This window comes from Diadema antillarum, unplaced genomic scaffold (assembly GCF_040938485.1).
Source record: "Diadema antillarum isolate AM-2024a unplaced genomic scaffold, OU_Dant_1.0 seq00001348_RagTag, whole genome shotgun sequence".
NCBI classification, from domain to species: Eukaryota; Metazoa; Echinodermata; class Echinoidea; order Diadematoida; family Diadematidae; genus Diadema; species Diadema antillarum.
Window position 1 is genome coordinate 793,382 of NW_027272113.1, and position 72,089 is coordinate 865,470.

Consider the following 72,089-nt stretch of genomic DNA (forward strand, 5'->3'; position numbering starts at 1 on the left):
GCTCTCTCACATGGGAGGGCTTGGGGGAGAGCCACTTTTATACACTCCCCTCCATGCATTGATAATGGCTGCACTTATTGGGATGGACATATTTCTTTTCCCCAAATATTCCACCAAGAGAGGCATGAGATCATTGAATTACAAACAAAAGAGTAAAAAAGAAATGCATGGTTTGTAAGCCCTACATTATGAAAAATTAAGGATTTACTATCGCAATATCAATATTATTCTCATACTTGGAGGTCTTTGACCATGTGTGTTTTTCATAGTTCGAAGGTAGTAGCTTGTTAATAAACAGAGCCTATGAGTGCTCTCTAGAACATCACCATGTTTACAATTAATTAATGATGATAAATATCAATATTCTGATATCAGAAGTCAAAGGTTGAAACTCGTCTGTGTTCCTTGGAATATGAAAATAATGTCATTGTAAAACAGATTCAATATGCTTGATTTGTACATCTTGACCATGTTTATCACAAACCAATGATGTCATAGATCAATATTCTGATATTCTGAGGTCATTGACCTCTTAAGGTCACCAGAGGTCAAAGGTGTAAACCTGTCTATGCTCTTTGGGATATGATGACAATTTTATTGTAAAACATATATGCTTGTTTTGTGCATCATTACCATGTTTACCATTAACCAATGACATCACATACAAATATTATGATATTTCGAGGTCATTGACCTCTATAGGTCATCAGAGGTCAAAGGTAAAACTACTCAATGCTCTATGGAATCAGAAGATGGTTTCTCTGTAGTATAAATGCATGTTTAGAGCATCATAACCATATCTATCTTTCACAAATGTCTCCAACATCAATATTTTGATACTTAAAGTTCATTGACCTCTGGAGTTCAACAGAGGTCAAATCAGACTTACCTCCCGATCTTAAAATAAATCTTATGGTATGTACTAACACTGGTGAAAGTTTCATGCTTGAGTCAAATTTTGCACATTTCTCATGATTTTGAGGGATTAACAGGTATTACAAGGGTGAGAATTTTGAACAATGTACAATTGCCAATTTTCGCACCATATGACATTCTTTCCCTTAGAACACGCCAGGGTGATCTCAGAAACCAGATTTTTTCATGTCATCTCAAAGATTGGTGAATTTCCTTTCAGGAAATGTATGGTTTGGTTGACTTTTGCCTCATATTTTTCATTTGATAAGGGCTTAAAGCGTAAAAATACGGTGAAAACGCTATTTTCACAATAATTTGTGTTTTTCAAACTAATGATGTGCCTTTTATATGGTAGGTGGCATCTAATATCTGACCATGTTCTGGATCTGACATTATCATTGGTATGTACCACAAAATTATAAAAACTTTATGAGCAAGTATAGAATTACAGAGAACAATTGAAATATCAAAGCCCTAAACAGAAGAACGTCCGTGATACTTTTATTTCTATCGCTGCTGCAAGTTCTACTTTGTTGTCCCAACTGTAATGTATATACGAAAATTTGGTGTTACACCTAATGAACATATCCTGCAAAAATTGTACGTCTGCTGCTGTACATGGGACGTAACATTCTTTTATGCAAAATTATACTCAGTTTTCGTCACGGACGTGCTTCCGCTATTTTCTAATAGAGATCGTAGCCCATTAAACGTTATTGGCGATATTGTTCTGAGTCGTAGTCAACTAAAATCTAGCCACACGATAATATGTTTGTTTTGAGTTTCTGTCCATCCTTTGTCAAATAGGAACCGAAATTATATTTTTAGACGAATCTCTGAAAAAAAAAATGAACGTCCGTGATGATTAAAACGTTTTCGAGTGGGACACCATCTTGCTTTGATGGCGAAGGTACATTTTACCTTTGGCTCTCTAGCCGAGGAGCTGCATATCATTTTTGGAGCGGACTGAGGCTCGTCCGCAGTTTTTGGACCATGCAATTCATCGAAAGCCAAGCAAATAATTAATATTTTCTCTGAAAATTCACCTCCTAATCCCCCTCTGAGCAATATATATATATATATATATATATATATATATATATATTGTAAGGATGTCAAATTTTTTATAATTTGCATTGACAATACCTTTTCAAATTTTTGAAAGAGCTAGGAACGCTAGGTACTCTCTGCCGATTAGTTATCCGTTCTGGAACATGACCTTAGTAGTAAAACGAATGTCCGTGACAATTCCAGCGAACGTCCGTGACGTATGCAATCCCATCGATAGGGATAACTTGTCCGGAAAGTATCCCGTATTCTTTATAACTTTTGGCTCCAATAGCGACAATAAAGTTTAACAAAGTAAACAATGAGTTTAGAGCAGTAGTTTCAGAATTTTTAAGGCGTTATGTGATCATGATGAACAAACAGTTGAAAATTTACTCACAATTTTACGCTTGTTTTCCCTCTAATTATTCAAAAACAGCTTAACACTGAAAACAAAGTGATAAGAAAATGGAATTTTTCGTAATCTGTCATTTCTGTGCATTTAAATTTCTTTCTAATGAGGTTCTGGAGACAATCTGAACTGTTACAGGATCTGAAAGTTTCGCTCACGGATGTTCTGTCCGAGAAAGGAAATTTCTGATGATTACAAATATATCACTGCACATTAAGTTAAAGTTACTTGAAAATATTACCAATCACCGAGTCGCTCATACCCAAAAGTGAATAACGTTCAGCACTCAATTTACCTGTAATAACAAACGGAAAACGTTTTGGTCACGGATGTCCGTTAGTAGAATAAGTCAATGGATTACATATTAGGAGAAAGAAGAACAATGCCACTTTTTAGTGACAGATGCTCCATGTGTTTATCTTTTGAGTATGGTAGCTGCCGTCTCAAACAGAACACATCCAGTTTTGGTCTCCATAACGGACGTTCGCTGTAATTGTCATGATATTAAATGTCATAACTCATTCTTATTTTTCTCTTCACGAAGATTTTTCTCTCATTCCCTAGGTAGCCTGAACATGCTGCGACCAAACAGAAAACAAAAACAAAACTAAACAAAACAAAACAAATTCGAAAAGTGCTACGCAATCACATTCAGGATAATGACGGAAGAAGTCTGTAATGGGCATGTGTTGAAGAAGAAACGGAACAATTTCAAGAGGACGCGGAAGCAGTTGAATGAAAATGAGAAGAAACAATGAAGGGATCGAGCTCCAACACACAGAGAAAAGAATTGCCAGCGCACTCCCGTTACACCAAATTCCTTTGGAGAAGTTTGTTTTGTTTGTTTATTTTTTATTCATCGAAATGCCGTCACAAGCGAACAAAAATAGTGCAGTATACATTTATTGTCTGATGAAAACACGCAAATGCTCCGCTTATCATGACATGGTTTTTTTTAATACTCATCAATGAAAAGCAATGTAAATTTCTAATTCTTTCCAAGATTGTTTTTTTTTTTCATTTTACATTTAAGAGACAGAGAGATGGTCAATTTGTTTGTGCTTTTGTGCTTACTTTGAAAACACTGGCATGCTAAAAAAGTAATGATTAAGAAAAAGTTTCAGGTTTCACTTTGATACGTTCGCTCTTCGAAAGATTCGTTACTCCGAATGTTCAAAGGTTTGTTATTCCGAAAATGTTTTTTTTTTTCATTTTACATTTAAGAGACAGAGAGATGGTCAATTTGTTTGTGCTTTTGTGCTTACCTTGAAAACACTGGCATGCTAAAAAAGTAATGATTAAGAAAAAGTGTCAGGTTTCACTTTGATACGTTCGCTCTTCCAAAGATTCGTTACTCCGAATGTCCAAAGGTTTGTTATTCCGAAAAAGAAAAAAAAAATGTTCGTAGTTAATTCAGGTTTCTTATTAAAAATGTTCTTATTCCGAAAGTTGTTAGTCCGAAAATTAAATATTAAGGTTCATTATTTTTAGGTCCGTTCTTCTAAAAGTGGAATGGGGCTGATATTCGTTTAGGTGAAAACGGTTATCATGAGGTTTTGAAATTTGAAGGATTTGGTCGTTAACTTGTTTCTCCACAGTTGGATAAGCGAACCTGATTTTTCATGTTCCAATTAATAAACCTTTCGATTAACCTTCGGAGATTCCTATCATTTACAGAATAAAAAATGATTATACGAACTCTATCAATTTTCGGATTGACAAATTGTATGAATAAAGAGCCTCCGAAATGACGCGCTACAAAATGTTTGTTATAACAAACCATATTGTATAATATCATCCATCCAAGTTTATGGACTTATTGTGTCTTGTTATGACAAAACTTCGCAGTATCGAACCTAATATCATTTCTGACTAATACGATAACACAAATTCTCCTCGGTAACAATGTGTAACACAAGGAGCAAAAGCAGAGGGATTTCTTCCTAACGTATTGTTTTGCCCTCCCCTCCCCCTAAACTTCGTATTTATATAACGGAGAACATTTCTTTTGTTTTTCTATGTCAATTCTTTGTCATATTTAGCTGTAACTATGTTTGTCATAAGCAATTTTTGCATTGTAGACTTTAGATAACAAATTAAGGATCTGAATCTTTACTTCGTGATAACGAAATTTTGATAAATATATTCGTTCTCAAGGATGGACTACGTCACTGAGATTACACGTACGTTTGTACGTTCATTTACGAGAGATGGAAAAAATGTTTTCTTTGATTCCTCGGTATGGGAATATAAACAAGCTTTTATGATTTAGAATTGGTAATATCTATTCAGAATTTTGTAGAGGAGTTTGTTCTCGACATGAAATTGTTGTTTGTTGTGAGTAGAATGCGTTTCCAACTCAAGAGAGCTGCATTGTTCAATATCTTGTTTGTTCCGAACGTCCGTGAGCTATATGCGAACCTCCGTGATGAAAACTATGCTATGTTTGTTGGGTTATAGAGACTGCCTAGATCAGATAAATCTTTAAAAAGCCATGTTATTATTTGGGAGTGAGGATTAACGTATGGGATAGTGAAATAAGAGGTCAAAATATTGAGTTTCTGTAAAATGCGCGTAAAGTGGAGAAAGTGTTTTGCGGAAGACCAATATTTGAACAGAAATGACGAATTTGCTTATATCATCAGTTGTCTACCATCACGTACAGGTTAAAAGTACAAGCTTAATATTCTGCCAACACGTACACATGTCCCTTAAGATATTTCGTTACGATTTTGAACCGAATCAGATCTTTGCAATTTATGTTAAATGGTATTTAAATGTATGTGCAGTACTATTCATAACGGACGTTCGCTGCTCTGGACATGGTAAACTTTCGCGGTGAATAAAAACTTGTTCCTCAGGGAAAATCCTAGTATAATTGGGTTCATATTAAGCTTGAGTTATACTCTTTCAGGTTTAATAGATAAATGATTTGGAGAATTTCCTACTTTTTAAATTTTGCCTTGTTTTGGCTCAATTGTACATCGTTCAAAATTCTGACCCACAAGCGTGACACACTGTTTCTGCTACTCCACATTTATACATATCGAAGAAGTAGGCTACGAGCAGAACACATCAGAAAGTATCATTTTATAGGTGGTTAAAGGCATTTGAAGTAGCTCATTTGTGTAACCGAGTGACCCGTAGACCACTGAAAATAGTATATCAAAGCAAATGGTTAAGGAGAAAAAAAAATGTCTGAATTTACGATGTTTTACCTGGCTACATTGGTCTTATAAAAAAATATTGGAAATACCATATTGAATGTATATGTTTGTATTACATTATTATTACCAACAGGTTCATCATACACTGCTGTCGAATGGAGGTAGCAGCACTATCGCAAATTTTCATATTCATATTTAACGTAACAAACAGTATCTCACAACTAAAACTATTATAAATAAAATATGTCATTCACCAGGGCCCCGTTTCATAAAATATGTTAGGATGGCAACTCTTGCTGGAATGGCAACTTCCAATAGCAACAGCCAATAAGGAAGCTTGATTCTTGTCGTTACCATGGCAATTGCCATTCCAGCAAGACTTGTTATCATATCAACTTTTTATGAAATACGGGCCTGGTTAGTGTGTGACTTCCATGATTGTAAATGACTTCTATTAGTGATGAAAAGAATTTTGAGAGAAAATTATATTGACGCGTGTTTGCAATTAAATGTAGTCTTTACGAAAAACAGTCGAAACTAGACAACGTCACCTACGTCCGGTAAATAAATTCTTGCCAGTTTCTCAACGAATTCCCATGTCATATTTACTTCGAAGTACTACAAAGAAACAAACATACCGGAAACGCGCGTGTGTCATTCATTTCATAGCAAAAATGGTTACATTAACGGATATAGAACTGCTGTTGTATCACTAGAATGATACTTCAATTGGGCGATATGAATGAAGTTAAGGAATTTAATCCTTCTCAATTGGTCATAGTCTTTTTTGTAAACATTTTATCGAGGACAACAATACAGCAGTTTTCTTCCAAGTATGTATTGTTTCCTGCATTGAAGGGTTTGACATTATAAGAAAGCCAGCGTTACGCACTACGTGGAATAGTTACAGATTAGGACAACGTGGAAAAAAGTGAAATACCTTCCAACAGATAATATACCGCATGACGATGATAACCCCGTCCTCTTTACTCCCTCAATAATAAATGAAATTATGCAAATACACGCGAACATTCATAAACAAATACTAGTATTAATAATGTTAGCTATAAAGTCATACCTGGCACGATGCAGCTAAGGTGACAGCTGTTGAGAAGAAACCTCCCGGCATGGATACTTCGTTGACGCACAAGCGCGAAAGACATGGCATAGTACATATCCATCGGGCTAGGTTACCTCCACACGAAGATGATGAGGAATCTTCTTTAATATAGACCTCAGTAAATTCCAAATCAGTAATCTGCAGTGAAATGGAACAAACGTTGCTAATTTACTAAAAGACAAACAAGTAAAATGTCAATTAAACAACAACAACAGCATCACCAACAACAAATTACTTGATTTTGGAAAGTATTGGTCCAACATAATGACAACACAAAATAGTGTAGACTATAAAAATACAAAAGTCTAAAACTTGGTTTTCAACATGTTTACTAATTTATCGATGCGCATTGTATACATTAAGTGTCGTTACTAGTCTAGGTATTACAAGTGTGACACACTGTTTCGTCTACTCCACAGAATAGTACATAGTCAGAAGAAGTACACGATGTGCAGAATACATCAACCAAGTATCATTTTATAAGTGGTTGAATGCACTTGATGTAGGTTATTTGTGTAAGAGTGAGCCGGGGATCTCTGAAAATAGTATCAAAGCAAAAAATAATGGTTAAGTAGAAAAAGAAATTCTGAATTAATGATGTTTTGCTTTGCTAAATTGGTCCTATAAACAATTCATTGAAATACGACAATGAGCGTAAATGTTTGTAATACAGTATTATTACCAACAGGTTGATCATACAGTGCTTACGAAAGCAGGTAGCAGCACTATCGCAAATTGTCATATATGGGTGAAAACGTTGAACGATGTACAATTGGCCATTTTCAGGCTTTTCGATATTCAAACCCTTGTAAAATTGTCGCCTGGGGGTGTTTTTCATGGTTTTAGGTATCATTTGGTAGGGGAGGGTTGTACCTTTCAGAAAATATATACTTTGTACTGATCTTACTGCATTTTCTTAACAAAATAATGCCTTGAAGCTGAAAAATTGACAAAAATGCATATTTTGCGAAAAAATCCCAGAATCACACTTCTTAATTTTTGTTCTAATGCAATTCTACAGCTTTGTTTTTCCTTGTGAGGAAGCCCACACACTTCAACTATTTAATAAAGTACTTCTGCAATGAACGTGTGTATTATTTATCTTATCAGGAAATGTTGAATTCACTTATGTCTGAAAAAGAACGTCTCTGAATGAATTATCTTTTCCTTGACGCCAACAATTCAGGATGACTATGAAAACATGTAAGGCCCTATTTATTTAGCGTCTTATCCATACTACCATTCCATCAAAATTTGTGAGTGAGCTGTGTGAAATAATCGTGTGGTGGCTCATTATAGAAAATTATACTGAATAGCCATCAGAGATGTTCAGTTGTTTAATGATGTCATTGATGAAAGTGGATTATGCTTGAGATAAAAAGTGGTTATCAGTATGTCAGTGCGAGCCATCCGACTATGATGATTGGCAACTTTAGTAGCATACTGTACACAAAAATGAGTTCTAGTTGAAAACCCCAATTGGCGAATGTCTCTGATCAAAACGAATGTCCCTGATTGAAAGTCTCTGAAGGGATATTCCCTCTTCTGACACTTTCGCACTGCATGATACTTTATTTGCGTGCTTATTTTACGCACTGACGAGCCATCCTGGAATCGGGTCAGCACAGTTCAACGACAGATATGCCCACAAATCTTGAAAATGTGAGTAATAACAAAAACTTTCCTGGTGTTTATGCCAATTTATTAGAATTATCATTCCGTAGATTTGGCAATCAGTATCATTTGTGAAATTATGTATTTTAATCTTTGGATTAGAGGTAAATTAAAAAAGGATAGACAGTAAATATGTAAGAATCTGCACGAAAGATCAAAGACCGAACGTCTCTGAGCAAAATGAAAAACGTCTCTGAAAATTACTGTTTCATGAAATAAAGACATCCACTATACGAATTATGAGAACATTAAACTAAAATTATGTCTGGATGGGCTCAGTTAGTATAATAGGAACAAGTAGAACCAAGTTAACACGGGCGTGTTATAATATTAAGAAAAATGAAGCTTCCTGAAAGATGTTGAAAATATGTAAAAGAGTTTCAAATTTAAGATTTTATGTTGATTGATCAAGTGTAAACACATTGCCAGGACAGAAACTATGTTTTATGACTAGTAATAGGTCAATAGTCTATGATTATTATGTAATAGTCACTTTAGTTTACGTATTTTTTGTGAGAGAGGCAGAAATGTAAGAAAAACAGGTTTAGGTCAGAGACGTTCTCTGAACAAATAGGATCTGCTCTCAAACCAATATCAATGACCCATCATGGCGAATTGGTGCCTATGTTTGTAGCACATAGGTTCCTCAATCCAAATATAATGCCAACAGCTTGTAAAAATCAAACCCATTAAGTACTGATAAGCAAAGATGTTTACGTCAGAGACGTTACACTGAACGTTTTACATATTTTCAACTACTACAATAAGGAGTAGATTTTTCATTATTCCACAGTATATGGCCCTCGTATGTATACATCGTTCTAGGTAATTTACGCAATCTAAAAACAATGTTGATTTTATAATTTTGATCAGAGACGTTCATTTGTGCGCACATTGTTCTTCCAGTGCATGATAAATTTATTTTAATATCATTTTGACTCTATCTTTTTTTTTTATTACAGCAAGATGGGAAGACCGGATGGATTTTAAACGCTCTGAATATTAGAATTTCGTCCTGCTCAGGATCTTTAGGCTCAGTCATGTTCATGTGGCCTACAAGTTCCAGACAACGGCCGTGGTACTGGCAAGATCGTACGGACATCTTGGAGGTGCCATCTGTTTACAAAATAATGACTATCCCAACCTCTGTTTCAGGTAGCAAGCGACGCAGTCGGTACCATGCACTGATTGAGGACATGGAATACCAAGTGGAGGGGAAATACAATTCAATGTTATAATGCGGACTCTGTTTTAATGCACATCACTACGTTTGCTTTTGAGCCTGTAAAATCTGAGGCTTACACGTTAAGAAATAAATGTTCAAATTTGCACCTAATTTGTAACAATAGCAGCACACCTGAGGTGAATACTTGCACCCTTAATTGTGCTTAATTGCACCCTTAATTAACTGCCTTTTTGAAGTTTTGCTAATTTCTGCAAACAAGTTCTCGTACAGTTGTTAAGAATATGCAAATGAGTGTGCTAACCATGTCATAACCTCACAATTTTCCATTGATCGTGTACAAAAAATAACGAAAATTCAATTTTTCTGTCTTTGAAATCTGAAACATGATGCTATTCCTGGTTGATTACCTTCAGAATAGTGATCAGTTAGATATACCCGGATTTAAGCCTCGGGCATAATTATGTTTGAATGAAAAACTGAAAATTTCAAAATGTTTATGTGCAAACATTATTGCAAGTTGTGAGGGAATGACAAGCTCAATTTGCCATTTGCATATTCATTATGACCGTTCAAAAGCTGTTTCCCGAAAAATTAGCGAAACTTCAAAACGTCATAAATTCCTTATTTTTCTTGAGCCCATAAGATTTTATTCTTTCTTATCAGCGGCTAGCTCATATTTGCGCTGAATTTCCCCTGTAATGACTTTTTTTCTCTTAGAAGTAAGGTGAGATATTCTAGTGGTATTATTTTTTAGGTTTGTAAGCAAAATACACGAGAAAAGGAAAAATACTAACATCTGTGATGAAACAAGAGAACGCCTATTAAGAATGTCCCTTTACTTAGTTTCCTCTACAACACTACTTATGTATCGCCTTCGAGTAGAAAGAAGGATTGATAATCCCCTATGACCGATGTGACAGGTAAAATGTGATATTGTAATGTTATTATTGTCAACCTCTTGAAAGAGGTTTTCAGTTCATTTTTGGTCAAACGTTTGCTTTACCACACCGTTGATATTCTTTTGAGTTTGGCGTTTACAATTTATATCTGCCATAGTATACAAAAAAGCACAGCGGAATTTGATGCTTCTAGGATGAGTATAGGCTAATTACAGCTTTCTGAGACGTCATCATAACAGTGGCCCAGGTACGGTCCCTAATAAAAATCCGAACTGGCCTGACATACACATATAATCATATTTGAGGTATAGTGGTCAAATTGAAATAGTATTAGTAAATTCGTGTTTACCTTTGTTATAGATTTGGACTACATTTGAAAGAAAATATATACAATATTGAAAGCATGTGGGCACACCTTCGTATAAACCGGAAGGTGAAATACAAAGTAGTGGTCATCATAAACAAAAACAATTCTTGACATATATGCCTAGGTAAATGATTTCTCAATGAATATGGAATGTTGAGTTATGAGCATCTTTTAAAATAGGGAGTTTGGTGTTTAATTCTAGTGAAAACTTTCAGCCGAAACGTCCCTGATGGAAAAGCAAATGTCTCTGATATAAACAAATAACTTAGGTAAGGTAGTCGAAATTGCAAGTATTTCATGTAATTTTTATTTGTCTCTCATTCAAAAATGTTGTAAGATATGAATAATATGACAAGGACAGGTTTGTTGTTGATTTTTGGTGTAGAAATCGAAATTCCTCTTACAATTTGGAGGTTTGTAATTACAATCGGTTATTATGAAAAATAATTCAAGTTGAAATTACCATTCTGAATCGTTGACAAAAGATAAACGCGTGTTTAATAAAATAATAATGTTATTTGTTCACAAACCTCGTAATTATGGATCAAAGGACATCATTTGTATTGTCTATGTCTGAGGAACGTCTATGAGTGAAACCTGAACGTCTCTGATCAAAACATGGCTTACTTGTAGCATCTGTAAAGGGCTTTTATGGGGATTTGACCAAAGGAAATGCACTGAATTCATTATAAGTATCTATTGAACATTAACATTTAAAGAAATGAGACCACTGCTATATGTTTCGTTCAAATGAGATGAAAGTGAAGATAAGAATATAAAAATCTCTGCTTAAATGACAAAAACTCCACTTTTACTTTAACTTCCGTGTGTATTAGCTTTTGTAAACTTCACAGGAGGTAAACAGTATTTTAGGAACAAATTAACAGTCTTCAAAAGCATGAACAAGATGAAAATATATTCATTTGAATGGTTTTCTACCCTTCATTTGAATTTTCACTAAAACAATGTTTATTTTAGTCAGAGACGTTCGCCAATATGTCACAGTTCTATCTAACCTTGAATAAAAACAACACCCTTGGAGATAACCCAGTATAATCGGGTTTGCAAGAAAGCTGATATCAATGACATTTGACTGAGATATATTTATATCAGTGAGTCACGTTTTTTAATTTTGACCCCTGATTTGCCCAATTGTACATCGTTCAACGTTTTCACCCATATATTTCACGTTATAAATAAAATCTGAAAACTAAAACTATTATATATAAAATATATCATTCACCAGGGACCCGTTTCATAAAAGATATTAGGATGGCAAATCTTGCTAAAATGGCAACTTCCAATAGCAACAGCCAATCAGGAAGCAGCTGGATTCTTGTCGTTACCATGACAATTACCACTCCAGCAAGGGTTGTTATCATATCAACCTTTTATGAAATAGGACCCTGGTTTAGTGTGTGGCTTCCATGATTATAAATGACTTCTATCAGTGATGATAAGAATTTTGAGAGAAAATATATTGACATGTCTGCAATTGAATGAAGTCTTTTACAAAAACAGTAGAAACTAGACAACGTCACCTACGTCTGGTAAATAAATTCTTGCCAGTTTCTCAACGAATTCCCATGTCATATTTACTTCGAAGTACTACAAAGAAACAAACATACCGGAAACGCGCGTGTGTCATTCATTTCACAGCATAACGGATATAGAACTGCCGTTGTATCATAAGAGTGGTACTACAATTGGGTGAGATGAATGAAGTTAAGGAATTTATCCTTCTCAATTGGTCATAGTCTGTATTTTTGTAAACATTTTATTGAGGACAACAATAGAGACATTTTCTTCCGATGTATGTATTTTTTTCCTGCATTGAAGGGTTTCACATTATTCGAAAGCCAGCGCTACACACTACTTGGAATTGTTACAGACTTAGGACAGCGTGGAAAAAATGAAATACCTTCCAACCGACAATACCGCATGACGATATGATAACTCCGTCCTCTTTACTCCCCCAATAAAAGATAGAATTATGCAAATACACGCGAACATTCATAAACAAATACTAGTATTAATAATGTTAGCTATAAAGTCATACCTGGCACGATGCTCCTAAGGTGACAGCTGTTGAGAGGAAATCTTGCGGCATGTATACTTCGTGAAAGCACAAGCGCGAAAGACATGGCATAGTACATATCCATCGGGCTAGGTTACCTCCACACGAAGATGATGAGGAATCTTCTTTAATATAGACCTCAGTAAATTCCAAATCAGTAATCTGCAGTGAAATGGAACAAACGTTGCTAATTTACTAAAAGACAAACAAGTAAAATGTCCATTAAACAACAACAACAAATTACCCGATTTTGGAAAGTATTGGTCCAACATTATAACAACACAAAATAGTGTAGACTATGCAAATAAAAAAGGCTAGAACTTTGTTTGAAACATATTAACTAATCTATTGATGCGCATATTATACAATCAAGTGTCGTTACTAGTCTAGGTGTTACAAGTGTGACACACTGTTTCGTCTACTCCACAGAATAGTACGTACAGAAGAAGCACACGATGAGCAGAATACATCAGCAAAGTATTATTTTATAAGTGGTTGAATGCACTTGATGTAGGTTATTTGTGTAAGAGTGAGCCGGGGATCTCTGAAAATAGTATCAATGCAAATGGTTAAGTAGAAAAAGAAATTCTGAATTTATGTTTTGCTTGGCTCAATTGGTCCTATAAATAATTCATTGAAAATACGACAATGAGCGTATTTTTTTTTGAACACAGTATTATTACCAACAGGTTGATTATACAGTGCTGTCGAATGCAGGTAGCAGTACTATCGCAAATTTTCATATATATTTCGCGTAATAAATACAATCTCAAAACTAAAACTATTATAGATAAAATATGTCAATAACCAGGGCCCCGCTTCATAAAAGATGTTAGAATGGCAACTCTTGCTGGAATCGCAACTTTCAATAGCAACAGCCAATCAGGAAGCTGGATTCTTGTCGTTACCATGACAATTGCCATTCCAGCAAGAGTTGTTATCGTATCAACCTTTTTTGAAATAGCGCCCTAGTTAGTGTGTGGCTTCCATGATTATAAATGACTTCTATCAGTGATGATAAGAATTTTGAGAGAAAATATATTGACGTGATTGCATGATCAAATGAAGTCTTTACGAAAAACAGTCGAAACTAGACAACGTCACCTAAGTCGGGTAAATAAATTCTTGCCAGTTTCTCAACGAATTCCCATGTCATATTTACTTCGAAATACTACAAAGAAACAAACATACCGGAAACGCAAGTGTGTCATTCATTTCACAGCAAAAAATGGTTACATTGACGGATATAGAACTGCTGTTGTATCATCAGAATGATACTACAATCGGGCGAGATGAATGAAGTTAGGGAATTTATCCTTCTCAATTGGTCATAGTCTTTTTTTTGTAAACATTTTATCGAGGACAACAATAAAGCAGTTTTCTTCCGATGTAAATAGTGTTTCTTGCATTGAAGGGTTTGATATTATTCGAAAGTCAGCGTTACACAATACGTGGAATTGTTACAGACTTAAGAAAGTGGAAAAAAAATGAAATACCTTCCAACCGATAATACCGCATGACAATAAATGATAACTCCGTCCTCTTTAATCCCCAAATAATAAGTAAAATTATGCGAATACACGCGAATATTTATAAACAAATAGTAGTATTGATAATGGTAGCTAAATAGATATACCTGGCACGATGCTGCTAAGGTGATAGCTGTTGAGAAGAAATCTTCCCGCATGCATTTTTCGTCTACGCACAAGCGCGAGAGACATGGTATAGTACATATCCATCGGGCTAGGTTATCTCGACACGAAGGTAATGCGGAATCTTCGTTAATATAGACCCCAGTAAATTCCAGATCAGTAATCTGCAGCGAAATGGAACAAACGTTGCTAATTTGCTAATAGACAAACAAGTAAAATGTCAATTACACCACAGAATAGTACATACAAAAGAAGTACACAATGAGCAGAATACATCAGCCAAGTATCATTTTATAAGTGGTTGAATGCACTTGATGTAGGTTATTTTGTGTAAGAGTGACCCAGGGATCACTGAAAATAGTATCAAAGCAAATGGTTAAGTACAAAAAGAAATTTTGAATTTATGATGTTTTGCTGGGCTAAATTGGTCCTATAATTAATTCACTGAAAATACAACAATGAACGTATTTGTTTGTAACACAGTATTATTACCAACAGGTTGATTATACAGTGCTGTCGAATGCAGGTAGCAGCACTATCGCAAATTTTCATATACATTTCACGTAATAAATAAGATCTGAAAACTAAAGCTATCATAAATGAAGTATGTTATTCACCAGGGCCCCGTTTCATAAAATATGTAAGGATGGCAACTCTTGCTGGAATGGCAACTTCCAATAGCAACAGCCAATCAGGAAGCTGGATTCTTATCGTTACCATGACAATTGCCATTCCAGCAAGAGTTGCTATCATTTCAATCTTTTATGAAAAAGGGCCGTGGTTTAGTGTGTGGCTTCCAAAATTATAAATGACTTCTATCAGTGATGATAAGAATTTGGAGAGAATATATATTGACGTGTTTGCAATTAAATGAAGTCTTTGCGAAAAACAGTCGAAACTACACAACGTCACCTACGTCGGGTAAATACATTCTTACCAGTTTCTCAACGAATTCCCATGTCATATTTACTTCGAAGTACTACAAAGAAACAAACATATCGGAAACACGCGTGTGTCATTCATTTCATGGCAAAAATTGTTAGATTAACGGATATAGAACTGCTGTTGTATCATCAGAATGATATTACAATCTGGCGAGATGAATGAAGTTAAGGAATGTATCCTTCTCAATCGGTCATAGTCTTTTTTTGTAAACATTTTATCGAAGACAACAATACAGCAGTTTTCTTCTGATGTATATATTGTTTCTTGCATTGAAGGGGCTTGACATTATTCGAAAGTCAGCGTTAAAGCCCCCTCACAACTGAGCGAATGCAGGGGGACGAAGGGGGACGAATGGGAAAAACGCACGAAATGCGCGCGAATTCAACGATTTCAAATAAAATTGCCTTCAAATCATCCGATTATAAACTAAAGTCAAATATGATTAACGAACGGTAAGCGAAGGATAAATATGACATGCGAAGGATAGCGATTTTTCGGTTCACTTCTTTGAGTAAATTGCGACCGAAGGTGAGCGAAGGGTTGATATGAACCGATAACACGAACGAACAATGAGCAATGGTTTGATATGGCGTGCGATTGGAAACGAAGACAAAAGAATATACATCAGACGTTCTCGTACGTGTGTGTGCGCTCCTCGGGGAGTATAAAAGCGACCAGGTCAGTCCAGATTTCAGTGCGGCCAGAGAAATCATCTACGCAACATTTACATTTAAAGGACGTCAAAGATAAACAGTAAAATCAGCCGGAAGATTCCAGTATTTTTGGCACTGTAAACATTAATGTTTTTTTTTTTTCGCAAAAATTGTGCGAGTACGTGGAACACTGTAAAAACATCGGTGTTAGATTTAACACCATAGGTGTTAAATCTAACATCGATCAAACTTCAATAGAGGACCACACCCACAGGTGTAGAAAATGCACTGTGATGGTGTTGAAAAGTGTTCACCTGACACTTCGTGGTGTTAATTTAACACTGTACCTGGTGTTATTTTGACACTGTGCTGATGTTAATTCAAAAATGACACCACATGGTGTTGATTTGATATTTGTTGGTGTTAATATCAATGGTTTAACACCCGTCCAGCTTCAATAAGAGACCACACCAGCTGGTGTTACTGTGGTGTAAATTTATTTTCACATTTTTTCAAAAATCTAGCATCTTAATGTAAAATTCTTGATCGTCTTGTTTAAATTAAAAATCAACAAGAAGTGCAGTTACTAAGAAACTCTTCAAAAACAGTTTTATATTTGGAAATGACACCCGGAGGTGTTAGTTTAACACCATAAATGAGCACCGAAAATTTAACACCAGCTCGGTGTTCACTATTTAACACCGGACTTTTTGCAGTGAAGGTGATAGTCATCACGATGACGAGTTGGGTAGATATAAAAAGAGTTATTTCTTATGAACATAAGTGCGAAAATGTCAGGAAGCTCATCAATTGAAAATTTATACATAAAAATACCAACATTATAATGAAACAAATTTTTATATAGTTTGTATTTTTTGCAAGAGATTTTAAAAAGTACAGTTATGAATATCTTATGATAATCAGTGGCACATAAATCTGTAACGCTGGATGCATCTGGAAGGGATATAGGTTAGGGCGGTCCGCAGACTACAGTTATTTAGTTAACTTGCCCAACGCCTGGCAGCCCTGTCAGGTGCATTCAGTGTTACGGTATTTTTGTGTTATTGTATTGATTGATTGTTTTGAGCTTTGTAATTGATTATGTATTGCATGTTTTCTGCCAAATAAAATAATGATCATAATAATAATAATAATAATAATGAAATCAATCAATCAGTTTCAGATTTTTGCTTCTACACAAAAGATCATTCGTGTGAAATAAATATCCAATATTATTAATTATTCTTAAAGCACGTTTTTGAAGAAGAAAAAGGGTATCAAGCAAAAACTGAAATGAATTGCCCCAATTGCTATCATTTTAGCAAAAAAAAATAGATATTGAAACAGTAACAATGGAGGTGAGGTGATAACAAATCTGACGTACCCCTAAATTGACTCGACCTACCCCCTTTCCCCTATTGTATCATACCTACCACCTACATCGCACCAGATAAATTTGTAGTTACTGTCCACTATAGCCAACAGGATTATACTAAAAAGCCCATGTAGTTGCAGCATAGCGAGCCGGACAGAGGAGGCTTTCTGATGGCCACATGCTTGCCATCAATAGCTGCCACACAGTGGGGAAAATTCCACCGCTTGTAGAATCCACCTCCAGCAAGTTGTTTCCATCCATCAGGGGTTGAAGGGGCTGTCATGACTTCATCTGCATACTCGTCACATATGGCCTGACACACTTCCCTGGCCACTAAAGATAGGGCGTTTTCAGGCACCCTCCACCCATACTGCATGTCGGAGTACTTGGTGCCAGACACAAGATGACGGAGAGTAGCTGCCAAATTGAGACCTTCTTCCAGCGGCTCCCTGTACCAGGTGTGCTGCCTCCTGATTCTTCCTCTGACCCTCTCGAGGATTTCATCGTAGAGGTCAGGGGGCATGCAGAGAAATTTCTTGAAAGTCGAAGGGCCTTCTCTTCGGAGCTCAACCAACAGCTGGTCGTAGATTCCAAAAGCCCTTCTTCTGGCAGGGTTCAGCCACGTCCTTCTCCAGATACGACGTCGTCTGAAGCCTCGTCTCCATCTGAAGCGGCCTCTGATGAACTGGTGTAGGTTTAGCTGCTGATGTATGATATCATTCTGAGCCATTGCCAGCAAATACTGGACTCTGAGGCGGGCTGCATCTTCCATTTTTCTGAAGATAGGCCTACTTTGAAACTTTCAGGTGGAATGTTTATAAAAATATATGAGTTGCGTGGTGAGTGGCTGGTCACATAGAGCAGTTCAGCATTCGCCAATTTTTTCGTCAGGTCATTCGCTCGTATTCGTATCACTTCGCAATCCATAGTTTGTCATAGTATCTCTTAGACTTGCCTTCGTGTATGCATCGCCTTTCAAATTTTGTAAAAGTCAATCTTAGTTTCCCTTCGCATAGAAGATGGAAAGCGAAAATACGTTTGTCATAGTATTTTCGTTTCTATGCGCAAGTCATATTTAGTCATCGTGTTGCTTCGTTTAGAGTTCTTTCGAGATCGGTCCACCTTGGCAAAAGCGCGATGAGGGACTATGCGTGACAATAGCACACGAACGATAAACGAACGATTACCGCAGACTAAATAAGAGACGCGAATGACAGACGATTTTTCAATTCGTCGGGAAATTTTAAACATGTTCAAAAATCCCGTGCGAATTTGAATAATCGCAACTGTTAGTTCAGAAGGTGTACGAACCCAAACACGAAGGGTAAATATGACTTACTATCAATTACCATTGAAAACGATTTTTCCAAAAATGCCTTTCGCCAGCCATCGCAAGTCATATTTCAGGCAATTCGCTCAGGTGTGAGGGGGCCTTTACACACTACGTGGAATTTTTACAGACGTAAGACAACGTGGAAAATAATACCGCATGATGATAATGATAACTCCGTCATCATTAATCCCCCAATAATAAATGCAATTACGCGAATACACGCGAACATTAATAAAGAAATACTAGTATTGATAATGTTAGCTATAACGTCATACCTGGCACGATGCTGCTAAGGTGACAGCTGTTGAGAAGAAACCTTCCGGCATGGATACTTCGTTTACGCACAAGCGCGAAAGACATGGCATAGTACATATCCATCGGGCTAGGTTCATGTATGCGTCGTTTACGCACAAACGCGAAAGACATGGCATAGTAAATATCCATCGGGCTAGGTTATCTCCACACGCAGGTGATGAGGAATCTTCTTTAATATAGACCCGAGTAAATTTCAGATCAGTAATCTGCAGTGAAATGGAACAAACGTTGCTAATTTACTACTTTTGAAGTCCCAGATACTCCTATCCTGGCATACCGACGCCCCCACAACCTCAAGGATCTCATCGTCCGTGTTCTCCTTTACAGCATGGCACATTCAAATGTTCAGCCAGTAGGTGCATCATTTGTAACATACACATCCATGAGAGTGACTCTTTCACCAGCAACTCTACCGGCCTCTCTCACCACACGAAGGGAAACATCACTTGTACTACCACTAATGGTGTGTATCTCATCACTTGCAGAGTTTGTAGAATCCAGTATGTTGGGGAAACCAAGACAACACTCAAAAGACGCTTCTATGGACACAGATCTACTGTCAACACAGTCAAGCTCGACACTCCAGTGGGCCACCATTTCAATTTACCCGATCATTCCATCACTGATATGACTCTACAGGGCATTGAATCTTTAGGCACTCGTCCAGACACAGTCAGAACCAGCAGAGAGAAGCTCTGGATGAGACGACTTCACACCATCCAACCCCACGGCATCAACATCCAGGAGGGAAATGACTAACCACCCTATATTTATTTTATTATTATTATTACCATTGTTATTCTATTTTTCAATCTTTGAATTTCATTTTGTTCTTTCTTCGCGCTTTTTCCATTTGCAGACCTGTTTATTCCCAATTAATTCCTTCCATTCGTCCGAGTCTCTTTTACACAGCCTTTTTCCACCCACACATACACACACTTGGTTTTGTTGGTTTATACATACTCGTGCTTACTATGCCTTGCCTGCTTATCTACATACAATGTATACAATTTTCCCTCCCCCAGTTTTTCATATGTGTTTTATTTCATTTCTTTAACCATATCTTATCCATATCATTACTGTGTGTGTATATACACTTTGATATGTTTGATTACGTCCTTTTGCTGCCTCCTCCTGGTACACCTTTCAGGGTTCACTGTTTGCTCAGCCCCCCCCCCCCCCTTCCCCTTGCTGTTGCCTTTTTCACTCTTTCCCTTTCTTTATCCCTCTGGTGTTCCTTATCTTCTTTGATGTTGCCTACCTATTCATCCTTTTCCTTCATTGGTTGCCCCCTTGATCCTCTTGATCAGCACTGACCCTCCTCTGCCTTTTGTCCGTCCACCCTCCTGCTCTAATCCCCCTCTCTTCACCTGTTGGGCTCCTTGCCCATGACCTCCCACCCTCTCCATTGTTTTCTTTGTTCTGTGTACCTAGCCTGTCCCAGTTTGTTCCTGTTGTGTGAAGTCCTTATATGTGATTGCTTTCCCTGCTTGTTTGTCATTTTGCCTCTGACGAAGATTCTGCTAGGATCGAAAGCTCAGGCCCCTTTTGACTCCATTTTACTCCATTGGCTCGCCTTTATTGGATAAGCAGTTTTCAGCATTTTTTTTGCCACGCCTAATTTACTATTTGACAAACAAATAAAATGTCAATTAGATAACAACAACAACAACAACAACAACAGCAACAACAACAACAATATCCTCGATTTTGGAAGGTATTGGTCCAACATTATAACAACACAAAATAGTGTAGATTATGAAAATACAAAAGTCTAGAACTTGGCTTTAAACATGTTCACTAATCTATCGATGCGCATATTATACAATCAAGTGTCGTTACTAGTCTAGGTATTACAAGTGTGACACACCGTTTTGTCTACTCCACAGAATAGTACATACAAAAGAAGTACACGATGAGCAGAATACATCAGCCAACACTCTAAAAACACAAATGTTGAATTAGCATTTGAGAAGGGCCGAGGAGTGACAACATTTTCAAAGTGTCGGTTTTCCTGCTAGATTCAACATTTCAAATGTTATTTTAAAAGTTGGATGCAACACTTCAAAATGCTGTCACTCCTCGGCCCTTTTAAAATGTTGATTCAACATTTGCGTTTTTAGAGTGAAGTATCATTCTATAAGCGGTTGAATGCACTTGATGTAGGTTATATGTGTAAGAGTGACCCGGGGATTACTGAAAAAGTATCAAAGCAAATGGTTAAGTAGAAAAAAATTGAATTTATGATGTTTTGCTTGGCTAAATTGGTCCTATAAAAATACGACAATGAGCGTATTTGTTTGTAATACAGTATTATTACCAACAGTTTGATCATACAATGCTGTCGAATGCAGGTAGCAGCACTATGGCAAATTTTCATATATATTGCAAGTAATAGATAAAATCTCAAAACTAAAACTATTATAAATAAAATATATCATTCACCAGGGCCCTGTTTCATGAAAGATGTTAGGATGGCAACTCTTGTTGGAATGGCTAATTCCAATAGCAACAGCCAATCAGGAAGCTGGATTCTTGTCGTTACCATGACAATTGCCATTCCAACAAGAGTTGTTTTCATATCAACCTTTTATGAAATAGGGCCCTGGTTTAGTGTGTGGCTTCCATGATTATAAATGACTTCTATCAGTGATGATAAGAATTTGGAGAGAAAATATATTGACGTGTTTGCAATTAAATGAAGTCTTTGCAAAAACAGTCGAAACTAGACAACGTCACCTACGTCCGGTAAATAAATTCTTGCCAGTTTCTCAACGAATTCCCATGTCATATTTACTTCGAAATACTACAAAGAAACAAACATACCGGAACGCAAGTGTGTCATTCATTTCATAGCAAAAATGGTTAGATTAACGGATATAGAACTGCTGTTGTATCATCAGAATGATACTACAATTGGGCGAGATGAATGAAGTTAAGGAATTTATCCTTCTCAATTGGTCATAGTCTTTTTTTTTGTAAACATTTTATCGAGGACAACAATACAGCAGTTTTTTTTTCTTTCATTTCTTTTTATTAAACAACATCAAACAAAATTACAGAGATCAAAAACATGATTATACAAATAGGAATAAACAAGAAAAGAAAAAAAAAATAAGAAGCAGCATACAAAAACTAAGCATGTCAATTATGAGTTGCTAAACAATATACATTCTATCAAATAAAACAGTGTTATAACGAGGTTTTTAGGAACATATTTTTACCATTAACCTTTTGCTTCATCAGGTCCGTAGTCTATCAAGATACAAAAACAAACAATAAAAGGGGACCAACAAAATATGTGACACATCCGGGACTCCGGGTTCGACTACATAAACAAGTTAAAAATCCAGTCTCCATTTTGGAAAATGTAAAGCAAGCGTACCCTTTTTCTTTGACAAAATATACTCTGAATCCTTGTTAGTCTTAAGACAAGCTTTCAATCCCATGAACTCTGGGGTGGTACCCTGAAATTTACAAATATAAATACAATATTTTACGAGAAGAAAAACATAAGTTTAAAATGTATCGTCATATTTATACCAAAAATTTTTTTTCAAACTCTGAGACGATTCTATTTGTACCTTCTTTCTGATTAATAATACTGATAACCTCATTCCAAATTGACTTTACTTTCTCACAGTGAAGGAATAAATGAACAATCGTCTCTGGCGTCTTGTTACATAAAGAACAATTTGGCATATCTTTTCTTTTAATCTTAAACAAAAAATCATTCAACGCAATTGCTTTATGGAAAACTTTGAAATAAAAGGAGCGAAGCAGTGAATCAATAGTACACTATACAGCAGTTTTCTTCCAAAGCATGTATTGTTTCCTGCATTGAAGGGTTTGACATTATTCGAGAGCCACACTACGTGGAATTGTTACAGACTTAGGACAACGTGGAAAATATGAAATACCTTCCAACCGATGATACCGCATGACGATATGATAACTCCGTCCTCTTTAATCCTCCAATAATAGATAGAATTATGCATATAGCCTACACGCGAACATTAATAAACAATTACTATTACTCATAATGTTAGCTATATAGTCATACCTGGCACGATGCTGCTAAGGTGACAGCTGTTGAGAGGAAATCTTCCGGCATGAATACCTCCTTTACGCACAAACGCGAAAGACATGGCATAGTACATATCCATCGGGCTAGGTTACCTCCAAACGAAGGTTGTGCGGTATCTTCGTTAATAAAGAGCTCAGTTAATTCCAGATCAGTAATCTGCAGCAAAATGGAACAAACGTTGCTAATTTACTAACAGACAAAAAAGTGAAATGTCCATTAAACAACAGCAACAGCAACAACAACACCAGCAACAACAAATTCCTCGATTTTGGAAGGTATTGGTCCAACATTATAACAACACAAAATAGTGTAGACTATGAAAATAAAAAAGGCAAGAACTTGGTTTTAAACATGTTCACTAATTTATCTCAACGAATTCCCATGTCAAATTTACTTCGAAGTACTACAAAGAAACAAACATATCGGAAACGCGCGTGTGTCATTCATTTCATAGCAAAAATGGTTACATTAACGGATAGAGAACTGCTGTTGTATCACCAGAATGATACTACAATTGGGCGAGACGAATGAAGTTAAGGAATTCATCCTTCTCAATTAGTCATAGTCTTTTTTGTAAACATTTTATCGAGGACAACAATAAAGCAGTTTTCTTCCGATGTATGTAATGTTTTCTGCATTGAAGGGTTTGACATTATTCGAAAGCCAGCGTTACACACTACGTAGAATTGTTACACACTTAGGAAAACGTGGAAAAAATGAAATACCTTCCAACCGATAATACCGCATGACGATATGATAACTCCGTCCTCTTTAATCCCCCAATAATGAATAAAATTATGCGAATACACGTGAACATTTATAAACAAATACTAGTATTAATAATGTTAGCTATACAAGGCATTTTCACATCAGCCCGATAAAAATCCAAGCTCGAAATATTTTCCGCTATTGCGAATTAGAGCGCTATTTCATTTCTTATTCACATCAGCCCGAAGAGGGGGTAGCCCGAATAGTTCAAAATTTTAAAATAGCTAATTCGACAGCTGAGTATGTGCAAACAGCATCAGTAATGTGTGTGCCCTCTCAAAAATTCCTCATGATTCGCTATCGGGAAAATTTCGCAAGTCAGAAAATAGCGCGCTATTTCGAAACATCTGGCTGATGTGAAAACGCCTATTGACATACCTGGCACGATGCTGCTAAGGTGACAGCTGTTGAGACGAAACCATCCGGCATGATTGCATTGTTCACGCACAAGCGCCGAAGACATGGCATAGTACATATCCATCGGGCTAGGTTACATCCACACGAAGGTGATGAGGAATCTTCGTTAACAAAGACCCGAAATAATTCCAGATCAGTAATCTGCAGCGAAATGGAACAAACGTTGCTAATTTACTAATAGACAAACAAGTAAAATGTCCATTAAACAATTACAACAGCACCAGCAACAACGAATTCCTTAATTTTGGAAGGTATTGGTCCAACAGTATAACAACACAAAATAGTGCAGACTATGAAAATACAAAAGTCTAGAACTTAGTTTTATGTTCACTAATGTATCGATGCGCATATTATACAATCAAGTGTCGTTACTAGTCTAGGTATTACAAGTGTGACACACTGTTTCGTCTACTCCACAGAATAGTACATACAGAAGAAGTACAAGATGAGCAGAATATATCAGCCAAGTATCATTCTATAAGTGGTTGAATGCATTTGATGTAGGTTATTTGTGTAAGAGTGACCCGGGGATCACTGAAAATGATATCAAAGCAAATGGTTAAGTAGAAAAAGAAATTCTGAATTCATGATGTTTCGTTTGGCTAAATTGGTCCTATAAATAATTGATTGAAATTACGACAATGAGGGTATTTGTTTGTAACACAGTATTATTCCTAACACGTTGATCATACAGTGCTATCGAATGCAAGTAGCAGCACTATCGCAAATTTTCATATATATTTCACGTAATAAATAGAATCTCAAAACTAAAACTATTATAAATGAAATATGTCATTCGCCAGGTTAGTGTGTGGCTTCCATGATTATAAATGAATTCTATCAGTAATGAGGATAAATTTGAGAGAAAAGAAACATGGGGAAAATAGTGAAATTTTAAGCGTTTTATCTTGACTTTTTGACCTTTGACCTGAAACTCCGCCCACGCATAACTAATGATATCTTCGAAGTTCCATTAGGATAATTCATATACATGTATATATATAAATATATATATATATTTTTTTTTTTTTTTTTTCGTTACGCCGTCTACTTAAGTGGCTACGGACGGAAGGGCGGATGGACAACCCGAGAACATAATGCCTCCGGTGACACTTCGTGGCGGACGCATAAAAACAGAATGTTAACTACAATAGCAACAACAATGAAGGGATAATCAGATTAAGCTCAAATTGAGCACCTTCTATGAACACATTCTGTCAATGATTTATGCCAACTTTCAGAGCAGTAGCATTATCCATTTTAAAAGTTGTTAAAATTTAAAGTGATTAATGTGCAAAGTATTTTCAAGAAATGAAAAGGGTACTTTAAGACATACCTGATCACTCTCCACTACAATCAAAGAGAGAGAGAGAGAGAGAGAGAGAGAGAGATTGCCGAAAATGGTTTCTCACTTCGGAATAATAAAGAAGAAAAATAGCTCTTTCAGCAAACATAAAAAAGTAAAAATTGTCTTGGTTACCATGTTTCACTTTTTGTCCGAGTCCTCACGTGAAATCAACACTCTAAAAACAAATTGGTTGGAATAACCAATATATTGGTTAAATTTAACCAATCTCGTTGGTAGATATGTGTCCAACCAATCTCTTGGTTACAGTAACTAATCTCGTTTGGTTCAAATATCAACCAATCTACATTGGTTGCACATTTAACCAACATGGATTGGTTAGTTTAGCCATAGATTGGTTAATCTAGTATGGGCTATATATATGACGTAACCAATCCACATTGGTTGAAGAGACCAGTGATATTGGTTGGGATCTAACCACATTTCATGAATACGAGTGATGATTGTCACACGTCATATTTACGGCTAATTTCATATCGTACACTTTTAGCTAGACTCTAGTGCACAACCAACGATGACGTAATGTTGGCCTATTGAATATAAATGACCTATCCTACACACCCTAGCACACTAGAATCTATGTCTATGTCCTATTTCTAACTACAATCGCAATGCAACCCATGGTTTATATACCAACGAAAAATTGAAATGATTGAAGGCATGGTTACTGAACTATATTCCATTCTTATCAGGCCAGCTGAAATATGAAATATTTCCTGAAACAGAAGTTGAAATTTGAATTATGAATATCACAATAAAGTATACAATTTTTCTACACATTTTAAGATCGAAGTCAATATGAATATCTTATAGATTAATGTATTTGCTTTTTGCCAATAGTTTTTGCATATCAGATCATCTCTCATGAATATTCAAGATCGATATAGAAGAAAAACGTATGTCGACTTTTGACGATTTTATGGCTTCTTAAAGACGTCTTTGTGACCAAAACACACATATTTAGACAAGCAAAATGTATGTCGTATGGAAACATGAAAGTTGAAAAAACTATAGGCTTTGATATTCGATGTTTAAGTTATTTTGTACATACATACTCTCTAAATGAAAATGCAATATTGATATAATAAAAAAAAAACCCGACAACAATCAAGCTCCACCTGGAATCACATTTTGTTATTTTTACATGGTCTCGTAATGGAGATGCATGATCGATATAAGAACCAACAGAAATTATGTTCAAACTGAAAAAAAAAACGCCTTTTATTCCCGCACACAAATGCGCGCGCGTGCACACACACACACACACACACACACACATACACAAGTTCATTTTATTCATTTCATTTCAGTTTCGGCCAGTAATTGTATTTTGTCAATGCAATCATGCGTAATATGTAACTAATGCATTGTCTCATTATCGATCTGCACTAAATTATCGCATGAATGAATTAAGTTCCAATTAAGTTGATATGTTTAACCATTCTTTAATAGTAGCGTCTTATTTTCACAACTTTTTTACAATTTTCTGTAAGAAAATCGAAGTAGGTCAAGTATGAAATATCTTTTGATATCGCGCTCGTATAGGTTATTCAGGAATGGCCGACCGCGTGGGTCCAGTCAGATGACCCACTTCCTCACTTCCCGCGAGACAAAGTTTTATACAAAACGTACTGATAGTGTTGTTGTTGGTTTTTTTACTGTGAGATGCATAAACCGGCCTTATGGTTAAACTATTTAAAACAAACTCTGCAAAACAACAGAAAATGTCGCTTACAACAAAAAAAATAAATAATAAAGAAATATGATAACTGCATGACTGTGAGCGCGGCAACCAATGTGGATTGGTTACAGGCCCTAGCTAGCCTAACCGATTACATTGGTTACTGGTTGACCAACGAATTGGTTAGTTTATAACCAATATAATGGCTGAAACAACCAATATAGCATAACCAATTACATTGGTTACTGGTTGACCAACGAATTGGTTAGTTTATAACCAATATAATGGCTGAAACAACCAACATCGGGTTAACCAATGAGATTGGTTGATTTTTTAACCAATCTGTTTTTAGGGTGAAGGGGTGCGACTTTTTGTTGGTTTTGTGATGCACGGTCACATGTACATTCTCTTACTTCATTCGCTTCTTCCCTTAATCATATTCTTTGTTTTCCTCTGTATTCAGTGTTCCGATGTGCTATCTCTTGACAACTGTCTCTCCGCTTAAAAGAACTTCTCATCCTTTTAAAAAAATAATCATACAACTTGTGAACTTGTGAACGTGTGGAATAGATTTACGTAAGAATGTTTCAATTCATGCACGCCACTGTACTGCTTATACATGTACTACTGACATTTAACTCTTAACATTTATGTCATTACATGGACACTAAAGGTATGGAAATCGTTATTGGATCTTACCTGACAATTTGGAGCTTCTGCAACGAGGGTTGAAATTTGGCATGTTGATTTGTGTATTTCTACACTTCGCAGCACATCGCTGGAAGAAAGCCCTCCTGCCACTCCACGTGATACAGTTCTTATGCATCCCTCATGCTCGATCAATAACGATTTCTGTCGGAAACGGGCATTTATTATTTATAGTAGTTTACGGTAGAAATTCCGGCAGCGAGGCGTTATCGTATAATGATACAATTGCATTGCAGGTGGGGAAAATAGATAAAAAAAGACGTGATACATTCAATATATTATATTGGTGTTTGCACAAATAGACTGAGGTGAAGGGACTAAAAACTAAATGTGTATTCACTTTCTTTGAACTAGAGGTGAGGTTTGGTGGTTTAATCATGGACCTACTACAAATGGACTATGCGCTGAGGTGTTTTTTGATCCTACCAGAATCGGCCCCATCTAATTTATCATGTCCATCTTGATGAGCACATTCAGATGGTTAGCTCTTTATGTGCCGTGCTCGCACGCCCGACTCAGTTCGCATATTCTGCTAAAACGCACAGACCCGTGTGTGCAAAAAATTACGTCTCTTCAATGTAATGTATCTTTTGGTTATTTGAAAGAAAAGCATGCATAGATTTGTCTTACCATTTGAATCAAAGAAAAGTTTGGCATTGTCTCAACAACTTTACACAGTACATGTCCAGGGTAACAAAAATCTATAAAATCGAGGTAGATTTGAAAAACAAAACGTTTTCCCCCAAACATGAATACGTTGATGTCTCAGAAAAATGTTTATTACCTATGGCACACAGGGGATTTCCACAATGGCACAAAAAGTGTTAGACAGTGGCAACAGTGCAACACTTGAATATAATGGAACATCCCTGACCCCATCACTAACTCTTACCAAAGATACTGAAATAAATGAGAAAAACAATTCAATATCAAAAATGCAGTTTAGCAAAAACTGAATAGCTGCAGATATTGAGTATGAATTTCTCTACAAACTCCATTTTTGGAAGATGAAAGCTTTTCTCATGGAATATATTTGAAGGGACTATGTGACCCTGCATCTCAAAACCAACAAAAAGTAGCCAGACAAGGATTTTTAGTTAAGAGCATATCCTAAAAAAAAGCAGACGTTAGGCTTTAAAATGATGTATAACTCAACTCAAATGGATTCCCCTAACCTATCTAAATATTGGAAAGAAAGCACAACTCAGGAAAAGTGTGGACTGAGAAAAGAGGCTCTGAAGCACAGGGTCTAGTCAAGCGCTTATTCTTTACCAAGCCGTGCTGGCTGTGGGATGAATGGGACAGTAAAAAAAAAAAAAATGTAAACCACTGGGTACCGTTGCATAAAACTTTTTTAGCAACCTTAGAAAATTCAGGTTGGGATTTGCCCAACCTGAATTTTTTAAGGTTGCTAATCTAAGAATGTAAAATCCGTTGCATAAAAACTCTGGTTGGGAGCTTCCAACCGGAATTTTGTGATTTCAACCGGAAAAAAATCCGGTTGGAGTTTTATGCAACGGGCCCCTGGAGTACCACTGGCGATTGTGCAATCGTGCATCACCAGAGACTTACGAAGCATTTCCCTCATTTCGGTTTTATTTAGTCTAGGCGCCTTTTCAGACTCAAATGCCCTAGAGAGAAAAAAAAAAACAACAACGATGATGAGAAGCAGAAAAAACTTAAAAATAAGGACAAATTTCGTGTCACAGAGTTAGTGTTTACCGAAGCAGATGTTTGTAGACACGCAAGTATGGTTGCTTAATAGCAAGACATGCTTGTCGTCTACCTTGTCCATTACTGTCCGTGTTTACTTTAAAACAATGTACGAAAATAGGAAACAGTACATTAATAATCATAATGAAACTGCTTTTCACACGTAAAGTACTCCCATTTTGCCAACAACGTTACCTGCATGGGCGATGGTTTTCCAATGCACTTCAATTGCGTAGTATGGTGATGATGCTGTATGCTATGTCAAGCATACCTGTATTCAATTGACCCGATTTCAGCCTTACAGCTGCCTTATATCCTACCTCTGATTTTGTCATTATTGGGGTTGGGGGGGGGGGGGGATTGAGGTCTAGAGGAATTACCCCTGACCCTTGCCCTCACCCTCACCCTAATCCTAATCCTGAACTTAATCCAAACCCTTACCCAAACTCTAATCCTAAACCTAACGCTAACTTTAATCTTTACACTATCCTTATCACTAACCAGTGTTTTGCCAGGGGGTAATATTTGCCCGGAGGGGGGGGGGGGGGGGTGATTACCCTAATACGATTATTGGGATATGATGATGCATTTTCACCGAGCTAAAATTCTAATATCGCTTGGTGTCAAGAGCCAGCTTGGAGGTGAACCGTAATGTATTATTTGTCAGGACTGGTCTTAGTCACTACGAAAAGCTCACTATTGGAGTCACTCAGTCCCATACACACTTTCGGGATCCATTGAAGTGTACATCGCCAAACGAGACGGCTCAGACCTTCAACCACGACGGGTCGTATGGTGAAACATAGAGCGGACAAGTGAGAGGTTCAGAACTGAGATATCGAAAGGAATATGAACCTACATGTATGTCGTCAATATCTTTTCACTCATTCTCATCAGTTTGAGAGCGCGAGTACCTAAAGGCCGTGTCACACCTTTCCGGGCAAGCCTTGCGTGCGACTTGCAAAGAACAATTTTTACTACCCGGAGGTCCCCGGAATGAGCCGCACATGACAGTACCTAGCACGTATCTCACCTTTGTACCCGCAACCATGATTAGGCCCTGTCACACCTTTCCGGGCAAGCTATGCATTCTGTTTCGTGTAGGGATTTTCCAGCATACCGGGAATTTCTGAGGGCGAACAAGGATTTGTGCGAGTCATACGTCATAACCTCTAGTAGTCTCCTCATTCAGCAGTTCCAACTCCAAAACATTAAAAATTCATAACTTTTGCTTCTATTGTCCGATTTTCCTCAAACTTTCACTGATGTGTTCTACTAATGTTGCTGCTTTTACGCAATCGGGCTTGTGTTTCCTTTAAGAATGCAATCTCGATTCCGCGCAAATCATTCCACTGTGACCGCAATTATAAAGGTATCTGACGAATGGCTTTTGGCCATGGATGAAGATGAATACACCGGCGCAATTTTCTTCAAGCTTCAGAAAGCGTTTGACACTGTCGATCACAAAGTAATGATAAACAAATTGTCTAGGATCGGCATAAATGGTGTTACACTTTAATGGTTCATACCCCAATCACACTAATTCGGAATCAGCACGAATCAAACAGAACCAGCCGGAATTAAGGATTTTCAAAATTCGTGCCACATTCGTGAGAAAAATTCAAATTCTAACAACTTGGTAGGGAATGCTGTTCGAATACTTGGAAAGCACTTCGAACCCTTTTTGAATCATTCTTGCACATTCCGAATAAAGTAGCTCTCGAATGCTGCTCAAATGTACTTGGAACGCTGTAGGAATATTCAAAAAGCTGTTTGAATGTGGTTAGAATTTTTAGAAAGCACTTCGAATGCCATACGACCACAGTTGGATTACTGCCCGAAGTCTGATGGTCAGAATGCAGTACAAACTCGTCATGCGGTCAGAACGTTCCCGGAATGGCTACCATATAATTATACTTTGAATGTTCACGAATTCAAACAGAATGCAGCCCGAAGAATTAGAATACACTTAGAACGTACTTGGAATGCGACACGAATGTCCCGTGTGTGTCAAGAATGCCGCAGGAATGGTCTCCGAGAGCGTATTAATGGTCATTGTCACCAGTCTTAACCCGATCATCCTTGAACCATGTTGCTTTGCTACAGATTGCTGTCCTCCAGCAGGACATCCTTGAAAGAGAGTGTCATGATTACCCTCTGGGCAATTACCCAAGACCCTTCCCGTGACCCCAACCCTAGGCCTACTCCTACAGCTGTAATCCTGAACCTAATCCTAACCCTAACCCAAACTCTAGCTCCAAACATAACCCTAACACTTATCTTTACTCTAGCCTTTTCATTAACCAGTATTTAACTGGGGGTAATTGAATGAGCATTAATTTTGATCATCTGAGATATTTTGGCAGTTCCGATTCTTCCTCAGATGAGGTCAGATTGTTTCAAATGTTGTTAGAATGCGGTGGGAATATTGAGAATGCCATAGAAATATTTAGAATGCAATCATAGTCCAATTAGAATCCCCTTCGAATGCAGATCGATATTTCTCCACTTCGAATGCTCCTCGGCTCCAGAGCCCCAGGGCTCTCTTCTTGGCCCTCTACTGTTTTGTGTTTTCATTAACTACCTGCCTCGCATTTTCTAATCATGTCGTGTTAATCTTTATGCGGATGATACAGTTATTTACCACTCCAGTAAAGATGTTAAAGTTCTGGAGTCCATTTCTACAAAGAAACGCTTTGGATAAATGGATGTCACAGAAAAAAAAAATATTCGTCAACTATTCAAAGACCGTCAGTATTTTTTTTTTTTGACGAGATTTATGCTGTCAAAGTGTAATACACTAGATGTAAAAGTAAAAAGCAAAACAAAAACAAAACAAACAACAAAAAACAACAACAACAACACCAAATTCGAAATGTTAAAACGACAAAATATCCAAGAATGTATTTGAATGAAATTTTCACATAGATGAATTGTACCATAAAACCAGTATCTTCTTGTTCTTCTTGTAGCGTAATATAGCATAATGGGCCTGATTGTTACCGTTTGTTGACTATTCCTAGTCACCTGCGGTGAACCACGAGGGGTCAGCATCATTCGCCTGTTTTCTTGTGTGGGTGGGTGTGTGTGTTTGTGTGTGTGTGGGGGGGGGGGGGACCACTTCACTGGGTTGGCACCCTGCTCTTTGCAATTAATAAAGTGGGATCTTTTGCGTGCGTGAGTCATGGGTAAAGGCCGTGTTGCACCTTTCCGGGTATGCCTTGCTTGCGACATGCGAATAACAATTGTTACTACCCGGAGGTCCCAGCAGATGACCCGCACATAACAGAACCTAGCACGTATCTCACATGTAGTCGCCCGGAGGTGCGCACGCAAATCTTTTTTACCCGCAACCATGTTTAGGCCCTGTCACACCTTTCGGGCAAGCTACACGGGCTTGTTGCGTGTGGGGATTTTCCAGCATACCGCACAATTTCTGAGGGTGGACAAGGATTTGGGCGAGTCAGTGCATGTGTCTTACTTGCTGGACGCGTTCTACTTAAGTTCTGCTTGCGGGTATATACTATGTGACCTTTGTGCCAGGCGCGTGGGGACTGACAACTCTGTGAAGGAATTCTGCTGAAGGAATGACAGAAGTCCCACAGAACGTCATTATCTTGGCCGCATACGGGGACTGCGAAGTACCTGCGTGGGAGTTGCCTGCGAGGTGCCGCCGCTAATGGCCTCCTACTGGCGTTCTGCGTGGACCTCTGCGGGCAATTCCCGCGACTCACCCGGAAAAAAGGTTTTGGTCACGCTCAAAACTTGGCTGCGAATAAATGCGAGCGCACCTCCGGCAAACTATGGGCGAGATACGCGCTAGGTACTGTCAGGTGCAGACCAACTGCGGAGAGCTCCGGGTAGCGACTTTGTTTCCCCCCCCCCCAAGTCAACCCGGATAACTGCACCAGATACGGTATGACAAGGCCTTGAGCATGCTCAAAACTTGCTCCGGGTGAGTCGTGGGGGTTCACTCGCAGAGGTACGCGCAGAACACCAGAAGGAGACCCTTACCAGCAGCACCTCGCAGGCAACTCCATCGCAGGTATTTCGGAGTACCCGTAAGTCGTTCGTAATGGAAAACTGATCTGTTTCAAAGCTCTCACGCAGGTCACCCGGAATACACGCAAGTAGAAGGTAAGTAACACGCGTAATGCAGGTAAGACACAAGCGCGAAACTCGCAAACATTCTTGTCCGCCCGCGGAAAATTCTCCTGCGTGCTGGAAAATCCCTACTGTTACAAGTAGCTTGCCCGGAAAAGGTGTGACACGGCCTTTTCTCTCACACACGGGTCCTCCATTTGATGTCATATCCGGGGGACAGAGTGTTTTGCCTCTTTTTTTGAGAGGGCGGAATGCAGCTTACATTGATCAGTGAGACTTGGAAATCGAATCTGGTTCCCTTGCATCTCTGGATCTGAAGGCTGAGGCACTACCGACTATTAAGCCATATCACCGATCCTGTGGAAGAACAGTCGTATTTGGCAAATATGACTGAACGGGCAATCCCCCGCTTTCTTCATATACTGTATATGCATTTTTCTTGTAAATTGTCTATAGTTCACCTGAAGATAAAAATAAAAAACAATAACAACAATTGCACATGCATTAAAGTAGTTTTAGAGATCTCAAAGCGCCGTTTCGTTTCAAAGTTGGCTGTCGGTGATGTCCAATGAGATCAAAGCAAGAAAGTATCTTTTAAGCGTTATTGTGACGCTTTTCACAGAAATTGAATTACTAAACGAAACATGAGGCAAATCTCTCGTTTGAAGAAGCCACACCCCTGTAGACAATGCCAGTGTATATCTTGGCAATCAAGGACTTAAAAATCAAAGATATAAAACACCTGTTCCTTGACCCTGGCCTAATCTAAGCATCAGTCACCGCCACGGGGGGGGGGGGGGGGGGGGGGCACCCGCGAGAGGAGGAGATTGTTTTGGTTTTGGCATGGGCTATGTAGCTCCATGGTGCGTGTGTGTGTCGACAAACTTCTACGATGCTCTCCTTCTTATTCCTGTATTTTCGTTATTTATGGGTCACATTTTTTCGTTCGGAATTCAAAACGGATGACTATAGAATTTCTCAATAGAATATAAAATCTAAAACTTTAGAAAGAATAGAGAAAATTGAGTGCACTTTGAATGGTCTGCCACAGGCAGATATCCTTATCATGCTTTTACGTAATAATGACAGCTGTTGCAGTCATTAAACCCTGGCTTGGCCTCCAGGTTTGCCACGCCTGAGTAGAAAGTTATTTTGCAGTGGGCAAATACATCTACTCCCACTTCTCAAACAAGGAATCGTTAGGGGGGGTATAGCACCCCATCAGCTTCGTTTGGTGATGGGGTCTCGCCTCAAACGGGGGTTTGACGGCATGAGATGTATGTCCATGGGTGGTAGGTCCATGGTTTGACATTACTAGCAAAACAATGCTTCGTGTATGACTGCAGGTTCTTTTGAACTAACGTTTTACTCACTGTATTTGAATAGCATATTCATAATCAAACCTAATGTCTTATATTGTAGAAGCTCGTCAGTTCTAACTTTCTGCTGTTTGACTGACTTTACTACAGTATATTAAAATATTTATCCATTGTCTGAAATGAATCCTTTCAAATTCGGTGCCATGTGCTGGTGCAGCGTTGGTGCTACCTTCCAATCAACTGCCTTTTATCGAAATCCAGTATCGAATGAAAATACTAGTAGCACAAGTGTTGCCAATAATGAGTACCAGCCCCCAACATTACGAGTATTGACTTCACATCGCAGCAAATCGAACGAAAAAAAAAATGTGCTTGCTTCACGTCAAATATGAAAGACGCATAAATGACATGGGCGTCACCAGGGGGGGGGGGGGGGTGCGTTGGGTGCGAACGCACCCCCCTTCAGACCCTTAAAAAAAAAAAAAAAAAAAAAAAAAAAAACCTCAGTCTGGGAGCGACCTCAACGCCGGACCCTGAATAATTATTATTTTTTATTTATTTATTTATTTTTTGAAATTTTGCATCGGGGACAAAAAAAAAATCGTAGGCAAAAACAATTCGCACCCCTGGTTCTGGCAGCACTGATTTTATGCACATCTACTATATACAAGACTCGCAGTGTATTCTACACAGTGTTTACTATTTAGATAGATTTTGGACATCCTTCCCATGCTTGGTCACTTCTACGCCACCTCGCTGGTCTGATACCTCCCCCAGTCATGAACATAAACCGACGACACCCTTGACTACCAGTGGCGTATCCAGGGGGAGGGGCGCACCGGGCGTCCCCCCCCCCGCCCCCTCTTCATTTCCAAAGCGAAAAAGTATCATGCTACAAACGGCAGTTTTTGGACTGTAAAATGTCAAAATTTTCAAGCTCGCTAGCTCCGCTCGCTTGCATTTAGTCGTAATGCCATTCTCCTGAAGTTGCTGCCAGTAATTGCCAGCAGCTCCACCCGGTGCGCCCCCCCCCCCTTACTTTAAAAAAATATATATAATAGCTACAAACGGCAGTTTTTGGACTGTAAAATGTCAAAATTTTCAAGGTCGCTCGCTCCGCTCGCTCGCATCTAAATTCTCCTGATATTATTGCTGCCAGTAATTGCCAGCAGTTGCGCCCAGTGCGCCCCCCTTAATTTCCAAAGCGAAAGAATATAGCTACAAACGGCAGTTTTTCTACTGTAAAATGTCAAAATTTTCAAGTTCGCTCTCTTCGCTCGCTCGCATTGAATCGTTATGCAGTTCACCTGATGTTGCTGCCAGTAATTGCCAGCAGTTCCGCCCGGTGGCATGCGCTCCACCCCCCCCCCCCCCCTTTAATTTCCAAAGCGAAAAAATATGGTTTAGAACGGCAGTCTTGGGACTGTAAAATGTAAGATTTTCAAGCTCGCTTGCATTTAATCGTTATTCAATTCACCTGATGTTGCTGCCAGTAATTGCCAGCAGTTCCGCCCGGTGCGCCCCCCTCCCTTAATTTCCAAAGCGAAAAAATATGGCTAAGAACGGCAGTTTTTGGACTGTAAAATGTAAAAATTTCAAGCTCGCTCTCTTCGCTCGCTCGCATTTAATCGTTATGCAATTCACCTGATGTTGCTGCCAGTAATTGCCAGCAGTTACGCCCGGTGCGCCCCCTCCCTTAATTTCGAAAGCAAAAAAGATATAGCTTCAAACGGCAGTTTTTGGACTGTAAAATGTCAAAATTTTCAAGCTCGCTCGCATTTAATCTTTGTGCAATCCCCTGATGTTACTACCAGTAATGTCTGCAGTTGCGCCCGGTGCGCCCCCCCCCCCTTAATTTCCAAAGCGAAAAAATATAGCTACAAACGGCAGTTTTTCTACTGTAAAATGTCAAAATTTTCAAGCTCGCTCTCTTCGCTCGCTCGCATTGAATCGTTATGCAATTCACCTGATGTTGCTGCCAGTAATTGCCAGCAGTTCCGCCCGGTGGCATGCGCTCCACCCCCCTTAATTTCCAAAGCGAAAAAATATGGCTAAGAACGGCAGTTTTTGGACTGTAAAATGTAAAATTTTCAAGCTCGCTTGCATTTAATCGTTATGCAATTCACCTGATGTTGCTGCCAGTACAGGTTTGTAATTGCCAGCAGTTCCGCCCGGTGCGCCCCCCTCCCTTAATTTCCAAAGCGAAAAAAATATGGCTAAGAACGGCAGTTTTTGGACTGTAAAATGGAAAATTTTCAAGCTCACTCTCTTCGCTCGCTCGCATTTAATCGTTATGCAATTCACCTGATGTTGCTGCCAGTAATTGCCAGCAGTTCCGCCCGGTGCGCCCCCTCCCTTAATTTCCAAAGCGAAAAAAATACGGCTAAGAACGGCAGCTTTCGGACTGTAAAATGTAAAATTTTCAAGATCGCTCGCTCCGCTTGCTCGCATGTAATCGTTATGCTCTCCTGATATTGCTGCCAGTAATTGCTAGGAGTTGCGCCCGATGCGCCCCCCTTAAATTCCAAAGCGAAAAAATATAGCAACAAACGGCATGGTTTTTTTTTTACTGTAAAATGTCAAAATATCCAAGCACGCTCGCTCCGCTCGCTCGCATTTAATTGTTATGCCTTTCTCCTGATGTTGCTGGCAGTTGCGCCCGGTACGCCCTCCCCCCTTTATTTCCAGAGCGAAAAAATATAGCTCCAAATGGTAGTTTTTTTACTGTAAAATGTCAAAATTTTCAAGCTCGCTCTCCTCGCTTACTCGCATTTAATCGTTATGCCATTCACCTGATGTTGCTGCCAGTAATTGCCAGCAGTTGCGCCCGTTGCCCCCCCCCTTAATTTCCAAAGCAAAAAAATATGGCTGCAAACGGCAATTTTTGGACAGTAAAATGTCAAAATTTTAAAGCTCGCTCGCTCCGCTCGCTCGCATGTAATCGTTAAGCCATTCTCCAGATATTGCTGCCAGTAATTTGTCGTTTCACACCGTCATTCCATAATCCATTTATAGGGGGACAACCCCCTCCCACAACCTCCCCCCTTGCTCGTTCCGCTTGTTCGGGCTCGGTTGCGTTCATGACATGACAAGTTTATTTGAATTATACCATTTATAGGCAAATTGTTCAATAACAATTTACTTCAAAATGTACCGATGCCTTAAACAATTCACACTGCAAAAAGTCCGGTATTAGACAGTGAACACCGAGCTGGTGTTAAATTTTCGGTGCTCATTTATGGTGCTAAATTAACACCTCCGGGTGTCATTTCCAAATTTTAAACTGTTTTTTGAAGAGTTTCTTAGTAACTGCACTTCTTGTTGATTTTTAATTTAAACAAGACGATCAAGAATTTTACATTAAAATACTGAATTTTTGAAAAAATGTGAAAATAGATTTACACCAAAGTAACACCAGCTGGTGTGGTCTCTTATTGAAGCTGGACGGGTGTTCAACCATTGATATCAACACCAACAAATATCAAATCAACACCATGTGATGTCATTTTTGAATTAACACCAGTACAGTGTCAAAATAACACCAGGTACAGTGTCAAATTGACTCCACGAAGTGTCAGGTGAACACTTTTCAACACCATCACAGTGCATTTTTAACACATGTGGGTGTGGTCCTTTATTGAAGTGGGACTGTTTCAAGTCGATAAAACACGCAAAATACCTGCATCAAATTGCACCATTTGCAACATCAAAAAGTGCTCACCGTGGGAGGAGGACACTTCCTCCCACATCCTCCCCCTCGCTCACTCCTCCAAGATCGCTCTTGCTTGGCCGCGTTCATGATATTCAGTGTAAATATCAAAACAGGAAGTTTATTTGGATGATACTATTTTATAGGCAAATTGTTCGATATTGATCCACATCAAAATATACTGCTTTGTTTTAAACAAGTGGGACTGTTTCAAGTCGATAAAACAAGCAAAAAATGCATCAAATCCCCCCTCGCTCTCTCCGCCTGCTCGGGCTCGGTCGCGTTCATGACATCATAAGCGGTGTAAAAATCAATACAAGAAGTTTATTGAAATGATATAGTTTATAGGCACATACTGTTCAACAACAAATTCCATCAGAATGTTTCAAGTCGATAAAACACCCAAAAAGCCTGCATCAAATTACACCATTTACAACATCAAAATGCAAAAAGTTCTCACCGTGGGAGGGGGGGGGGGGAACAACAGGCACTTTCACGAGTCCCCCCCCCCCTTGCTCGCTCCCTTGCATACTAACACACCACCACCACCCCCCCCCCCCCCCCAAGATGAAATCCTAGCTACGCCGGTGCCCTTTCCCCGCTTGGTTTCCGTCAAAAACAGTAAAAGTCTAGGGATTGAGAGCTTCCTATATTCCAAATGTCTGTCAAAAAAAAAAAAAAAAAAAAAATCTCATTACATTAGGGTCAAAACGCACCCCCCTTGAAAAAAAGCTGGTGACGCCCCTGAATGAGTGCGTTAAATGAAATAAGTAATGTGTCAGAAGAACTAGAATACCACCAATTCTAAATCCACGGTTAGAACGGCAATACGTTGTAGGCCTACTTGCACCCAGGCACAGCTTTAGGCGGCCATGTCTAAAATATTGTGACCGTGCATCAAAAAACCAACAAAAAGTCGAACGCCCTGATCTTACACAAAGACTCAAAATAGGTAAAGAATCAACCTTGTAAATCTTAAGTTTTGCACATTCTTCGAAAGAGCAATTCTTCTTCTACTTCATTGAATTTTAGGATCACAAAATGAATGGGAAATATTGTTTTTAGAAGTTTTTTTTCTGTAACACTCTTTTTTGTGGAATAGCATGATTGGGTATGTCTTAGAGGCCCCTTTTCATTTCCTAAAAATGCTTCGCATATAACTATTCACTTTCAACTCTGATCACTTTTGAAAGGATAATACTACTGCTTAGGGCGGACGTCCACTTGGGCGCGGACAAGCCCCGGAAGGGTTGCGGAAGCAAATTTTGTCATTTCGGCATCCTGTCCGCGACAGACGCGGAATAACTTTGTGAATCGGCTTGTCCTGGGACATTCCTAGAACTGTCCGCGGACTGTCCGCGGACTGTCCGCGGACTGACTGCGGACATTCCTAGGAATCACTCCGGAAGAGCGCGAAATACCTTGGAATATGCTAATCGTAGCCGGGCAGCGCGGAAACATCTAGGATTACACCAGGAATGAACGCGGACAATCAGGATACCTTCCGGACAACATAAGTTAGGCATGCGGACAAACTGCGGACAATACCAGGAAAATGGACAGGTATAAATTTGGCGCTGACTTTGATTTTTCCTCATTTGACTGCTAGCCGTCATTGATGCTCCTTGTTGTGCTTCCGCAGTAGCTGCTGATATTATTGATATGATTGGTCAATATTATTTTACAAATGTGACCATCAAAAGTCGAAGAATAGGATTGTCTGCATGTCGGCTGACGACTCATTTTTTTTTTTTTCATTTATCTCATCGGGGAGAACAATCTTTTCTCTGCCTACAGTCACATGATTGATATTCGCAAACTTTTGAACCATATATTCTTTATTCCCGTTTTTTAGACCTGTGTTTTATCCATCGTGAAGTAGAAACGTGTTTTGTCTGATACTGTCACAAAATTGCCTAGAGCACCCCTCTCACTGTAATGGATCAGTCCAGGGTTGTGCACTGGAGTGTGCACTGGAGTGTGTACTGTACTGTAGGCATAGGTCATGTGTTAAAGTACACAAGTCATGAGTGTGTGTACAAATGCCTGACCCAGTGTCAGGTCAGTATAAAGTTTAGTGATGTGCACTTGTCTTAGCAGTCAGTGTTGATGAGTTTGTCTGGGGATTGCAGTGGGGTGAAGACTGAATCCTGCCAGGGAGGTGCAGGGAGGTGAGTTGTCTCACCTCCCTGAATCTTGCCACGGTGGTGCTGTTTTGGCTGCAATACTTTGCCTACTGTACTTCTCTCTTGCTATGCTCTGTACTTGAATCGACATACACTGCAGCTGTATTGGAGTTGATCCTCCTCGATTAAACACATCGGAACGGTATGTACCCTGACTGTTGACTCATTTTGTGATGTCTTGGCCTACATAATAAGTGCATGTAGTGGGTGCTCATTGTTGGTGGTTGCTCTAATGAGCGAGGGTGTGAGGTGACCATGAATGAGTGAACGATGAGCTGAGGTGCCTGCCAGCCATATACTTTGGCGAGTATCCCGATTGAGTGGATGAAAATACTCAGTAATAACAAAGAGGCAAATTTGTTACAAATGGTGGCAGCGGTGGGATCTGGCCGGCATTTGAGTCGCTCTCACTCATGAGTCTATCCTTGCAATAAGAGCGAGTATATTTCAACTCAGATATGAAGCAATAGTTGCTCAGAGGTGATGTTGAAACATAATTTTCAACTCAGATATGAAGCAATAGTTGCTCAGAGGTGATGTTGAAACATAATTTTCAACTCAGATATGAAGCACTAGAACTAGTTGCTCAGAAGTGAAGTTGAAACGTAATTGAAAGCCTTCAATCAATGCATGTCATGATGTGATACAGGCTGTATCTGTATAACAATGAGTTGCACTACGGTACAGTGAAAAGCATTGGTGCTCAGAACTGATGCACCCAGAAATAGCTCAGACACTGAATGCTATACAAAATTCACAAGCAAGTGTGACCCGTAAGCATGTACCTGACAAGTACACGTAAAGCATAGTATTCGATATGCTCGTGTCAGTGAGTTAGTGTTGCTCATGAGTTAGTAATAGTGTTGCTCATGAGTTATGAGTTAATAGTGTGCTCGTGAGTATAACCTGCTCGTGAGTTGTACTTGTTCGCAAGTTCGTTCGTGAGTGCACCATGCTCGTAGGCCTATATGAGTCGTGAGCATGCACTGAATATGTTGTAGTACTTCAGGTGGTACTGAGTAATTCAAAGGGAATGGTAACCTGTATTGGGTTACATCTGCAGAGATATCAGATCAGTTTACTGATACACAGATAGATGAAAAACAATGGCTCAATGAGGATGAACACATGAGAAAAATGTTGTTTGTGTTGAGTCTGGAAATAAGACCATAACGAATTCAGAGAACTGTGATAAAGCTCAGACATTGATGCATTTCATCATGATTTATGGCTGTTTCCGCATGTAATAGTTTCTGACGAATTATTTCAAAATTCTGATGGTCTGCTGGTCTTGGGTCGAAATAAAGACTGACTCTGGAAACAACGAAAATGGAAAGTCCGGAAGAAAGGGTACTGGAGGTAGAGAGAGATTTTGCGAAACTGAGGGAGGCACTTAGCCGTTCTAGGATGGACAAGGAACTACTCGAGTGGGAAATGGCTCGAGTAGAAGATCCAAGAATGGAACGACAGGAGGATGCTAGTAACTCTCAGGCAAATCTCTGCACAAGAGAAACTCCAACTCGAGCAAAGGAATTTCCACAGAAATTTCGTGAAGTCGATTCTGAAATTAGATTCAAGTTGCCTCAGCGTAAACAGGTGAATGAGACAGGCTACATGTCGATGGAACCACCAACCCAGACACCAATAAATCAGGGACCAAATTTTGCAACACACCCAAGGCCGAGCATGACATTTGGCATGTCGACACCGATAGTGGCAAACACAGTGAATGCAGGGCCCCTGATTCCAGGAAACAGGAACATGTCAGCTAGCAATACAGCAGAACACACCCCAATGCAGAGACAGAGCAACCAATCATCTCCAGTGGGTTGTGGGCAAGCACATGGATACCATGTCAGTGATGTCGGCGTACCTCTACCCCACACACCATACCCAGGAATGCATCAGAGACCATTACTAGTACCAGATAGATACAATGGTGAGTCATCTTGGAACGAATACAAGCCGCACTTTAAGGCTTGTATCAAAGTTAACGGCTGGAATGACTTCCAAGCAGCAACATTTCTGACAGCAAGTCTTCAAGGAAGGGCACTGAGAGCCAGCATGTAGTATATGACACCCTTCGTGTGCAGCATGACTCATACAGTGAGTTGGTAAGACTGCCGAGTAATCACTTCTTATTATGGAAGATTTGAGGAAAGACCTTACAAGAAAACGACAAGAATCCTGAAATAAATGCAACATAGCTGAGTATAACATTAGAATGCAATTTTGACCTGGGAAGAACATGGCAATTTGGATGGGCTATCCAAGTAACGCCAGAGACAGAGCAGCCAAGAGTAAATGGTAAAGCATACTAGAGATACTGACAGTCTTATATCACCAAGTAAAGGTGAGCAGGCAGATGGTCAGGGGTATAGCAGCCAAATTTTCTCTGTGGTGGCCGTATACAAGTGCTAAAGAGATGTTCCGGTAGAAGATGACATGGAGGGGTGGCTTGTAGAAGCCAAGGAAGACAATCAGATGTGACCAGAGTGGTCAGGCATTTCGCACATGTTGATGTCAGCCAAGACATATTGGTCCCGGCGGGAACAGCTGGAAGTGCATAAGGGCGTATTGCATGAGTAGACATTGGGAGGCAGAGTAAAGGAAATCTCTGTGGAGGCATGTTGTATTGCCATTGAAACTCCAGAACAATGCCTACGTGTAGCCGAGGTGCATGCTGGTCCAAGGGATGGATAACAATATGGGCTGAAAAAGATGTTAGCTGAGTATATAGGCTAGGTTTTACAAGCCAGGAATTACAGCTGATGAGGTGCGTACGAGTATCAGAAGGTGTGAGTTGGGTGAGCGCAGCAAGTCTCCCCCGAAGAAGGAATTGATACCTTTGGGGTATATCTCACAAGCTACACTCTGATGAAGGGACCAAGTTAAAGTCACAGTTGTCTGCAGATAATTATGTCTCTTCTACTTTCAGCAAGAAGGCCAAGAGTGATGATTAATCCAAAGCCTCATTCTTCCCATCAAGCCAAACAGATTTCCACCGGGCAAGAGGGCAAGGCACATCTGCTACATGGTCATGACAGAGGAGATCAAGAACATGATCTGAGCCAGCATGACCAGGTCGCAAACATGCAAATGCAGATGGGCTATCACGCATGCAGTGTAAACAGTGTGGAAGAAAGGTAGAAGAGGTATATACTGAAGTCCTGACTACGTCCCAAGTCACCTCTCCAAAAGATGACATAGATGGAAACGTCAGAGGTATTACTTCACAACCTGCCTTGACACTGTCAGACATACGAGACGCCCAACTAGCAGATGAAGACTTCAGATGGATGATGCTTGGGAGACAGATGAGGATGCCTATTGACCTGACAACTTCATCACTAGACGATGAAGAAAATGTCGCAGACGACTACGCCCACATCTCGCCCCAGCCGAAAGCCTTTGGCTTTCCTACTACAAAGCTTGAATAACCAGTCGGCTAGCGGCAGCGACACAGATGAGGAAGATACACCCCCACCCCGATTGCGCCTACCACCCTTCTTGCAAGTGCGGTTGAGAAGAAGATTATCCGCTACTATTACGACGGACGCATCATCCGACAGTTCGATTCCACAATAACTTACACTGTAAAGGTCCCTAAGGACTGGGACAACAGCGTGGAATGTAATCACGCTTTGTCGAAGAAGTAATAGTTAATGCATGGATTTGTTCCTATGTACATTACTATGCATGTATAGATGTTCTATGACCGTTTATTTCTTTTCTGAACCTGTTTCTAACCTTACCTATTCTCCTCTTCTCTCTCTTGCTTGTTCTCTCTCTCTCTATCTCTTCCTCTCTCTGTCTCTGTCTCTTTTCTATTACAGGTTATATGCATTGATAAGGTTGATATGTTGTAAGTATTGTAAATATGGTACACCAGTATTCAAAAACTTTTCTGTTTTGTTAAGTAATGCTTTTGTTATGCCTTGGTTTTTTTGACACTTGGTAAAGGAATACTTTACAAAAAGTTCGGTTTGTATGAGTTCTCTTTGCAGTAACAAAAAAAAAAAGTTTTGCCGATCATATGAATTTGTGTTTACATTTGCAAGTGCAAATGATAATTGCCTTTACACTTTTTTTGTTACACTAAAGTATGTGTTTTTATACAGACTTTCACTCTCTTCTAACTATGTGTTCATGTATAGTGTACACATAAAGGTACACTTTTTGTCTGTTGTGTATAAAGCTTATTCCAAAGCAGGTTTGCCAAAGGAGGAGTATGGCTGACATGTATATGAACAGGTGCATAAAAAATTAGTTTATATGTTATATGTATGTTTTTAGAGGAACAAAGGGAACCAGATTTAAACTTAGCTTTTTACATGCCAGGTGTATGTTTATTATGTTTAAGTCTGTTTGTTGATAACACTGTTGGAGAATCTTGTCAGCATTATTTGAACGAGTGTTTCATTATCTTGTAACCTTTGTCTTGAAGTTCGCTGTTGTTGGACTTAGAAGAAAAAATCTGTGCATACAGTTAAAACATCTTGTTTTCTAGTGATTACTGGAAGATTGAAATTGTCATGTTATGTCCTAACTTACCCTTCTCTACTTTCCTTCTCTATCGCCTGTCACTTTTGCTTTTTCCTTTTCGACTATCCGTACAGGTTCTGCCTCACATTTCCCCCTTCTCTTTAACTATTTCTGCTCACTTTCTCTGTTGTCTTTCTCTACCAGAACGATTTGACAGTTGTGCGTTGTTACCATTAGCGAGACATGATTTTGTTTTGTATTACATGTATGACGATATCTGGAGTTTAATTGCTGCAAGTTCCTCAGGTGTGAACATGACTTTTATGAAGAAAGTTTTATGCTTGTATTCACATTTCTATATTGTTGTGCCAAGTGATACAGGGTGTTTCAAGATGCAAAGTATGAAAGTGCCATACGTATTCTGAAGTTTGATACCTCTTTCAGTGCTAAACAACTTTTTGCCAAACATTAGTGTGTGACAGAAATATTTTCGATACGCTACTGTATATGTTACGTGAGAAGGTATATTTTTGTATGTTACACTTGATGCCTTAATTGCCATACGTGTGTTGGTCAATCGTACCTCAGAGTTTGTAAATAGTTTTCGTTTTGTCTTCTTTGAAAAAAAATAACGTTCTGTGAATTTTGTGGCGTTTTCAGATAATTTGAAACTGGGACGTTTCAATCTTGGTAGAGGGTTGTGTCACAAAATTGCCTAGAGCACCCCTCTCACTGTAATGGATCAGTCCAGGGTTGTGCACTGGAGTGTGCACTGGAGTGTGTACTGTACTGTAGGCATAGGTCATGTGTTAAAGTACACAAGTCATGAGTGTGTGTACAAATGCCTGACCCAGTGTCAGGTCAGTATAAAGTTTAGTGATGTGCACTTGTCTTAGCAGTCAGTGTTGATGAGTTTGTCTGGGGATTGCAGTGGGGTGAAGACTGAATCCTGCCAGGGAGGTGCAGGGAGGTGAGTTGTCTCACCTCCCTGAATCTTGCCACGGTGGTGCTGTTTTGGCTGCAATACTTTGTCTACTGTACTTCTCTCTTGCTATGCTCTGTACTTGAATCGACATACACTGCAGCTGTATTGGAGTTGATCCTCCTCGATTAAACACATCGGAACGGTATGTACCCTGACTGTTGACTCATTTTGTGATGTCTTGGCCTACATAATAAGTGCATGTAGTGGGTGCTCATTGTTGGTGGTTGCTCTAATGAGCGAGGGTGTGAGGTGACCATGAATGAGTGAACGATGAGCTGAGGTGCCTGCCAGCCATATACTTTGGCGAGTATCCCGATTGAGTGGATGAAAATACTCAGTAATAACAAAGAGGCAAATTTGTTACAATACTTCTGCAGAGCATGCCAAACTGACCCTAATCATAAAATTTGTTATTCTTTCTCTCATTTTTACTCTTGTGCATCTCTAACTCTCTCTTATTTTGATCACTTTTGAACATTTTGCAATGATTCAAGTCCGAGATTTTTTTTTTTCATGCTGAGAGCTTACTAGCTTATTGTCAATGAAGTGTTAAAATGGGGAAATATTTTTAACTTACTTTAATTTACTTTTTTTTTTGGGGGGGGGGGGTTCAGCTGGGCTGTCAAATTGGACAATCGAGTTTATTTGCAACTAAAACAAAGAGAGAACATAAAATCATTAGGTGATAACTACAAAAATCATTCAGGTAAAGAATATTTCTGAAATGATTTGTGATGCTTAGAGTGTACTTAAATATATACACTCAGCAAAAAGAAAGAAAGAAAGAAAGAAATTAAACAATTTTTCGAGTTCATAATTTATTGCTTTTTCTCTCATTTCACTTGAATTTTGATTTGACAGAAAATTCATTTTCCTCCATTATTTTTAGCTTTCATTATTTTGAGCTTCAAAGATATTACATTGAAGTGAGACCACAGGTATATTTTTTTTCAATTGAATTCATGCTTTTTATTGTGATGAATTTGTCTTTTGTTCTAGTATAATTATTGTACCATTAGAGAGCATTTACGTATGAATAACAACTTCCTCATGTTTATATGATACATTAAAATGTAGCCAAAAATTCTATGCTTGTTTTTCTGGGTGTATTTCCACCTACTTTTGGGATTTTTCAGCTGGGCTAGCTGTCACATGGGACAGCCTAGTTTGTTTGCAAATAAAATAAGAAAACAACATAAAGGAAAATGTACCATAATAAGTAACGGGAACCATGAAAGTCACTCAGATGAAAAATAATTTCTGAAAAGATCAAATCAACATAAACTTACTAGGAGGTTAGGAGGGCTGATTTCACTTCTTTCAGGTTGCTATTGGCACAGTCTCTACTACCTTCTTCTTTGCCGTCTGGGACCGGGAACTCTTCAGATTTACCTGTTCTTCATCAATAGACGAAAGGTGTGCCTGTGATGGGGATATTTGCATGGGGGCCTCGCCTCCCTTCTTGCTCTTTTTGCGTTTCATTGGCATGACGCTCGCGGAAAGTGTCGACACTTTCGTGTCTGGGTCACAAAATTTCCGAATCGGTTCCGGACACTTGCATATACAGATCCGCATCGGCTCCGCGCTGTCCTAAAACATTCCTGGTGTCTTCCGCTTTCATTCGCAAAGCTTCCCCACACCGCGGGATTCTTTCCGGAGCGTGTGCGGAAGGAGCGGAAGGGTTCCGGACAAGCGGGACATCCTCAGGACATCGTCAGGACAAGTCGCCGAAGGTGTCAGGAAGTTCATTTCCGCGTCCAAATTTTGGTCTCGATCAAAATTTGGACGCGGAAATTTTTCTCTCTCCCGAAGGTGCGGAAACGCCCGGACATGTTTAGGACAGTGAGCGGACACGTTCAGGAACGTGCGGACAGGTTGCCGAAGGAGCGCGGAATACCAAATTTGCATTTCGGGTCTTGTCCGGGTCTTGTCCGCGTCCTAGTGGACGCCTGGTCTTAGACAACTAGAACAATTCATGGATAGATTATTGTTAATAAAGCTTACTCAAATTCAGCTTTTTATAATTATTCCGTCATTATTGTATTTAAGGTGTTTTATGTCTCCTCTTTTTCCCCCTTCCATTCCACAGTTTGCACAGCTTGGTATGATTAAGCGCTTGAATGAATCCTCTACTCTTTTCGCAGTTCACACATGTGTGTTTTCTTTCTAGTAATAGGTTAGGAGAGTCCATTTGGATTAAGTATACATCAAGTTGAAGCTTTCAATCCATATCTGGCGACTTTTTAGTGGTTTTGTGACGCAGGGTCACTATTGTTCTTCCCACGGATGTATATTACATGAGACTATAGACTCCACTCGAACTGAATGTGATTTTTTTTTTTTTTGGGGGGGGGGGGGGAGGGGGGGGGGAGGGGGGGGGGGAGGGGATGACGTGCATTCATTTACGTCGTCTGGTCGAGCATGCGACGTAACAGTATTATTGTCGACCACCATATAGGCTAGCCTATCGCGACATATGTTACCAATCATAGAATTTAATGTCGGTAAAAATACTTCGCACTCTATATTAGCCTTGCATGTACGGAAACGTAAACATCAGCTGGAAATGCCAAATTTGATAATTCCTCGGGCTCGGGGACCTGTGTTTAGGTAGTAGAGGTGATGTTCGTTATTCCGAAGGTACCCGAAACACGCATATTCCGTATACCTAGATGTTCGTTCGTCCGTAAATGAAAAACAAACAAGCAAACAAACAAACTTAAAGATACGAACATTACGTGTGGCCAAATCAAGAGGAAAGACAAAGAGAACACGTTATTCTAGAAGAATCTAGATTCGCCGTCATTTTTTTCTCGATATTGTTTAACGTTTCTTTCGTCACATCTTCTCGTTTTCTTTCCTCTTTTTATTGTGGGATATCAACTGATCGTATTTCATAATCTTGTAGTCTTATTCGCTTTTAATCGAATCAGCATTGACCCGATGTTTTTAGCGTACTAAATTGATCAAAAGTTTGGAAAAAAATCGCAAGAATAAATGTCGACGTCAATCCAGCTTCAGCTTACCCAGGTGTTAAAAATGTGTTCTGCATAAAGCAACAGAAATTAATGCGGAAATCAAGCCTGCATTGATTGATATAACATTTTTTTTTTTCGGTTGATACAACCCATTTTATCCACTACAGCTGCATGAGGGGAGACCAGTTTGAACCATAACAAAGCGATATATAATACCAATTATAAATTCAATAACAAATAGCATATCTGAACATTATCCCGAAATCCGCGTCAGCTTTTGAATCGCCGTTGATTATCACGAAACTGAAAAAAAAAAAACAGACACACTCACTCAAACATACATAAAGATGCATTTACTCACATACTACAGTACTACGAAGTACATCGTTATTCTACATAACCTTATCATGGCATTTCGAATGGTAAGCTATACTGTTTCACTCACTGCTTGGTTGCACTTCACCATGAACGACACTGCTGACTTTGTATGATGTGGCATATATTCTGATAGTACATATTTCCCCCATTTTCTCCCCACTATTCTGCTGGCCTCCTCAGTATGGCATTCAAATGCAACATCAACGCAGAAATATTGTTCACCATTCTCTACCAAGCCAGTGATGATATCAAGGCCCAGTTTTTTCTCCATGTGTGAGGAGAAGTAGATTACATAGCGGAACTCGTCCATTCGACGAAGAAGTACGTCTTTTAGGGTGGCGTACCTGGAAGGATCCTCGTTGAATACAGTGTTAACATATATACCCGCAATGTATTCCTGGAACAATTTGTGGGGAAACGACACCCTTGTCTCAACCAAGGATGTAAGGGTGACATCCCATCGACGCCTCCTAGTACTGTTGTCTGTCTCCATCGTCAGAACTCCTACTCTGCAACACGTTAGCATGGAATTCCTACATCTCTTGAAATGTTCTTCAGGAAATGAAAGATCCCTTTTCAATAAACCCTCCAGTGCTATCTCACCTATGTCTCGAATAGCCTCACTAGCTTCTCTAAGGGTCTTATCTGTGTCCTGATTCTTAAGATGTTCACTCGCTTTCGATGTATAATGGTCCTTCAGAAATGAGATCATGTTTCTGAAAATCTGGGAGAAAGTTTCCAATTTCAGGATTTCTCTCCGTTTTTTCTCACTTACATCGTTCCACATGAGGCAAAGCATTGCACAGAATATTGGGAATGGGGCCATGTTCGACCACAGGTCATCATTCTCTGCCATGAAACTGATAAGTTCTTTTCCAAGCTCTTCATTGCCTCTGATTCGAAAGTACTTCTGGATGTAATTTTTTACATTATCCTCGTTGAATCCTTCGACGCTGACGAAAGTATAAGTTTTGGCAAGATCCCTGTTCATCGTGAATTCATCAGCTCTCCACGGTCTTGTGGTCACAATGACCTTGCATGACTGGTACTGTTTTAAACCCAGAATGCGAATGACCTCACTTCTGCTTGTTTCTTCTATTTTCCCACCAAACTCATCGAACCCATCAAATACAAGAATAATTTTAGCTAAATTTTTAGAGATGTAGCCGTCTATCTGGTCTTCCGATATTTCATTCGGAACAGAGAGATATTTTTTCACAATACCACCAATGGTTGCGCCGACACTGGAATCCCAGAGAGGAATCACAAGCACCATGTTCAGATCCTGGAGAATTTCTCCATTACACCAGTCCCATGCGATCTTCGAGCAAAAGGTCGTTTTTCCGACACCTCCCTCACCTTGAATCAGGATGCGTTTTGAAAATCTACCTTCGTTCCAGTTCAAAAGGTCTTTGTACAATATGGGCGTTTTGCGATTGCTGCTTTGGTCTATCAGACTCAAGTTGGTGTATATTTCATCTAAATTCACACTTTCCATGAAGTTGAGTGGATCCACTATAATCCTGCGTCTCGATCGTCGGTAATAATCCTTCAGCTCATTTTTCATTCGTTCTACCTCCTCCACTGCAAGCGAAGATGTGCTAGTCGATGATCCTAGCAACGGAAGCCAAATAGAAAAAAACAGACCAAGAACCAGGTAGTCCTCTCACGCTCTAACAAAAGTTTGTTGGAAATTAGATAACTGAAATGAAAAAAAAAATAGCGTGTGAATACATTCATGAATTATACACTATGATATATATATATATATAATATATATATATATATATATATATATATAGAGAGAGAGAGAGAGAGAGAGAGAGAGATATTATGATATGTAAATGAATGGAAAAATACGCTTCTCTCCTTTCATTTGATACACAACTCAGTGGTCATCTAATAAACACTTTCGCCGTTATCTTTTTTGAACAAAGTTCATAACTAAACTGTCAGTACTTTCTTCTTTCATATAGCAGCTTATTCGTAAGATATTTATAAGCATGGTCGACATATAGTTTAAAATGAAACACACACACACACACACACACACACACACACACACACACACAAATAAAACAAAAAACAAACAAGTATTAAGTTTCCCCGACTTAGCACTACACGATTCGCTAAATATCTGTGCGAATGCATTCCTTTTAATCACTTCCACCATGTTTGTGTACATTCATCGAAGCATGAATGCCATTGGAATCTGCCAAGCCGGGAAAGCTAAATAGTTCCTTATTTAACCATCTATCTATCAGGGTAAAATTACAGCATATTTTCAAAATAAGTATCCGTTTAGGAGGCATAATCATGATTTACACATGAGCTGCATGAAAGGACAAAATATGGATATTAAGGGGATGATATAGTATTAGTTGAGATGGAGATTACTCTTTTAACTTTATGGGAGATACTAAACCGCCAATGAAGTGTTAGAGGGCATACCACTCTTAGAGGAATTCAAAGTCTATTTAATGAATATCGGTTTTGAGAATGAAATACAAAATAGAATAAAGCCATTCTTATAGAAGATGGCAGGGTGTCTCAATTCCTTAGAATCGCTTTGTTTTGGCTATCTCAGCCATTTCAAAACCAATGTTCATCATACAAACATGGAATTCCTGTTGGAATTACATGCTCTTTTCATAAGAGATTTCTCATTATCTCACCTAAAAGGTTAGGAACCTGAAATCAGGTCTCGCCTAAAATTATAACATCTCTTTAAGACCATTACTTTCTGTTTTGCAATAATACCCCCCCCCCAAAAAAAAAAAACCAACAAACAAACAAACAAACAAACAAACTAACAAACACAACGCTCAAAGTCGTAATTTGCGCGTGTAAATGGAAATTTGGTATCACCACTGTCCGCTCTTCTGACTCAGTGATGCATGCATTATGAAACTTTAAATGCCCATTAAATGGCAGAAATGCGTATCTTTCCACTCATGTACATCTCGTGAAGCAAAAATATCATTATTTCAGCAAATGCTTGCAATGAATATCTCTCTCTCTCTTTCTCTCTCTCTCTCTCTCTTTCTTCTTCTTCTCCTTCTCCTTCATCTACTTCTTCGTCGCCGTATGTTTCTTCTTCTGGGACTCACTGTTAATACACGGATTCAGATGGTGTAGATGACTTTGCTGATAACAAAAGAACAAAAGGAGTGCCTCCGTGCATTGACATTGTCATTAAAACATCGGAGGCGTAATGATATACCCTCGCAAGACAAAAAAAAAAATCCATTTTGCATTCATAGAATTGATTGAAATTAACAGATCATGTGCACACTTTCGATAGAATATTTGCAAAATTTTCAGTCGAAAAGTAAGAAAATAAATATTCAGAACATTGCCAACTGTTACAAGTAGTGAAAAATGTCGCATATCTTGATCCTCATTTGTGTCCTTTATGTGGACTACGAAAGTGTAGTTACACTTACTTCGTAATCAAAGGAGTGTTCCACAAACAATTCTTCTTACTGCCTGCAAATCGATGCTCAAGTTTTTTAATAGTTACCATTTAAATGCCCTGACATAATGGCAAAGTTCAACCTTTCAATACAACACATTAAGAAAGCAGACAAAAGAAGGAAAAAAAAACACACAAAACCAACCACACAAAAACCACCAAAACAAGAACAAACTTGCAAGTCACCTGATGGTTCATTGTGAGGTATGATTAATTCAGTCAAAGAGTCCAGTTCGGATTCCAGAAGTGTATCTGCAAGAAGGCTCATGACGTCGGTTCCAGGAGGTTGTTTAACTTTCCATCTACACATTATATCCATCAGTGCTTCACGAGTGTTCGAATGATGTTGTTTGATGACATCAGATAATTCTGCATACTTAAACCCAAGTGAGCTTCCAAAGACGGTGTAGGATGAGGGAGGTATAAGTCTGCACAGGTCATAAACCAGCTTCTGGTATCTGATGTTGCATTGAAAGAGAAAACCGGAGTGGTACAAAGGTCAATGAAACGAACATATAAATCAATTCTGTGTTGCTGTTTTGGCTGTCTTTCTCTCAAAGAAGCGCATAAGTTGTCACGCGATGAAATTCAATGAGAATGCGTCTTAAACAAACAAATAGACAAAAAAAAAAATGCTTCCGTAAGTGCACTGTTCCCTTCCCTTTGTTGCTATGAAATGACACCAAATAACTGTGATTTGATCTTCGTACGGGACAGCCTCTTTCTTGCAGGCACTGCTCTACCAGAAGGAACAGCTATGTCATCTGTACGCTGACGCTACCAAAAATCCATTTATTAACCATGGCCCAGAGTGGCATTGTGTAGAAAATATTTTGCCGAAAGACCTATGCACTTGGCAGGATTTGAACTGGGAACGTCCAATTAATACTCGAAAATATCGAGGATCCCAAACATTGTATTATTACAGTAATGACACCGAAAGCTGTGATTCCAAAGTTGTTTCACCATACCTGTCATCCAGATCATTCGGCCCCGGGTTAGATTCAATGTCGCCCGCCCTCATTAGGCGAATGTGTGCCATAAAACGTCTGGATAGCAGCCTAGCCGTTGTGAATGTCGAGTGTACCAGGTGCTGGTTTATTCTCCGCTGTAGCACGAGTGTTCAGTAGGAAAAGTAAGGAAAAAAAAAGAGTGTGGAAATACACAATGTAATACAACCAGTTCAATTTTAGCGTGATAATGTGCCCTGTGTCTCTGAGGGGTGTATGTGTAACTGCATAACATATTATCATGAAAGCATGTCGGTGTGAAACAGATGTTTGTTTCATTTTTTATTCCTTTCTACACTCTGTATCGAACGAAAATGTGATCCCCCCCCCCCCAAAAAAAAAAGGGGGGAGGGGAGTTGTCGGGATTCGTATCAAAGATACTCAGTTTGCTAGGCAGGGATTCTTGCAGACTGAGCTGCAGATAACCCTACTACACTGTGTATCCCTGAATCCCCTGATTTTGTTGCTTGTGTTAGAGTTAGAATTTAGAGCAACGTCCTTCTTACATTCTTCATCAATTTATTTTGTTTTTGTTTCTGGCAAAACAAACAAACAAACAAACAAACAAACTTTCAAGAAAGGCATCTACATTATGCCTGAATCATTTTTATGAAGAGTACATGATATCTTGAATCAGCGGATTATCACTGTGGGCCCAGTGGATGTCTCAAGTTGTTTCGTGCATAATGACTTTTCTCCGATTTTGTGTGGGGCTGCGTATCTTGACTGAGTAACGGAATGCATTGTTGAACAAAAGCCTGGAATCCCTTTAACTGTCTTTATTTGACAACTTTAATTTGCAATAGTGGTAAGTCACTTTAATTAAGGAGGTACAAAAGTATTACGAGATCATCTCACTTGACCAACATTCATGAGTCATACAGGCCACGAGTTCGACATTGGTCCGTGAATCAAACAAAGCAAAAGTCACACATCCTAAACACGGCGAATAATGTGTCGGTCTCGTGGGGCTTGTTTGCTTGGTGTTGAAATCATGGGCTGTATATCTTATGGGCTGTATGATTCACGGGCTGTTTGAATCGTTGACTGCATGATACGTATCCAGCTGAATAACTACACATAATATCGATATGTATATATATATATATATATATATATATATATACTCTCTAAAAAAAAATCGAGTGAAAATTTTCACTCTAAAAAGAGTGAATACAAAAAAGAGTGAATTTCGAGTGAAATTGGAGTGAATTTTGAGTGAAAATGCTCATTTTCACTCATTTGGGAGTGACGTCAGGGATCACTCCAAAATCTTCGAGTGATCCCTGACGTCACTCCAAAATGAGTGAAAATGAGCATTTTCACTCAAAATTCACTCCAATTTCACTCGAAATTCACTCTTTTTTGTATTCACTCTTTTAAGAGTGAAAATTTTCACTCGATTTTTTTTAGAGAGTATATACATATATGTGTGAAGAGTTTGTTCGCAAAAACCAATAAGTCCATTTTTGAATATTTTGAAGTATGGTCTCTGTCATAAAGTACAAACTAATACCTTTTAAATGATATGTTGGTCACTACGTATAAAGGTATATTTTTGAAGTTATGGTCAAAAGAAGCAAAAATTTTCTTATTATTTTCTTTATTTTTCTTGACCTTTAATCGCAAATATCTCCATTTGCCAAATATGGACTTTTCGGTTTTTGCAAACAAACTCTTCATATATATATATATATATATATATATATATAAATATGTATATATCTTTATATATAATACATAGGCCTAGAGAGTACGTGAACATGTTTCATTACCTTTGTTCTATACACAATGTTTCAACTTCCATAATACATAAACAATAAAATAGCGTGTACTCCATTCGTGTACTAATAATCACTATTTTACACTCTTCTACTGGTTGACAGGACCATTAAGTGATCATCGAAAATCATACTTATTTTACCAACGCGATTCCAGTAATTATGATTACATATTATATCCTTATATAACGGCTGTATCAAAGTTGCCATTGTAAAGATGTTTTTATCAAAAGCAGAAAATGTGTCGGATCTATTGGTCGTGAAATTAAACAGTCTTCAGCTGTCAGATAATCATACATTCAGTTTTATGCTAATAGATTTTATATTTTTTTTTCATTAAGAGGGTTACCACAATCGATATGTTATCGTTATTTTGTCTTCAGTATACTGGGTATCTTACCGCCATCTGCGACAGAAATAGACCTTGGTAATCCAACCACTGACTTGCAGAACAACACGCATCCCATACGTTTTTCCGCATAGTTCTCTGGAATGACACAATGGAGTGAATCGTCGCATCATTTTGAGTCAATCCTTTCGAAGTGGACAATTCTGGACTTGTGAACTTCGGCAAGAGATTCGACTGCATGAAAACACTGTTAGATGGATTGCATGTAGTAGGTAGCATTCTATTAGGAGAGTAGCCCAAGTTATCCGGGACACTTGAAAGGAGCCCTCTGGGACTTTGAAGACAGGATTCTGAGATTTTGCTTCCTCTTGTACTAAACCAGGGACACCTGATGTGATTACAGAAGGTGCCGAGGAGACCAGACTGAATTGTCAAATTATGGCCAGCCTGATATCGGAGAAGCGGTTTCTCTCGGACGGGAAATGTTTCCTGACAAAGAGCATCCGCATCTTGGTCCGTTTGCTTCGTATCATATGACGAAGCCTTCCCATAACTGTTCACCTTCGGAGGGTCACTTGCGTCACTTGAGTGTCGCGGGGAGCCAGTGCAGTGTTGGCAGTGAGGCCTTCCATGTTGGAGGCCAAGATTCCAGTTTTGAGAACGGTTGACAAATCGCCCAATCCTCACACGCCAAAGACCAAGACAGATAGTCATGGTTCAAACAATTTATCCTAGAAACAGAGTGACTGACAGACAAAAGAAAGAGATAAATACATGTATTGCAACGGGTGGATAAGATCATTGTCATCATTGTCATCATTGCTACATTAAATACAGACTCGTGGTATTAAGCGGATGAATGTTTAACGCAGCAGGGAATATTCTAATCAGCCAATAACCAAACTGCAAAACTTTCCTTCCGAATGGCTAAATCTAGAATAAGAACAAAGGTTGAGGGCAATTCCAAGCTATTCGATCACTCATGACTGAAAATTCAGAGTGATTCAAATGAGACAAACCTGGTGACATTGTAAAGCCAAGACGTTAAAATGCATGGATTTTAACAAGAAGAAAGAAAGGTGCCTGTGCGTGACCGGTGATAAGTGAATACATCAGAATAACTTGAAAACTTAGGTAACGCGTTTTAGGCTTTTTGTTTTATGCATTTTTAAAGATATCTTAAAAGTTTTCCATTTTTTGTCTCGATAAAAGAAGGACAACAAGGTCTGAAGGTCTGACGGGCAACTTATCATGATAATTAGCTCCACTTATTTCAACTTATTGAATATGCAATAAATCGATGTTCCAAAGTTGGCGTGTCCCGTGGGTTACTTTTTAGGTCATAATTTCTCACTTGCATAAGAATTAAACTGAATTTTCCTAAACCTTTCAAAAGACCGAAGCTACATAAGTCTCCATCATAACAACAAGAAGAAAATTTAGTCTGATTAGAAACATAATTAACACAATCTTTAGACTTAGTAATGCGTAGACATTTTAGTAACGCGTCACGTGGGACAACATGTGTTTTAAATTATACTGTATTTTTGGCAGAAAGACGTGGAATTTTGCTAAAGCCTTGTACATGTAAAGCCACGTGGAAAAATGGATTCTCTATACTGTACTCAGAATGCTAATTTTGATGGTCTATTCATTCCAAGCATTCTTTCACTGAACTGAAAGTGAACTTTGTACAGATTTGTACCAATCAAAAAACGACACAAAAACAAAAACAATACAAAACAAAACATCACAAAATGACATGTATTTAATAGGTCTTCATTTCATACAGTCTATAAGAAATTACCATTTATGTTCCTTTATTGTGAAACAATTTGTCATGTTGATTGAAGAGATAAATTAATGTTCCATCAATTTACAAATTACGAGTTCCTTTTTTTCCACGAGTAAAGTGTCCGCTAAGTTTAGTTTTTTTTTCAGTCACCAAACAAAAAGAATATTACTAATCATGTATGTTGGTGTTGCATATTTATTTGATTACTCAAGATTTATTGTCAGAATGTCTTGCTTGAAAAATAAGCTGTTGAAGTTTATGTGTTTGGTTTGGTTTATTCCTGCATTTTCTTTCTCTAAATACAATTGCAAATGAAAACAGAGTGATACAGAGTATGCAAAAAACAGGAGAGTTAACATACAAATCAATACAAAACATATCATTTGTGTAACAACATCAGTCTGTAGTGACATATGAATCAAAATATCACATTAAGGCATACTGTATCTATGAATAAAGGAAAAATCAATACAGGGGACCGTCATCATAAGCAGAGCTTGACGTGGATGAGGCCCTATCTATATATATATAATACAAATATAATACAACACCAATTGTGTACTCATAAAACTCTTAATCTGGATTCACGAAACACATTTTGTTAAAGAAAAAAAGGAAAAGAAAAACAGTGGCTTGGCGCTTTAAAAAGGAAAAAAAAGACGTACGCAGCACCATTGACAACTGCATGGTATAGTAGACAATAGAAGTGTAGGTGTGTGCGAGTGACAGTGCGTCGTGTGTGCAGGAGACAGTGCAAGAGAGAATGAATGCTATAGCATGCCTATTTGGGGGGTAAGGTATGTGCTTTACGGAGGGTATACAATATACAACTTTATAAGTGCCCCTGTAAAGTCATTATGAAGGAGAAGATCGGGAGGGAATGGAAAAAATCGAAAAACATTTTGCATGGGTCAGGGCTGACTGAGACTTAAAAAAAAAACGAAAAAAATACAATGATCAAAGCCAACTAACACGAAACATATTTTAATAATAAATATCTTTTTAAATGAGCCTTAAAGAAAAAAAGTACACTGCTTTAATTGATCAGGTAGGTTGTTCCAGACATCGGGACCGTAATGTCTAATTGATTTCTGAGCTAAAACAGTTTTGGGGTTCACAAAGTGAAAGTCTGTCGAACGGCGAGTTGGATATGTGTGTAGGCTATATTCGAATTTAAATGAAACATACGGAATAAAAAGGGAAGTTGATCTGTTGCGTACTTGTACATAAATATACCTGTTTGTAAAATGTGGATGTCCTGAAGCTTCAAAGTATGCAAACGATGAAATAAAGGATCTGCATGAGATAGATATGTGGAATTTAATGCGAATAGCACGCTTTTGGCGTAAGTACAATGAATTTAGTTTAGTAATACTACAATTTCCCCATACAATATTTGAATACAATATATGAGGCAAAATTAAAGAATTATTATATAAGATAATCAGGGATCGTTCTGATAAAAGATCTTTCAACTTCCAGAGTACGCCAATATTTCTTGATAGGGTCCTTTGTAGACAGGATATATGTTCGTTCCATGCAAAATGAGAATCGACAGTTATGCCTAAAAATCTTCTAACCTGCTTCTCGCAAAGAGAAAACCCATCAATTTATTGACATTAAAATCCCGTGAGCAGGGTTTTCTAAAATGAACGAAATTTGTCTTGTTAACATTCAAAGAATAACTTGTTTGATTTAAACCAATACAATATATTTAATAATTCCGTATTCAAACGATTAACAAGGGTCCCTATATCATGATCTGACGTAATAATGGATGTATCATCAGCAAAAAGTATAAGATTCAAAGACTGAGAAGAACTTATGATATCATTTGTATAAATGTTAAACAACAGAGGCCCTTAGATGGAGCCTTGAGGTACCCCACATTTAATATCAAGTTTCTGTGATTCATAAGACTGAAAACTAACATACAGTGGACTGTTGACGGTTTTGCAAATAATTTGTAAACCAGAGCAGAGCTTGACCTCGTACTCCATACGTATTACTTTATGAGTCAATATTTCAGGTCGATGGTGTCGAATGCTTTCGACAAATCCATATAGATATATATATACCAATACATGCTCCTTATCAGCAAAAGCTTCAATTATTTTATCACACATATGAGCGATTGCATAATCAGTTAAATATCCGCTTCTAAATCCAAATTGATTGCGTATATAAATAATAATAATCAATAATCAATAAATTATTGGTTTGTAAAAACCGATGTAACCTTTTATACACCATTTTTTTCAAAAAACTTTGGATATACTTGGTAATGATATTGGTTTATAATTGCTCAATAATTTAGAGTCATCTTTTTATAGATAGGAATAACTTTTGCAAGTTTGAAAGAGTTCGGAAAAATGCCTGTTGAAAGAGACATATTAAATACGTGAGTTATGGGGTTTGCAATAAAAAAAAAGAAATTGTTTCAATAAATGAACACTAAGACCGTCATGCCCACTCGATTTAGTGTAGTTGTTTTCAGATTTTGGACAACATTGATTATTTCATGATCATTGGTAGGCGTGAGAAATAATGAACTTTCATAAGGATTGGGTAAATAATCAGTAGAATGTGTATTACATGAATTTGTAATGGATGCTAAACTAGGACCAATATTTATAATACATAATCATTAAAAGGGTTCGGAAAAATGCCTGCTGAAAGAGACATATTAAATACGTGAGTTAGGGGGTTTGCAATGTAAACAATTATTTGTTTCAATAAATGAACACTAAGACCGTCATGCCCTCTCGATTTAGTTGTTTTCAGATTTTGGACAACATTGATTGGACAACATTTATTTCATGATCATTGGTAGGCGTGAGAAATAATGAACTCTCACAAGGATTTGGTAAATAATCAGTAAAATGTGTATTACATGAATTTGTGTTTGATGCTAAATTAGGACCAATATTTATAAAATAATTATTAAATGAATTGGCAATTGTGGTAAAATCTGTAATTTCCTCACTGTCAAAGATGACAGAGTTGGTAGTTTCTTTTACCGTCTTTCCCAAAAGAGCATTGACATTTTTCCACAATGAAAAAAGATATCCTTATTTTTTTTTCTATATTAGTTGAATAATACAATTTTCGGGACAATCTTATAACTGATGTTAATTAATTTTTTTTTTATTTCCAATATTTCATAAATAGATAATTACTTTGATTCTTCATTGCTTGCTTATATAAATTATTACGGGTTGACATTCACCGCATAATACATTTGGTAATCCAGGGTTGTCTATTTTTCTTTAAAGGTTTCCGTTTAACCAAAGGAATATTTTTCTGATAATAATACAATAACCTGATGATAAATTTTTCATTAGCAATATCAGCATTGCTTTCATCAAATACATCGTCCCATTCTTCCTGCGCCAAATCAAATATCAAAGAATTAATGTTACTTTCTTTTTCCTTATAATACACTTGAAATTTTTTAATCAAAATATTGTTTTGTTTGCAAAAAAACTATCATTAATGGTAAAAACAGGTAAATGATCGGATATATCATAATAAAATAAACCATTTACAAAAGTATGAGTTCATTACATTTGAAAATGATTACATTATCAATAAGAGTTTTTGATGTACTAGAAATTCTTGTTGGGTTGCTGATATGTGGTTGAAATGAATAAGTTGCCAATAAACTTAACAACTGAATTGTATGATTATCAGTATTATTCAAAAGATCAATATTAAAATCTCCCATTATAAAACTGTCTTTCTTTTCCTAAGAAATAATACTCAAAATTTGATCTGAACCTTCTAAAAAACAAGGCAAGTGCCAAATTGTGTCTCATCCATTCGCGTACAAGAAATTAATATCTTTCTAACTCCCAGAAGTTCATTGACCTGCCTATGACCTTTGACCTTGTGGTGACCTTCAACTCCCAAAGGGACATTTACCATCCAAGTTTGGTCGCAAACGGACATACGGATCAAAAGTTATGAGCCACAATCGAAACGCGCCCTAAAAACTTAAAATTGGGCCCTAAAAGTTTGGTGACCCCTGTCTGTGACCTTTGACCATGTGATAACCTTCAACTCCCAAAGGGATATCTACCATCCAAGTTTGGTCACAAACGGACAAAGAGATCAAAAGTTATGAGCCACAATCAAAACGCGCCATAAAAACTTAACATTGGGCTCTAACAGTTCGTTGACCCCTGTCTGTGACCTTTGACCTTGTGGTAGCCTTCATCTTCCCAAGGGACATCTACCATCTAAGTTTGGTCACAAACAGACAGATACATCAAAATATACGAGCCATAAACGAAACGCGCCCTAAAAACTTAACATTGGGCCATAAAGTTCATTATTTTGGGGGGACCTATATGTATATATTACCTAATATCATATTTTTTGCTTTACTGTTCAAAATTTCAACAAAGATATCTTCCGTACCCTCGATATGTAAATCATGCCTGACTTTCATATCAATGTTATTTTTCATGTAGAAAGGAACCCCACCTCCCTTACCCAAGTAACGATCGGAACGATACATTCGATAATGCTCTAAATTGAACATTGGTGGTGAATTTGTATTAAGCCAAGTATCTGATATGCCAGTTATACTAAATTGAAAATTTTGTAAAGAGGAAGAAATGATTCTATAGAATCAAAATTCTTACTTAAACTTCTGACATTGGTGTGAAGAAGACTAAACAAATCAAAAAATGACTGAAATTTATTTTGTTTTGTCAATGCATTAAACTCGGCAGTTGTGTAATAACCGCTTTCGGAGTCATTCAAACTTTGATCATCAAAGATTATACCATGAGGGATCATTTACGGTGAGGGGGTATGAACTGAAATTGAAGGGTCGTGGAAAGAGGTTTGAGTGCAAGTGCAGGTGTATGTGTGTGCATGTGCGCTGAGCGTGCGTGCGTGTGCATTAATCTTGAATGTAATGTCCGTGTATGTAGTAAAAAGTGCAGCGTCTAAATTATTTACTTGAAACTAGAGTCACCGTATACAAAACCAGAAAAATATACAATGTCTGGAATATGCGGAAAGAATAAATGTGGAAAAAAGACTAATACAGTATTTGGCGGTCTGCCAGGGGTACCAAAAAAAAATGGGTAATCATATAGAGCAAATATTATCTAAATAATTACTTTTTATATATTTACGAGAAATAGAACCATAAAGTGATTGCGAAGAGAATCACAATCCATATACATACCAACAGGTGTACCTATATCAACTATGTCTATATTAAAGACAATGACTATTTATAGGACGTATACCTGTACCATCATTTCAATGAATGCACTATTCGCCAAAGGAAAGAGACATAACTAATGCGAAACTGAGCAACACTAACTGATTATTCTGGACTCACACGATGCAGTTACCAACGTCGATAGACTGTGTCAGTCTCGGGTATTAAGCTCTGAATATTTCTCTCCATTACATGTGTGAGAACCAGCAACTGTCAAGTCCTCTTTCGTTCCTCTTCGCTCAAGTAGTCCATGTAGTTAGCAAATTGATGGTAGAGTCGCCAGTTGCTTCCAATATGGCGTACTACATGCCACACCTTTTATGAGGTCATACAAAAGCTTTCACTCGACATATATAAAACACTGTCACGGAGAACACTTCCTTTATCGTTTGAGTGAAGTGCGAAACAGAGAGCCATGTCCATAGTCCAAAGAGGCTTGATTAATGAAATATTAGATGGATACAGAGGGCGGATTGATCTTGTCATTATCTGATAAACGATAGGAAAGTTCCATCAGTCAATCCGTCCGTTTGTTGTTATTGTCGTTTAATGTAGGATAGTTCTCATTGTGCATAAAATTAAAAAATTTGACAGTACTTGCAGCTGTTTCGGCAAACTTGTTTGAATTTGTGTTTATGGTTCAGCAGAGCACGACATGAGTGTGCATTCGCTATAAACCGACTACACCAAAGAACCATACCGTACTCGTAGGGATTTTTGATCATGGCGTGACTTATTATTATTATTATTTTTGCCGTTATTTTCGTCTCACAAAAGACAGTTCCTGCGAAGCGCGAAACAGCAAGCAAAATCAATTAGTTTTGACTCGCAATTTTTCCATGCCCCAAATAATGTTCCGTTGACAATCTGTTTCAGGAGACATTTCCCTCTGCTCTGACACCTTATCATGATATGATTTATATAAGTTTAGCCTTTACTTACGATCCATTTTAGCTTAAGTGTGGAAAACGTAAGGTGAAACATCATACGAATGAGTAATTACAATTTGATTCAAAGTATCAAGCCACTACCAGTGCAGTTATGTCACATGAATAAGTGAAACTGCCAATGCAATTGTGACCGTGCACCTCAAAACGAACATAAAGTCGCACACACTGATTTTGCGTGAGGACTGAAAATAAGTGAAATGGGTCAACCTAGCCGAACTTGATTTTTTCATATTTTCTGAAAGAGTGGGTATTCTTTTACATTATAGTAAAATTTGGTATCAAAAAACGGGCAGGAAAGTGTGTTTTTTTAGCAGTTTATCTCGAAAATTTTTGGTATAATAGTGTGATTAGGTGTGTCTTTAGAATCCCTTTTTCATTTCTGAAAAACCTTCTCCAGACTCTTCACTTTCAACTCTAATAACTCTTGAAAGCATAAGGCTACTGCTTTGAAGATTGGCATTATTTTTGGACAGAATGTATGAATGAGGCATGCTTGATTTCAGTTTAATCTGATAGTCCCTTCATTGTTGTTACTCTGGTGGTTTACTTCCTGTTTTTGTCCCATTTATCGCACAGCCAGCACGGTTTGGTAAAGATTAAGCGTTTGAATAGACACAGTACTTCAGAGCCTCTTTTCTCAGTTCACACTTTTCCTGAGTTTGTGCTTTCTTTCCAATATTTAGATAGGTTAGGAGAGTCCATTTGATTTGAGTTATACATCATTTTAAATCTTAAGGTCTGCTCTTTCAGATTTTGTGACCGTGCACCTCAAAACGAACATAAAGTCGCACACACTGATTTTGCGTGAGGACTGAAAATAAGTGAAATGTGTCAACCTAGCCGAACTTGACTTTTTCATATTTTCTGAAAGAGCGGGTCTTCTTTTACGTTATGCTAAAATTTGGTATCATCAAACGGGGAGGAAAGTGTGTTTTTTTTTAGCAGTTCATCTCGAACATATTTGGTAGAATAGTGTGATTAGGTGTGTCTTTACAATCCCTTTTTCATTTCTGATAAACTTTGTCCAGACTCTTCACTATCAACTCTAATATCTTTTGAAACGATAATGCTACTGCTTTGAAAGTCAGCATTAATTATGGACAGAATGTGGTAATGAGGCACGCTTAATTTCAGTTTAATCTGATAATCCCTTCATTGTTGTTACTCTGGTGGTTTACTTCCTGTTTTTTGTCCCATTCATCGCACAGCCAGCTCGGTTTGGTAAAGATTAAGCGCTTGAATAGACACTGTACTTTAGAGCCTCTTTTCTCAGTTCACACTTTTCCTGAGTTTGTGCTTTCTTTCCAACATGTAGATAGGTTAGGAGAGTCCATTCGATTTGAGTTATACATCATTTTAAAGCTTAAAGTCTGCTCTTTCAGACTATGGTCTTAACTACAAATTTATGTCTGGCGACTTTTTGTTTGTTTTGAGGTGCAGCACTGCACCTCAAAACAAACAAAAAGTCGCCAGACATGAATTTTTAGTTAAGACCATATTCTGAAAGAGCAGACTTTAAGCTTTAAAATGATGTATAACTCAAATCAAATAGACTCTCTTAACCTATCTAAATACTGGAAAGAAAGCACAAACTCAGGAAGAGTGTGAACTGAGAAAAGAGGCTCTGAAGTACAGTGTCTATTCAAGCGCTTAATCTTTACCAAACCGTGCTGGCTCAGCGATGAATGGGACAAAAAACAGGAAGTGATCCATCAGAGTAACAACAATGAAGGGATTATCAGATTACATTTAAATTAAGCATGCCCCATTAACACATTCTGTCCATAATTAATGCCAACTTTCAAAGCAGCAGGACTATCCTTTCAAGAGTTACTAGAGTTGAAAATGAAGAGTGTGGACATGGTTTTTCAGAAATGAAAAAGGGATTCTAAAGACACACTTAATCACACTATTCTACCAAAAATGTTCGAGATAAACTGGGTCACATATGGTCTTAACTAAAAATTCATGTCTGGCGACTCTTTGTTTGTTTTGTGGTGCAGGGTCACATATAGAAGGCGTTTTAACAATGTGCATTAAAATCAAAATTTTCCTTAGGCTAGAGCAGGCCCTCCATTGACACAATTATTCATCTAATCTTTAGATTCCATTTGGACCTTACACTCGTCTGTACGGCTAACTATTCAACTTGTCAATCGCTGAAAAAAACAATACATCATACAGACAAGGACGAAACAAAACACTCAGTCGTTGTTATTGGGAGCGTTTGATTCCAGTCGAACCCTCATCCGAAGTATTCTTGATGCCAAGTCTCAATTAACTGAATCAATTGAGATCTGTACATGTAACATACACCTTTAAATGAATGTACTATTCGCTAAAGGAAAGAGACATGACTAATGCGAAACTGAGCAACACTAACTGATTATTCTGGACTCACACGATGCAGTAACCAACGTCGATAGACTGTGTCAGTCTCAGGTATTAAGCTCTGAATATTCCTCTCTATTAAATGTGTGAGAACCAGCAACTGTCAAGTCCTCTTTCGTTCCTCTTCGCTCAAATAGTCCATGTAGTTAGCAAATCGATGATACAGTCGTCAGTTGCTTCCAATATGGCGTACTACATGCCACACCTTTTATGAGGTCATACAAAAGCTTTCACTCGACCTATATAAAACACTGTCGCGGAGAACACTTCCTTTATCATTTGAGTGAAGTTCGAAACAGAGAGCCATGTCCATAGTCCAAAGAGGCTTGATTAATGTAATGTTAGATGGATACAGAGGGCGGATTGACCTTGTCATTATCTGATAAACGATAGGAAAGTTCCATCAGTCAATCCCTCCGTTTGTTGTTATTGTCGTTTAATAAAGGATAGTTCTCATTGTGCATAAAATGAAAAATGTGAAAGTACTTGCAGCTGTTTCAGCAAACTTGTTTGAGTTTGTGTTTATGGTTCAGCAGAGCACGACATGAGTGTGCACTCGCTATAAGCCGACTACACCAAAGAACCATACCGTACCCGTAGGGATTTTTGATCATGGCGTGACTTATTATTATTATTTTTTTTTTGCCGTTATTTTCGTCTCACAAAAGACAGTTCCTGCGAAGCGCGAAACAGTGAGCAAAATCAATTAATTTTGACTCGCAATTTTCCATGCCCCAAATAATGTTCCGTTGACAATCTGTTTCAGGAGACATTTCCCTCTGCTCTGACACCTTATCATGATATGATTTATATAAGTTTAGCCTTTAATTACGATCCATTTTAGCTTTAGTTTGGAAAACGTAAGGTGAAACATCATACGAATGAGTAATTACAATTTGATTCAAAGTATCAAGCCACTACCAGTGCAGTTATGTCACATGAATAACTGAAACTGCCAATGCAATTGTGACCGTGCACCTCAAAACGAACATAAAGTCGCACACACTGATTTTGCGTGAGGACTGAAAATAAGTGAAATGGGTCAACCTAGCCGAACTTGATTTTTTCATATTTTCTGAAAGAGTGGGTATTCTTTTACATTATAGTAAAATTTGGTATCAAAAAACGGGCAGGAAAGTGTGTTTTTTTAGCAGTTTATCTCGAAAATTTTTGGTATAATAGTGTAATTAGGTGTGTCTTTAGAATCCCTTTTTCATTTCTGAAAAACCTTCTCCAGACTCTTCACTTTCAACTCTAATAACTCTTGAAAGCATAAGGCTACTGCTTTGAAGATTGGCATTATTTTTGGACAGAATGTATGAATGAGGCATGCTTGATTTCAGTTTAATCTGATAGTCCCTTCATTGTTGTTACTCTGGTGGTTTACTTCCTGTTTTTGTCCCATTTATCGCACAGCCAGCACGGTTTGGTAAAGATTAAGCGTTTGAATAGACACAGTACTTCAGAGCCTCTTTTCTCAGTTCACACTTTTCCTGAGTTTGTGCTTTCTTTCCAATATTTAGATAGGTTAGGAGAGTCCATTTGATTTGAGTTATACATCATTTTAAATCTTAAGGTCTGCTCTTTCAGATTTTGTGACCGTGCACCTCAAAACGAACATAAAGTCGCACACACTGATTTTGCGTGAGGACTGAAAATAAGTGAAATGTGTCAACCTAGCCGAACTTGACTTTTTCATATTTTCTGAAAGAGCGGGTCTTCTTTTACGTTATGCTAAAATTTGGTATCATCAAACGGGGAGGAAAGTGTGTTTTTTTTAGCAGTTCATCTCGAACATATTTGGTAGAATAGTGTGATTAGGTGTGTCTTTACAATCCCTTTTTCATTTCTGATAAACTTTGTCCAGACTCTTCACTATCAACTCTAATATCTTTTGAAACGATAATGCTACTGCTTTGAAAGTCAGCATTAATTATGGACAGAATGTGGTAATGAGGCACGCTTAATTTCAGTTTAATCTGATAATCCCTTCATTGTTGTTACTCTGGTGGTTTACTTCCTGTTTTTTGTCCCATTCATCGCACAGCCAGCTCGGTTTGGTAAAGATTAAGCGCTTGAATAGACACTGTACTTTAGAGCCTCTTTTCTCAGTTCACACTTTTCCTGAGTTTGTGCTTTCTTTCCAACATGTAGATAGGTTAGGAGAGTCCATTCGATTTGAGTTATACATCATTTTAAAGCTTAAAGTCTGCTCTTTCAGACTATGGTCTTAACTACAAATTTATGTCTGGCGACTTTTTGTTTGTTTTGAGGTGCAGGGTCACATATGGTCTTAACTAAAAATTCATGTCTGGCGACTCTTTGTTTGTTTTGTGGTGCAGGGTCACATATAGAAGGCGTTTTAACAATGTGCATTAAAATCAAAATTTTCCTTAGGCTAGAGCAGGCCCTCCATTGACACAATTATTCATCTAATCTTTAGATTCCATTTGGACCTTACACTCGTCTGTACGGCTAACTATTCAACTTGTCAATCGCTGAAAAAAACAATACATCATACAGACAAGGACGAAACAAAACACTCAGTCGTTGTTATTGGGAGCGTTTGATTCCAGTCGAACCCTCATCCGAAGTATTCTTGATGCCAAGTCTCAATTAACTGAATCAATTGAGATCTGTACATGTAACATACACCCTTTAAATGAATGCACTATTCGCTAAAGGAAAGAGACATGACTAATGCGAAACTGAGCAACACTAACTGATTATTCTGGACTCACACGATGCAGTAACCAACGTCGATAGACTGTGTCAGTCTCAGGTATTAAGCTCTGAATATTCCTCTCTATTAAATGTGTGAGAACCAGCAACTGTCAAGTCCTCTTTCGTTCCTCTTCGCTCAAATAGTCCATGTAGTTAGCAAATCGATGATACAGTCGTCAGTTGCTTCCAATATGGCGTACTACATGCCACACCTTTTATGAGGTCATACAAAAGCTTTCACTCGACCTATATAAAACACTGTCGCGGAGAACACTTCCTTTATCATTTGAGTGAAGTTCGAAACAGAGAGCCATGTCCATAGTCCAAAGAGGCTTGATTAATGTAATGTTAGATGGATACAGAGGGCGGATTGACCTTGTCATTATCTGATAAACGATAGGAAAGTTCCATCAGTCAATCCCTCCGTTTGTTGTTATTGTCGTTTAATAAAGGATAGTTCTCATTGTGCATAAAATGAAAAATGTGAAAGTACTTGCAGCTGTTTCAGCAAACTTGTTTGAGTTTGTGTTTATGGTTCAGCAGAGCACGACATGAGTGTGCACTCGCTATAAGCCGACTACACCAAAGAACCATACCGTACCCGTAGGGATTTTTGATCATGGCGTGACTTATTATTATTATTTTTTTTTTTGCCGTTATTTTCGTCTCACAAAAGACAGTTCCTGCGAAGCGCGAAACAGTGAGCAAAATCAATTAATTTTGACTCGCAATTTTCCATGCCCCAAATAATGTTCCGTTGACAATCTGTTTCAGGAGACATTTCCCTCTGCTCTGACACCTTATCATGATATGATTTATATAAGTTTAGCCTTTAATTACGATCCATTTTAGCTTTAGTTTGGAAAACGTAAGGTGAAACATCATACGAATGAGTAATTACAATTTGATTCAAAGTATCAAGCCACTACCAGTGCAGTTATGTCACATGAATAACTGAAACTGCCAATGCAATTGTGACCGTGCACCTCAAAACGAACATAAAGTCGCACACACTGATTTTGCGTGAGGACTGAAAATAAGTGAAATGGGTCAACCTAGCCGAACTTGATTTTTTCATATTTTCTGAAAGAGTGGGTATTCTTTTACATTATAGTAAAATTTGGTATCAAAAAACGGGCAGGAAAGTGTGTTTTTTTAGCAGTTTATCTCGAAAATTTTTGGTATAATAGTGTAATTAGGTGTGTCTTTAGAATCCCTTTTTCATTTCTGAAAAACCTTCTCCAGACTCTTCACTTTCAACTCTAATAACTCTTGAAAGCATAAGGCTACTGCTTTGAAGATTGGCATTATTTTTGGACAGAATGTATGAATGAGGCATGCTTGATTTCAGTTTAATCTGATAGTCCCTTCATTGTTGTTACTCTGGTGGTTTACTTCCTGTTTTTGTCCCATTTATCGCACAGCCAGCACGGTTTGGTAAAGATTAAGCGTTTGAATAGACACAGTACTTCAGAGCCTCTTTTCTCAGTTCACACTTTTCCTGAGTTTGTGCTTTCTTTCCAATATTTAGATAGGTTAGGAGAGTCCATTTGATTTGAGTTATACATCATTTTAAATCTTAAGGTCTGCTCTTTCAGATTTTGTGACCGTGCACCTCAAAACGAACATAAAGTCGCACACACTGATTTTGCGTGAGGACTGAAAATAAGTGAAATGTGTCAACCTAGCCGAACTTGACTTTTTCATATTTTCTGAAAGAGCGGGTCTTCTTTTACGTTATGCTAAAATTTGGTATCATCAAACGGGGAGGAAAGTGTGTTTTTTTTAGCAGTTCATCTCGAACATATTTGGTAGAATAGTGTGATTAGGTGTGTCTTTACAATCCCTTTTTCATTTCTGATAAACTTTGTCCAGACTCTTCACTATCAACTCTAATATCTTTTGAAACGATAATGCTACTGCTTTGAAAGTCAGCATTAATTATGGACAGAATGTGGTAATGAGGCACGCTTAATTTCAGTTTAATCTGATAATCCCTTCATTGTTGTTACTCTGGTGGTTTACTTCCTGTTTTTTGTCCCATTCATCGCACAGCCAGCTCGGTTTGGTAAAGATTAAGCGCTTGAATAGACACTGTACTTTAGAGCCTCTTTTCTCAGTTCACACTTTTCCTGAGTTTGTGCTTTCTTTCCAACATGTAGATAGGTTAGGAGAGTCCATTCGATTTGAGTTATACATCATTTTAAAGCTTAAAGTCTGCTCTTTCAGACTATGGTCTTAACTACAAATTTATGTCTGGCGACTTTTTGTTTGTTTTGAGGTGCAGGGTCACATATGGTCTTAACTAAAAATTCATGTCTGGCGACTCTTTGTTTGTTTTGTGGTGCAGG

At 38.1% G+C, this 72,089-nt stretch overlaps 1 protein-coding gene and 1 long non-coding RNA gene across 2 annotated transcripts; both read right to left on the minus strand.

The window, feature by feature from the left end:
* Nucleotides 1-15,774: 15,774 nt before the first annotated feature.
* LOC139708544 (NACHT, LRR and PYD domains-containing protein 3-like) lies at nucleotides 15,775-51,519 on the minus strand. Its single transcript, XM_071620486.1, has 3 exons — nucleotides 50,089-51,519; nucleotides 28,156-28,308; nucleotides 15,775-15,780 (listed from the first exon to the last, which is right to left on the minus strand). Exons 1-3 carry the CDS (start codon nucleotides 51,517-51,519, stop codon nucleotides 15,775-15,777), a joined length of 1,590 nt encoding a protein of 529 aa, XP_071476587.1.
* Nucleotides 51,520-53,765: 2,246 nt separating this feature from the next.
* LOC139708563 (uncharacterized) lies at nucleotides 53,766-56,903 on the minus strand. Its single transcript, XR_011709369.1, has 3 exons — nucleotides 56,688-56,903; nucleotides 54,468-54,604; nucleotides 53,766-53,954 (listed from the first exon to the last, which is right to left on the minus strand). It is a non-coding gene; the product is annotated as an uncharacterized lncRNA (long non-coding RNA).
* Nucleotides 56,904-72,089: the final 15,186 nt, after the last annotated feature.

Bases quoted from the DNA above. Each gene is read 5' to 3' on its own strand.
- LOC139708544 (XM_071620486.1), bottom strand. From the start codon at position 51,519: ATGGAAAGTGTGAATTTAGATGAAATATACACCAACTTGAGTCTGATA. The intron at 28,309-50,088 runs GTGAGTGAAACA...CGTTTCCGACAG, and splicing joins TGGTGAAGTGCAACCAAGCA to AAATCGTTATTGATCGAGCA.